Source organism: Canis aureus, chromosome 19, assembly GCF_053574225.1.
Source record: "Canis aureus isolate CA01 chromosome 19, VMU_Caureus_v.1.0, whole genome shotgun sequence".
Taxonomy (NCBI): domain Eukaryota; kingdom Metazoa; phylum Chordata; class Mammalia; order Carnivora; family Canidae; genus Canis; species Canis aureus.
Genome location: NC_135629.1, coordinates 50,980,994 through 51,039,472, shown reverse-complemented (window position 1 = coordinate 51,039,472; position 58,479 = coordinate 50,980,994). Strand labels below are relative to the sequence as shown.

Below are 58,479 nucleotides of genomic sequence, written 5' to 3'. Positions count from 1 at the left end.
TTCTCAGATTGAAGCTGGCCCAGCTAAGGAGACTCATTGGCCAGCCTGTTGTCTCTCTCTACCCAGGCAAGGCAGAGGTTGGCCCAGGGCCTTGACCCCTCCATGCCAGACCGCAGCTGTCCTGTCCAGAGCTCCCACTGTGTCTCCCATTAATAAATAAAATATTTTTTAAAATAAAGAATAAATAATAAATAAAATAAAAAATATTTTATGGCTTGAGCTATGTGATGATTACACAGGTTTATATGTATGTAAAATTTCACCGAGCTCTCCATGCAGATTTGTACATTTTATTTTATGTAATGCCTCAATTTAAAAGTTTTAAAACATGATCATTGATTCATTGAGTTATAATTTATACATCTTTCTGTATGAATAATGTATTTTATAAGTATAAACAAACGTCAGTGAGGATTTGAACAAAGTGGAATCCTTGTACACGGCTGGTAGGAATGTAAACTGGTTCAGCCACTAAGAAAAATAGTATCGCGTTTCCTCAAAAATTAAAAATAGAGTTACCATATGATTCAGCGATTCCATTTCTGGGTATATACCCAAAAGAATTGAGAGCAGGGACTTGAACAGATAGTTGTACATACTCCCATATTCATAGCATAATTCACAATAGCCAAGGCAACTCAAGTGTCCATGGATGGATGAGTGGATAAACAAAATATATATACATACAATGGAATATTATTCAGCCTTAAAGATTAAGGAAATTCTGACCCATGGTACAACATGGATGAACCTTGGGGACATAGTGCTAAGTGAAGTAAACCAGCCACAAAAAGACAAACGCTATATTATTCCATTTATATAGGGTCCCTAGAAAAGGCGAATTATAGAGATGGAAAGTAGAATGGTGGTTGCCAGGAGCTGGAGGAAGGAGAGCACCGGGAGTTAGCATGTAATGGCAACCGTTTCAGTTTTGGAAGATTGAAAAAAGTTCTGGTGATGGATGGTGGTGATGGTTGCACAATGTGAATGTACTTAACACAGAAATGTACACTTAAATGGTAAATTTTGTGTTATGTACATTTTACCGTAAGTTTTAAAAATTAGAGACAAAGGATAGGATGAAATCAGATTGAAGTACTAGAGGCTCCTGGTCTTGAGGGGCGGGGTAGGGAGTCCCAGTTGAAGACTATTAACCTAAAAAAAACAAACCAAAAACAACAACAACAACAAAAAAAACTATTAACCTAAGTGGATTAGCTCATAAAGCGGAGGCTTGGCCGTTAACAGAGGCTCCAGGCGAGGACAGCTGTCCACCCCCGAGAAGCCATATCTGCAGTCCCTTGGCCTCCGTGCGGCCGGCTGCTTCCTGGGGACGGGAGTCTCCTCTCCGCCACCGGCAGGATGCCTCAAAGACTCTGCGCAGCCGCAGCACTTCAGCCTCATCCAGATTCCTGTGATTGGCCAGGCTGCGAAGAGCTGCAGCCAATCAGCCGCCGGTCCAGGCGCTCGTGCATCCCACCCCAGCACGTTGAAAGCCACGTGGGAAGCTGCTGGGAGGGCTCTGGCCCTCAGCGCGGCTGCCCAGCTCTGCGCAGGCGCACTTCGCTCTGCTCCGCTGGGACCTGGGCGAGGGCGCGCGTGGGTAGTGGCTGCGCTGTCACGGACCTGGCCACCGCCTTCAGAGCTCCCAGTGCCCCTTCTCCTCTTGAGGCAGTTATGGCTCTCATTTTCTTTTTTATCCTTACAGAAGTAGTGGATTCAAACACAGGCGCTTACCTTTTTTTTTTTTTATTTATTTTTATTTTATTAATACAGAGCACCACAGTATGTGTGGGGTCCGATGTAGACCCTTTAACGCAGAGTCCTCAAAACAACCCGAGGAAAAATAGCAGCTTCACAGTGCTGGATCCTGGCAGACAGCTCCTTAACCAACCAACGGACGGAGGTTAAAGTCACCATGAGTCACTGTGACATCATAAGTTCCTGGTATGAGAAGGGAACATCACCTCTCTGGTATCCTTCCCAGTAATGTGAAAACCTCAATCTGATCAACATAAATCAAACTGAGAGATAGTCTGCACAGTTACTGACCAGCTCTTTTCAAGAATGTCAGGTCATGAACGACCAAGGGGACTGTCACTTGACTGAAAGAGTCTAGGGAGACACGACAACTAAATGCAATGAGAGATCTTGGATTGGGTCCTGGAATAGAAAAAGGACGAGTAGAAAACCTGGAGAAACCCAAATCAAGTCTGTAGTTTATTAATAGTATTGTACCAAGGTTAATTTCTTAGTTTTAACAAATGTACTATGCTTATGTAAGTTGTTAACAGTAGGGGCAGCAAGGTGTAGGCTGTATGGGGAACTCTCTGTGCTATTTTTGCAACTTTTCTGTAAGTCTAAAATTAACTCAAAATAAAAAGTTAAAAAATAAACCGAGGAAGCAGGCACTATCAATATGCCCATTTTCCAGAGAAGGAAACTGAATCACAGAGAGGTTAAGATACCTATCCAAGGTCACACAGCCAGAAAGCACCAAAGGATGCCCCAAATCCATGGAATATGGATCCAGAGCCCCCCTTCCCCTACTCTTAACTGTAGCACCACAGTGTTTTTTTGTCATTGAGACAAAATGCTGCTCACCTGCCTGCATCTGTGTCTGTCTCACTCTGTTGATGGATCTACAGGGTACCTTGTTATTAAAAGGCCACGGCAATAAATGTTCTTTTCACACCTACTTGTACTTATTAGGTATATTCTAAAAAAGAGGTTTCTCTGGATCAGAATGTGTATTAGATAGCAGGGTTCTCCAGAGAAACGGAACCAACAGAATAGAGAGAAACAAAGACACAGTGTGTGTGCGTGTGTGTGTGTGTGTGTAATTATAAAGAAATGACTCACATGACTGTGGAGGCTGAGAACTCCAATATGTGCAGTTGGCAAGCTAGAGACTCAGGAGAGCAGACGATGTAGTTCTAGTCTGAGTCTGAAGCCTTGAGAACCCAGAGAGCCAATGGGTCAAAATTCCAGTGTGAGAGCTGGCAGGCTTGAGACCTAAGAAGAGCTGATGTTTCAATTCCAGGCTGAAGGCAGGAAAAGACCAATGTTCCAGCTCAAAGCAATCACATATGAGGAATTTCTACTTCTCTCTCTCTCTTTAAAAGATTTTATTTTTAAGTCAGCTCTACACCCATCATAGGACTCAAACTCACAACCCCAAGATCAAGAGTCACATGCTCTACCAACTGAGCCAGCCAGGCATGAGGAGTTTCTTCTTAGGATGGAAAGGGTCACCTTTTTGTTCTCTTCAGCATTCCAACTGATTGAGTGAGGCCCATCCATACTGGAAAGGGCAATCTGTTTTACTCTTTAGAAATGCAACTATTAATCTCATCCCAAAATAGCCTCACAGACACACCCAGAATAATGTTTGACTATCTGGGTATCCTATGGCCCAATCAATTTGATATATAAAATTAACCATCAGAAAAGGTAAAAACTAGTCATTTTGAAAGCTACAAACGGAGGTGCCTGGGTGGCTCAGTCAGTTAAGCATCTCTGTTTGGCTCAGGTTATGGTCCTGGGGGTCCTGGGATCGAGCCCCACATCAAGCTCCCTGCTCAGTGGGAAGCCTTCTTCTCCTTCTCTCTGTGCCCCCCTCTTCCCGCTTGTGCTCTCTTCCTTGCTCTATCTCAAATACATACAACTTAAAAAAAAGAGGAACCCTGCGTGGCTTAGCGATTGAGCGTCTGCCTTCGGCTCAGGGCATGATCCCGGCCCGGGATGAATCCCACATCGGGCTCCCTGCGAGGAGCCTGCTACTCCCTCTGCCTGTGTCTCTGTGTCTCATTCATGAATGAATGAATGAATGAATGAATGAATAAATAAATAAATAAATAAATAAATAAATAAATATCTTTTAAAAAAAAAAGCTATCAACAAATTGCCCATACCCATCAACAATGCTCTCGAGCTTCCCCAGCACCACATGTTGTCAGGTGTTCTGAATGTTGCCAATCTGATAGTCACCAGTCTATTTTTTTTTTAAAGGCTCCCTTGTTCAATCAGATGTTTTTCCTACAAGATATTTTGCAAAGCTCCTGGCTGGACAAGGGAGTGGGCAGGTTTAGAATGACCTACATGTCTCCAGCCGCAGCCTGTGGCTCAACCCCCTATCCACCCTCCAACTGGTCTTCTGGGGAAGGTTGGAATGAAAACCCAAAGAAGACACTCAGTTCAACTGTCCTTAGTCCAGGAATTGCCTGGAAATTATGCCCTTCCTTTGTGTGTGCTTAAACACCAACATTTCAAACAAATGCAGCTTGGGTCCTGGCTCACCAACTTTAATTCCATTTATCCAGTGAGCTTTTTTTGAGCACCTGTTGTGTGCAGGTGGTATACTGGACACTGGCGACAGAGCAGTGAACAAAACAAGCAAAGATCTGCCTCTGTGGAGCTTTTATTCTCAGAGGATGAGATAGATTTAAGCAAATAGGAGATGATAAGAAAAAGAAAGCAGGGGAAGGAGATAGTGGAGGGGGCTTTTTATTGATTTAATTTTTTTTGTTAAAGTACACTTAATATACCATGTTTTACTAGTTTCAGCTGTAAATTTTTTTTTTAGATTTTATTTATTTATTCATGAGAGACACAGGGAGAGAGAGAGAGAAAGAGGCAGAGACACAGGCAGAGGGAGAAGCACTCTCCACGCAGGGAGCCTGACGTGGGACTCGTGGGACTCGATTCCCTGTCCCCCGGATTATGCCTTGGGCTGAAGGCGGCGCTAAACCGCTGAGCCACCCGGGCTGCCTGTAAATGTTTGTTTGTTTGTTTATTTATTTACTTATTTTAATGACTTAAAAAAGATTTTATTTTATTTTTTTAAAAAGGATTTTATGTATTAGAGAGAGAGGGAGAGAGAGAGAAAGCACGAGGGGGGAGCGGCAGAAGGAGAGGGAGAAACAAGGATTTCTAGAACCCTGGAATTATGCCCTGAGGTGAAGGCAGATGCTTAACTGAGCCACTCAGGCGCACCCCCTCTAAAAATTGACTTTTTAAAAGATTTTATTTATTTATTTGAGAGAGAGAGGGCAGCCCAGGTGGCTCAGCGGTTTAGCTTGCCTTCAGCCCAGGGCTTGATCCTGGAGACTCGGGATCGAGTCCCACATCAGGCTCCCTGCAGGGAGCCTGCTTCTCCCTCTGCCTGTGTCTCTCGTGAACAAATAAATAAATAAAATATTTTTAAAAAGAGAGAGAGAGAGAGTCTGTGAGGGGGTAGAGGGTGTGGGGGAGGGGAACAGACTCCCCTCTGAGCAGGGAGACTGACTCCTGCTCCATCCCAAGACCCTGGGACCATGACCTGAGCCAAAGGCAGATACTTAATTGACTGAGCCACCCAGATACACCCCGTGCCCCACAGAAATGACTTTTTAAAGTGAAATTATTTTTAAGATTTTATTTATTTATTCATGAGAGACACAGAGAGAGAGGCCGAGGGAGAAGCATGCTCCAAGCTGGGAGCCCGACATGGGACTGGATCCAGGGTCTCCAGGATCAGACCCTGGGCTGAAGGCAGTGCTAAACCGCTGAGCCACCCGGGCTGCCCTGAAGTGAAAGTTTTTATGGAGGCGGACATGGTTACTAGCAGGTGCAAATACTTAAGTGAACAATTCCTTCATGCCTATCCTCTCCCAATCAGTCTAGGGGTGGGAGATGCTATTATTTTAGAGCAGGAGGTCAGGGAGGGCCTCTCCAAAGCAGTGACATTTGAGCAGAGGAAGTGAGGGAGAGGCCATGGAGGCATTCTTTGGAAATGTATCCACTGGAGGGGACTGCTAGTACAAAGGTCCTGAGGTGGGAGTGTGTTTGGGTGCTCAAAAATACGTGTCGAACGGGATCCCTGGGTGGCGCAGCGGTTTAGCGCCTGCCTTTGGCCCAGGGCGCGATCCTGGAGACCCGGGATCAAATCCCACGTCGGGCTTCTGGTGCATGGAGCCTGCTTCTCCCTCTGCCTGTGTCTCTGCCTCTCTCTCTCTCTCTCTCTGTGTGACTATCATAAATTAAAAAAAAAAAAATTAAGAAAAAAAAATATGTGTCGAAGGATCTGGGAGCAGCAGGAGTGGTGTTGAGTGGTTTGGTCTCTCTGAACTTTGAGTTTCCTTGTCTGTTAAATGGGCCTGCAAGTTTCCACCCCAAGAGGGTGGCAGTGAGGATTAAATGGTTGTGCTTGGCACAGTGCCTGGCATGGAGTGAGCCCTCCAGAAACAGAAGCCATTATGAACAACAGCTTCTGTCTGTTTTCAGGAGAGGAAAGCTGGGTGAGAGGGGGCTGGCCGAGTGGCACTGCCCAGACAGGCAGGGGGAAGGGGGCTGCCACTGTCTCCTGGAGACACCAAATACAGAGGTGTATGGGTGTGTGTTAGATGGCTCTGAAAGGCGCTAAGGTTTTAGGGGGTCTCCAAATACTAAGGTGAGGCAGAGGTTTTCTTTCATGACCATCCTGGACCGTTCGGGGCAACTCCATTTCTTACAAGATTCCACCTTTCATATATTTATTTATTTTTAAAGGTTTTATTTATTCATCTGAGACAGAGATACAGAGAGAGAAAGAGCATGAGCAGGGGGAGAGGCAGAGGGAGAAGCAGACTCCCCGCTGAGCTGGGAGCCCACTACTGAGCTCAATTCCAGGACCTCTGAGATCATGACCTGAAATGAAGGCAGACGCTTAACCACCTGAGCCCCCCAAGAGCCCCCCACCTTTCATTTAGATGGGAAAGGGAGGCACAGAAGGGCTGGGGCGAGGAAATACTAGACAGGAGCTAAGTAGGAGACTGCGCAGGGGGCAGCCAGTAATGGGGGAGTCCCCAGGGGCCGGGCCTGCGGATGGGATCAGCCACGACTCTGCTTCTACCCCTATTAACCAGACAAAGACAGAAACGATAGACATCGAGTGAGAAAAGCAGTGACTTAAGAGGTGAAATAGAGACCCACAGATGGAGAGATCATGGAAAGAGACAGGGGACAGAGAGAGAGAGAGAAAGAGAGAGAGAGAGAGACAGGCAGATTCATAGACAAAGACAGAAAAAGAGTAGGCAAGGTTGAGACCGGCATGTGGCAACTTAGGGACAGAGCAGGAGATAGAGACACAGACCTAGAACGGGAGGGACAGGACAGACCCAGAAAGGGCCACCCCCTAGGGAGACCCCGGGCTGCCCCGTCGGGGGACGCGCCAAGAGCTCCCCCACCCCGCCCCCGTCGTGCCTGGGCCGTGACTTCAGAGTCCGCGCGGATTCTATAAATGGCCAAGCGGCCGCGGGCCGGGGGCGGAGCCGAGTGAGTCAGGGCCTCGCGTCACCGCAGGCCGCCCCGGCCAGGCCCCGCCGCCGGCCCCGCCCCTCCTCGGCCGCCAGGGGGCGCCAGCCACCTGCTCCGCCGAGGCGCGGGTTCTCACTTGCGCAGTAGCGGCTTGTGGCCCCGCCGGGGGCCGCTCAGCGTGGACGGGATCCCGGAATCTGCGCGTTCGAGTCCTGGCTGCGTCACTGTCGTGCTGTGTAACGCCAGGCGGTGGGCTTCACCTCTCTGTGCCTCATATAGACCCCAACCCAGAAGGCTGTTGGGAGGAATGCGTTGACGACCCGATGCACTTAGAATATAGCAGGAGCTAATTGTTAGCTCATTCGATCTATTTTAGTCACCTTGTCCTTAGCATATTGGTTTAGCCCAGTGGTTCTCGAACAGGAAAGATCTGCTTCACACACACCCCGGAGGGGCATTCGGCAGTGTCTGGAGACATTTCTGCTTGGCAAGACTAAGGGGGTGCTCCAGGCACCTAATAGGTAGAGGCTGGAGATGCTGCTTAAAGTCCTAGGAGGCCCAGGAGAGACTCCTCCACCCAGGAAGAATGATCCAGCCTTGACGTGGACAGCGCTGAGGGTGAGGAACCCTGACAGCCTGGTAGCATTAGGGACAGGGGTCTGGCTTCAAATTTTCTGTCACTGACTCTGTGTGACACTCGGAAAGGGATTCCACACCCCGTGCCTCAGTTTTCCCATCTGTAAAGTGCACATGATAACAGCATCCATTTCTGAGGGTGTTGTGAAGCATGAGTTGTTACAGGTATAGTACTTGTAACAGGGCCTGACATAAGGGGCTGCTGTCATTAGCATATCACAGCTGCGCCCCTAGCATGTGGACACCAAATTAATTGCATGTCCTTAACGTATCCTCAGTATATGGCAGTTTGCTGACATGTCATCCAAGTGTCCCTAACATCGCCTTGACATAAGTGTCATGGTGTGGTCATGTCATCCACCTCTGTGTGGTCCAGGGGTGAGATCTGGCCAGATGGGGCTGTTTGCAGGTGTCCCCTCTAAAGCTCCCCCTGGCTGGGACAGGAGAAATACAGGGGTGTCCATGGCCTGAAACCTGCTAACACAGTGACTCCATGGCAACCCCACAGGTAGTTGGAGAGGATAATATCCAGGATCTCTGTTCCCCCAGATCCTTCTGAGGGGCTGGAAAGGACAGAGGTGGGGTGCCAGATGCTCATTGGAAATATTGCTGTTATCCTGAGGCCTTCCCTGGGCCAGGCACTGCATGCTGGACATGCAGTATCCATTAGTCCATTTTACAGATGTGGCAACAGAGGCCCACTATAGCCTGTTGGTGTCTGGAGTTAAACCCAGGATGGTGCTCACTAAGCTACCATGGACTGCAGAAAGAGGAAGAGAGATGACCTCAATGAGAGGAGAGATGGGCTCAGTGATGGACACAGAGGAAACCAGGAGGCCCAGCCAGAGGGCCAATGAACAGTGGAGGGTCAGGAAGGTTGGGAAAAGCTTCCTCTCTTTTGAACAAGCGCCCCCCCTCCCGCCCCCCAAATAATAACCCAGGCTGCCCCCCTAGGTGGAAACAATGACACAATCAGCTCCCAATACCAAGGCCCTGACATCACGGGGGGAGGGGCGGGGGGGAGGGTGGCCGAGGTGGGGGGTGCCCCGCCCCTTGGCAGGCCCCTTTGGCCAATGGGAAGGCCTTGGAAGAGGCCCGGGCCGCCTCCGGAGCTTCAAAAACGTGTGAGGAGGGAAGAGGTTGCAGACGGAGCCTAGCTGCTGCCTTGTCCTCGGCACTACTGCCACCCGTGCCCACCACCAGCCAGCATGTCCTCTGCTCACTTCAACCGGGGCCCCGCCTATGGGTTGTCCGCTGAGGTCAAGAACAAGGTAAGGCTCCCGTCTGTGGGCTGTCAGCTGAGGTCAAGAACAATATAGGGCCTCTGCCTGGCCCACACACCCTGGCAGGCCAGAGGCCCTGCTCTTGGGGTTCCCTGGACCCCCTCTTGCCTATCCCGTGTGACTTGGAATCAGAGAGGGAAAAAGGACAAATCTAGGGTCGGGACTGCCTTATTCCCCATCCTGAGCATCCCAGAGCCCTCAGCTACTGTTGGGGGACAGGTAAAATGGAGGGCACACAGGCAACCACGGGTAAACTGAGGTGATCTGTCCCCTGTAAAGACCCCCACTTGATCAGAGTCTCCTGTTAACCCGTCCCCTGTTCCTTTTGTGTTCCTGGGGGGCTGGGAAAGGACTCGATTTTCCTCACACACACCCCCATCTCAAAAAGAAACCGGGGAGTGCTTGAGAGTTGGGGTTCTGGGGAAGTGAGGCCCACATGGCGAAGGAGATCCTGAAGGGAGAGGGAGACAGCCGGGAGGTCAGAGACTGAGCATTAGGGACCTGGCAGGGGTCTCCTAATTTTGAGCTGGGAAAACATCCGGGTACCGCCCTTGTGCTATGGATGGCTAAACTGAGGTTCAGAGAGGAGAGGCGAGTTGCTAGGGTTCGACATAAGGGAGTTGCAGAGCTAGGATCCTGGCATCGCCCTCCGCTGCCACCCGGCCACCAAGGCACACACATCCCGGAGTCGGGTTCAGCTTCTCGGGGGCAGTGAACTTCAACTCACTGGAATGCTCCGTGAGCGCTGCCAGGACAGGAGTCCCAGCCCCATTTGACAGAGGGGAACATCGAGGGCCGGGGGTGGCTTTCCCCAGCGTACAGCGAGGAAGCGGGGGAGCTGGCATTGGATCCTGGGTCGGGGGATCCTCGCGGCTGGAGGAGGGGGCTGGGGGGGCGGGTGCTCGGGCCCGGGCGGGATCCCGGCGCCGCCCCCCTCCCCCCGGCGCCGGCCCCAGAGCCGCGCGAAGCCGCCGCGCCATATAAGGCGGCCTCGGGGAGCCCGGCCCGCGGGGCCGCGCTATATAAGGGCCGGTTTGCTTTATAAAGCCGGGCTGGTGGGGAGGGGGGCGGCAGGGCCGGGGCCAGGTGAGGGGCCGCCCCCTCCTACCTCCTCCTCCTCCCCCAGGGGAAGGGGCAGCTCCGTCCCCTCCACCCGCAGTCTTGGAACCTGTCTGGGCTGGGGCGGAGGGTTCTGGAGAAAGGGAGGTGGAGGGTGCGGGGGGCAGGATGGAGAAGGGGGAAGAGAGCGAGAGACGCCGAGCTTCTGGGAGCCTGAGACTTGAGAGGGACGGATGGGGAGGCTGAGCCAGGAGCCAGATAAGACCGAGACAGGGGATGGAGAGGCCGAGAGAGAGGAGACAGAGGAGCCCCGAGCCCCACCCCCCAGCCAGACACAGGGAGATGGGGACAGGAAGGCAAGGCCGAGGAAGGACAGCTGGAGCTGGGGAGACAGAGACAGAGGGTGCGGGGATGGGGGGGCGGGGAGAGAGAGAGAGAAATACCACCGAGCATGCATGGGGCCAGGAGTAAGACAAAGACAAGTGTGTCCTGTCCTCTGTCCTGTCCCCTCCCCCTCCTCCCCGGAGCCTCCAGCCAGAGCCACAGCCCAGAGGATCAGGACCTGGAGAGACACTGAGGCAGACAGACCTGCAAGACAGAACAGTCCCCTGCAAGGCAGTACTCAGAGCCACGTCCTTAGGGCTCCTCCTCCCCTGCCTGAGGCGCCCAGGCTTCCAGCAGGGGGGTGGGGGGGCAGGACCAGGGGAAGCTAAGCCCCAAGTTTGGCCTGGAGGGGGAACCAAGAGGCCAGGCACCACCCCTCCCAGCTCTAAGTACCCCGCTCTCCACCCCCCTTGTCTGCATTCTCTGGTGCCAAACCTCAGAATGTCCGGAATGGCCCCCTGGGCAGGTGCCACCTCAGTCCTGGCCCATTGCCCACTTCAGCCCCCCCATGGACGCTGGAGCAGAATTGCCTTAGTTGGGAAGGGATGAGAAGACCAGGCCTAGGGAACCTCAGATTGGGTCCCTGGAGCCAACTCTGCTCCCCACTCCATCCTTACCACCTTCTCTGTGTCCCCCATCCCCAGCTGGCCCAGAAGTATGACCACCAGCGAGAGCAGGAGCTTCGAGAGTGGATCGAGGGGGTGACTGGGCGCCGCATTGGGAACAACTTCATGGATGGTCTCAAAGATGGCATCATTCTTTGCGAGTGAGTGGGGCAGACTTTGCCTTGGGGTGCCCCCAACCTGGGCATTCATCTTTACCCCCTCAACCCTTCAAATGACTATGAGCTCAGAGCTGGGTTAGGCACTTGATATCTGAGACCTTGAAATAGCATTGGCACAGCAACATTGTGCCCATTTAACAGGAAAGAAAACTGAGGCCCAGTTAAGTAAAACATATCGCCCAGAGGCCCATGCTGTTCTGACAGAAATGACCAGAATCTAGGCTTGATCACCATGCAGACAGGGCAGGCCCATTTATGGCCTCCAGAGTTCCAAGAAAGAGAGGTCACAGCTAAAAGGCAACAAGGCAACATTGGCTGTTCATTGCTGGCTTGGTGACACGAGAGTTATGCCACAGTAACTTAAGTAGGCCTGGTTTTCTACTCTTCTCAGAACTTAAATCACCAGGAGGAATGAAAATCCACACAGCTCTGAGCCCTGGTTCCAGAGTCCACAGCGACACTAATACTGGATCCAGGACCCTGAGCCCAGTAGGGTCCTGTCTGCATCTCTGAGTCTGACCCAGGACAGGGTGACCGTGATGGCCAGAGAGTGCCTTTTGGGAAGCTTCCCGAAGGTGCAGCCTTACCAAGATCTAGGTGCTGGAAAGGGCAGAGTGGGGGGATCTTATTCTAGCATACCCACTGGGAATAAGGAATAGGGAGACATTGTGATGTTTCTAGCTCAGACAGGATTACCCACCCACTCAGTTATTCATTTGTGCACCAAGAATTTATGGAGCACCTGCTGTGTGCAGGTCTAGGCACTGGGGATAGTGAACAGAACAGATTTAACTCTGAGCTCACATAGAGCTTGGGTCCTCATGGGGGAGATTGATCAATCCATGAAAAAACCCCATACTTGCCTGTGGAGGGAAGTGCCATGGGAAGAGTCAAGGGGGAAAGGATGGAGGGCTGGGGTGGGGAAAAGGTTTGCTGCTTCGTAGAGAATGGTCTAGGAGGTCTTTCAGAAGAGATAACATTTGAGCAGAATCTTGGATGAAGTGAGTGAGGGAGCTGGGAGGGCATCTGAGGAAGGAGTGAGCCAGGCAGGGGGTAGGGTATAGGGAGAGCAGCAGTGCAAAGGCCCTGAGGTGGCAGCAAGCATAGTGTGTTCAAGGAACAGCGAGGAGAGATTAGGGGAAGTGGAGGGAGTTAGCTGGGGGCCAGAAGTTGTAGGGCCTTTCAGTCATGTTAAAGGTTTTAGGATCTTTATTCTGAAGGGAAACCGGGGGCGGGGGGCACTTTTGATCTGGGGAGTAGCTGGAGTTATTTGGAAAAGGCCATTGTAGCTATGAGGGTCTGCAGGGGTCGAGGCGGAACCTGGGAGCCACAGGGGGCCCCTGCAAGAGCACAGGATTGAGGTTCAGACAACTCAGAGCAGCATGGAGGTGGCAAGGAGCCAGGGGCTTCTGGATGTCCTCAGAAGGCAGAGCCAAAGAACCCGCTGAGGGGTTGGGTGTCAAGGAATGGGAGAACCGAATAGGAGAGTCAAGAGCAAGTCTGAGGGTGAGCAGGATGTGTTTACTGAGCCTGGGAGGATGGAAAGAATTGAGGTGGCGAAAGTGGGTGTCAGGAGTCTGGGGTGGGGTGCCTTTGAGATGCCAGGTAGGGAGCTGGATTGGATGGAGAGTGAGAGGCCTGGCTGCGGGGAAATGCTGGGGAGTTGTTGGCATATGGGTGGCATTTTAAAGTCAAGAGACTGGAGGAGCTCGAGGGGGTGAGTGAGGCCAGGGAGGGAAGTTGGGGCCCTGAGCTGCGGGCTCTCCACAGTGCAGTTGCCCCTAAGGGACAAGGAGACTGAGATGCAGTTGCCAGGGAGAGACTCCCGCATAGCAGAGATGAGGGGACTTTCCTCTAGAGACCGGAGCCCAGCTCCTGGGCTTACTTTCCCGTCTCAGTCTTCCCTGGGTGTGCAGGGGATCCCCACCGGGGTGGATCAGGGGGCTTTGGCTGAGCTGGAGGTGGTAGGAAATGGCAAAAATTGACCAGTAGCTGTCATCCTGACCCCTCTTCCCCTGGGGTTGGGCGTGGGTGCTGAGGGGAGCTCATCTTTCCCATTGCCCTCCCCGACGCCTTATAGGTTCATCAATAAGCTCCAGCCAGGCTCCGTGAAGAAGGTCAACGAGTCGACCCAAAATTGGCACCAGGTGAGCCCAGACATCCTTTTTAACTCTTCCCACCCCCACCTCGCGCCCCCTCTGCTACCCCCCCCCCCGCCCCGCTAACTTCTGCCTGCCCCCTCCAGCTGGAAAACATCGGCAATTTCATCAAGGCCATCACCAAGTATGGGGTGAAGCCCCATGACATTTTTGAGGCCAACGACCTGTTTGAGAACACCAACCACACCCAGGTGCAGTCCACCCTCCTGGCCCTGGCCAGCATGGTAAGTGTGGCTTGGAGGGGGGTCTGGCGCAGGGGTGCGGGGCTGTGGACAGTCTGAGCTGCGAGTGGGGCCACTTGTGCCCCCCGAGTCCGGTGGAGGTGGCAGGGGGAGAGCAGGTGCCAGGAGGGGACAGTGTGGCCTGGAGGTTCTCTAGTCGAGTCCCTGCTCCCTTCGCCCTCCCCAGGCCAAGACGAAAGGGAACAAGGTGAATGTGGGGGTGAAGTACGCAGAGAAGCAGGAAAGGAAATTTGAGCCCGAGAAGCTAAGAGAAGGACGGAACATCATCGGGCTGCAGGTACTGGCCCCTTCCTCACCTGGGTCCTGCCACTGTGCTGAGCGGGGAGGTCAAGGAGGCCAGGAGGGCACCCAGGTCCCTGCAGGCTTTGGGGCACAGGATATTTGGCTTTAACGCAGATGTATGCTGGGCACCGTGCCTGCCATTTTCGGTACACTAACTTACTTCTCCGACAGCTCTAAGGAGTGGGTGCTGTTATCCTTACACCCTTTACACCGATGAGGAAACAGGTACCCAGAGAAGCTAGGTCAGTTGCCAGGACTGTCTGGGTAATAAGTGGCGGGACTGGGACTCGAACCCTGGAAGTCAGGCCCTGGTGCTCTGAGCCATTTACAGCTCCTGTGACATGCCTTCTCTGGGCCTCAGCTTCTGGAGCCTGAGAGGGGAAGCAGCGCCTCGCTGGAGGGCCGAGCAAGTTTCTGCTGACATGTTATGTCTCATGGCCCGTGGTGAGGCTCTGCAAGCCTTGGGATGATTCTCCTTCTGGCTTCCTAGATGGGCACCAACAAATTTGCCAGCCAGCAGGGCATGACGGCCTATGGCACCCGGCGCCACCTCTATGACCCCAAGCTGGGCACGGACCAACCCCTGGACCAGGCCACCATCAGTCTGCAGATGGGTACCAACAAGGGAGCCAGCCAGGTGTGTGTGGGGACCTTGGGGGGCTGTTGGGGGTGCCCCTGCCCTCCACTGTCCCCACAGCCTGACTGGTCCACCCTCTACAGGCCGGCATGACTGCACCCGGGACCAAGCGACAGATCTTCGAGCCAGGGCTGGGCATGGAGCATTGTGACACACTCAACGTCAGCCTGCAGATGGGCAGCAACAAGGGGGCCTCACAGCGGGGCATGACAGTGTATGGGCTGCCGCGTCAGGTTTATGACCCCAAGTACTGCCTGACGCCTGAGTACCCAGAGCTGGGCGAGCCTGCCCACAACCACCACCCACACAACTACTATAACTCTGCCTAGGGCCCTGGGCACCCCCCCCCCGCCTTCCCCCCAGGGAGGCTGGCTGCTGCTCTTGGCAGGGCTGAGCTGGCCCTGCCGACCCCCTCCCCCTGCATGGCGTCCTCCAGCCCCCTGGCACCTGCCTACAGGGTTAGCATTCGGGGGGACAGACTGGGGGGCGTGTGGGGGGGCAGGGGGCCCTCCTCCCTGGAGCGCTGCAGGATCCACCATCGAGCCGGGTGTTCCCAACAGCACCCAAAGGACGCACTGAGCAAAGCTACCCCAGCTGTCCCCCCACTCCCTCACAGGTGGGTACCCCAGGACAAGAGGTCCCCCCCAAGCAGAACCCCCAGAGCCCAGGCTCGGCCTGCCCCCACCCCATTCCCACAGTGGGAGCAAACTGCATGCCCAGAGACCCAGCGGACACACGCGGTTTGGTTTGCAGCGACTGGCATATGTGGATGTGACAGCGGCGTTTGTTAACGCGAGCACTTTCTTTTTCTATTTCACTGGAGCACAATAAATGGCTGTAAAATCATTGTCTCAGGGCTGCTCTGTCCTGGAGCCTGGGTGGCTCTTGCACACGTGCAAACAGCCTTGCTTAGATACACTCCATCTCCCACATGCACATTGTCACAGGCACACACAAAAACTTATGAGATACACATATGGAGCTCACAGCCACCTGGCTGGACCCAGGACAGGAACTCACAAACAAAATCTGCACTCACGCATTACTTTTGTGTATATGGTATGTGCATACTCTGCAGCCTTAGGCACACATACATATTCCCCCTTCAGATATACACATACAATACGCACTCCCACTCAGGACACATCAACACACACCTTTGCACACATACGCAATATCGACACACACATGCTCAGCCCTCATGTGCCTTTCTGAGAAGCCTGTGGGTTGTGAAAAAGAGCCCAAGCACTGGGACAGGCTAGATGGGATCACGGTCCTGCTTCCCACTAGCTGGGTCACCTAGGGCAACTCACCCTCCCTAGGCCTGTTTTCCCCCTCAGGAAAATGAAGACAGGGAGCCTCCAGGGGACATGGGGAAGCTAAAAATGAAACCATGCCTCCAGACAGGATGACATTTGGCACTGATCAATGAGAATGGACAAGCTGAGTCCTGGAGGCCGGTGTAGGCAGGTGGAACCGTTTCACCCTGAAGTGGATTGTGGGCGGGCAGCGGGGGGGGGGGGGGGGGGCACAAGGCAGTGGAGGATGAGCACATTGGGGACCCAGAGCAATGGCCCTTTAAAGACTGGCACAGAGCAGGTGAGTAGCAGACTGCCTGGCACGGTGGCCCTGTGTGCCCGGCTCACTCTCTGCCCTCTGCTTAGGGCTGATTCCCAAGCTTGGCCTGCCAGCCCAGGGCCCCAGGAATGTGTACAGCCCCAACTTCCCCACATTTCAGAGGGGATCCTGTCCTCCCCGGGATGTGGGCCCTAGCTGTCCTAAGGACAGGATGCAGCCATGCCGGAGTAGGGGGGTGGGATGGGGTGGTGGTGGTGGTGGTTACAGAACAGGGGTCCCCCTGCTTTCCTCGTAATAGGGGATGAAGCTGGAACACAGGGACTTGCAGAGACAGACACCAGAAGACCCGCATGCACAGACGCACACAGCCCCTGGGGCCTCGTAAAAGGGATTCCAGGCGCTCTTGGCCTGGCTAGTGCAAGTCCTGCTCCCCCAGGGCCGGCATGGGGAAGCTATGCTGAGGAGGATCCATGCCTGGCCCAGGGCCCTGCCTCCTCGGGAAAACAGCACCATATTAGCACTTGGCTTGTGTGACTGGGGTAGGCGGGCCCTGGAAGCCGGAGGCATGAGCCCCCTTTCTGCTGGACCCCTGAGGACACCCTCCACCCAGGCGCCTGTCCACGGCTCTGCCTATGCCCGCTGGTTCCTGCCTGGGCCAGAGGACCTTAGCCAGGACTTTGGAGGCGGATGTGGGGACAGCAGGAAAGGGCATGTCAGGGCAAGGGGCACATGCCAGACCCAGGGCCTAGTGGCCAAGGCTTTCAGCCAGCTCGACATCTCCCTCGGCTGTTCACACCCCTTACTGCCCTGAGTGGGTCTCAGCGTCACTCAAACCCAGGCACTGTGCTAGGCCCCTCTAGCCTCAGTATGGCCCCAGAAGGTTCCATTATCCTTCCTGCAATACTAACAAGGAATGCAAAGCGCAGGTCACCTGCTGCCCTGGCTCGAGGCCAGATGCAGGTGCTGATCAGCCCCGCTGCCAGAGCATCGGGACCTCCATAACTGTAAGGCCGTCTGAGGGCACCATACAATGCACAGGTGTTCACCAACAGCCAGGTTTTTTTTTTTTTAATTTTTATTTATTTATGGTAGTCACAGAGAGAGAGAGAGAGAGAAAGAGAGAGAGGCAGAGAAATAGGCAGAAGGAGAAGCAGGCTCCATGCACTGGGAGCCCGACGTGGGATTCGATCCCAGGTCTCCAGGATCGCGCCCTGGGCCAAAGGCAGGCGCTAAACCAGTAGCGGCGCCACCCAGAGATCCCAGCAGCCAGGTTCAAAAATGCATTTTTTTCCAAAACCATCAAGCAATTCACTCAATTCTGACACGACCTAGAGACAGCATCAGACCTCATAAGATAAAGGCTCAGGAGACTGTCCCTCCACTTTCAGGTCCATTGCTAAGTCCAGGTTGTCACCTGTGTTTCTGATTGAACAGCAAGAGATCTGAGATTCCCATGTCCACCTCTTCAGATTTGATTAATTTACTAGAGTGGCTCACAGAACTCAAACATTGTATTTTATTAGGTTACCATTTATTAGAAAAGAATATAAATCAGGAACAGCCAGATGGAAGAGGTGCATGGGCGACAGTGTGGGTAAGGGTGTAGAGCTCCCACACCCTCTCCATGTGCCCACTCTCCCAGCAGCACCACGGCCCCCAACCCCGAGCTCATCAAATCTTGTTGGAAGATTTTTTTTTTTTTTTTTTAAGATTTCAAAGAGTGAGCAAGTGCATTAGCAGGGCAGAGAGAGAGGCAGCAGCAGACTCCCTGCTGAGCTGGGAGCCAACTTGGGACTCGATGCCGGGACCCCAGGATCATTACCTGAGCCAAAGGCAGACACCTAAGTGACTGACTGAGCCACCCAGGCACCCCTTGCTGAAGTTTTTATACAGCTTAACCTGTAGTTCCTGCTTCCCTTCCTCAGAGGTTGTGGGTGTTACAGAGGGTCCCATGCAGTGATCACTTTCTGGTGACCAGCATCAACTCAGGTGTGATCAAAAGGGGCACCTTTGAGTGACAAAAGACATTCCTATCATTTAGAAAGTTGCAAGGATTTGAGGAACTCTGTGCCAGGAACTAAGGACAAAGGCCAATATTTATTGTATCACACATGTGCATCTGGCCCCACCTCCAGCCTTCAGTGACCTCTCGCCACCCTTAGAGAAAAAAATCCCTTTCAGAGACCCTTACTCTTCTACCCCCAAGGAGGCCATGAGCTGTTCCCTCAGCCTGGACCCTGGACTCAGAAGACAGACTCGGGGTTATGAAGCCAGGCCTCCTGGGTTCAAGGCCCAGTTCTGCAGCCTTCTGGCTGTGGGACCTTAGGCCAGTGACTTCCCATCTCAGCCTAATTCCTCACCTGTGAGTCTGGGGCATCTGCCTCACAGTGGGGTAAGGTGGGCAAGCCTGACAGCAGCTTCTGGTACAGGGTAGGCCTTGAGTGTTGCTCCTTTTGCCGCCCCTCCCCCCGCCCCAGCCCCCGGAAGCCTTCTCTAATTACCCTGGCCAACCCCCCATCCCACCCCAGGCTCCGCTGGCCCCATTTTGTTGTGCCTGAAGATGTCTGCCTGGCCAGATGTCTGCAGGTTCATGGCCCATGTTCCCTGGGCCCAGCACTAGCCTGGTTTTACCACAAATGCCTGTTGGGTGGACAAAATGGGCAGTTTGGGCTAACCAAACCCGATTTCTGATGGCCTGCTAGGCCACCTCCGAATGCCTCAGTCTCCTCCTCTCCCTCACTGAGCCCCTGGGCCTGACCCAGAACCCAGGAAATCACAGAGAGGCAGGAGTTTGCATCCGCTGCTTTATTTAAGGGCTGGTGACTGACAGCTATCCCTGGCCCCGCCCCTTCCTCCTCTACAAAAGCAACTAAATGGGAAAGGGGCTATTCTGCTAGGGCCCAAGGGGACTATGGGACTGTGGCTCTGAATCTCAGGCCACAGGCCTTGGAAGGCAGGGGAGGAGGGAGGGCAGTCCAGTTCAAATGGGCAAGGTGCTGGTGAGGTGGGTGAGGAGGCTGGAGAGTCCCGAGGCTGCCTCTGCTGGCCTTGGCCTTGTCCAGAATGTCAGGACACAGGCTCCGAGGAGGAGCAAGCAAGTTAAAGGCTTTCAGAGCCAAGTGAAGCACTTCAGGCCCCTGGGGTGCCCACCTCACTTCCAGTCAGTGCCCACAAGCACGCTGCCATGGCCACACTCACAGCCATACACACTCACACCCAGACCCACACCATCCACACGGAGGGCTGTGAAGGCCCTGGACCCACACCCTGGACCCTGGAATGTCTCTGGACTGGTAGCCAGCGGGGCAGGTCCATGGCAGGCGGCACCACCAAGGGAGTGGGTCCTCTGCATTGCTACTGATTGGCTGCCTCGCAGGCATCTATCCAATCACTGTACACATCCACTGGTTCTGACAGATCTGGGCCGCTGAGGTCAAGGGCAACTGGTGGCATGGACCCCTTCCCTGTATACACCTCTCACTGGTGTCAGCCAGATCCCTGCCCCACGCCCTATGGAAGTCAGCAGGTGGCACCTATTCTCCTGGGCAGTCATAGCCGTGCACCAGGGCAAACAGCAGGGCCAGAGATGCAGAGACTAGAGTCCTGGCCAGGTGCCTTAGGGCAGCCCACCGGGGAAGGGGAGCCCTGACTGCCCCCCACCCTCACCACCCCACTTTCCGGAAAAAGCCTGGTTTCCCAAGGATACATGTGATGGGCGTCTGGAATTCCTCTAGGCACACGGTACAAGAGATGACTCCGGTGTTGCGGGCACGATCCCTGGAACAGGAGGTGGAGGGACTGGTGAGTCAAGAAGCCTGTGTCTATGGGTGGTGATCCCCCCAACTGGGATGGCCTGGGGCAGGAAGGAGGACAGTGGGGGCAGGGAAGCTGCCTTCTGACTTTGGGAGGAGAGAGGAGGCCCTGTCCCCCACTCACATCTTTACGTCACAAGACTTCTCGTGGTTGCAGAAGGGGCAGGTGAACTGGGTCTCTAAGGTGCCGGTCATCTTCTTTTTGGGGGGTGGCTTCCGTTTGGACTTTCTGCGCCCCATGTCTGTAGGAGGACAAACCTGTGGGACAGGGGCAAAAGTCAGCAACTAGGGGGGCCCCCCAGCTTGAGGCTCTAGGAGGCAGGCTGGGAAGAAGCCCTGGCTGGCCCCTCAGGCTCCGCCTCTGTGGGATGAGGCCCCAGTCCCCACTGCAGGCGGGCGGGCAATCAGGTGCACTCTGGGCAGGGGGGATGGGAGCAGGCTCTGGCATCAGGTGGCCTGAGTTCTAATCACGGCCCACCACTTACTAGGTGACCCCACACTGGTGACTTAAACTCCCTGGGCCTCAGTTTCCTGTCAGTAAAATAGAGCTGAAGTATTTCAGAGGGGTCTTGTGGGGCTGCTGCGACAAATGGTAAGTCAAGGGCTGAGCATAGGACCTGGCCCATTTATCATTGGCATCCACACGGGATGCCGCTGCTCCTGGTGAGGATGACATAAAAGACTCTGACAGACCAGCTACACAAGGCTGGGCAGGGCCTAAGTGCTCAGAAGCTGGTGATTTTAGGAGCAGCTGCTCCTCCTGTCAAAGGGACATGCCAGTGGCACCTAGGAGGAATGACACTCAAGGCATCCGGCAGATCCTCCAGAAGAACTCCTGAGCTGTCTCCCCATGGATAAGGAGCTGTTGGGCAGAGAAGAGGGGACAGGCAACTTGAGGAGAGAAACGCCACATAGCAAGACTGAGCACACATATCTGAGAGCGCCAGCCAGGATTTGGGGACCACACAGGCAGGGGTGAGGGGCAGGCTAAGGAGGGAGCAGGAATAGGTGGGAGGGATTTAGATGGAACCTGGGGGCAGCGAAAGAAAGGATGGAATCACTGCCTTTTGAAGGCATCGAGAACAGGTCAGAGATCTGAATGCAGATGAGGTCAGAACTAGGACAGGGCTGTTGAAGGAGTAGGTGAGACTGAGACACATCAGCGGAGTGAGTGTGGTGAGAGGAGGAAGGATCCAGGATGACTCCTAAGGTGGTGGGGGATGGAGAGGGTGGGTGGGGAAGAAGGTGGCACCATTCTCTGATGTCTAATGTACAGGAAGAATGAGATGTTGGGGGGAAATGATGGGATCAAGTGCCAGAGAGACATCGAGGGACAGATATCTTGGAAGCAGGGGCTAACACCGAGCACAACTCCCACACCAGGCACTGTGCTCAGGATTCTACAAGCACCAGACCTGGGAGTGTCTTCCCAAGGTGCTTTCCCCTCTTGCCACCCCCCCTCCACCCCCCTCCTGGGTGGCTTTAGCTTCATCCCACTCTGACATGGGAGGCTGGCAGCCTGCCAGAAAATACCACCAGAATTTCACTCAGATTTAGCAATTGCTCTCTATGTCCCGCCCTCATTCTTAACTTGGAGCGTTCCCAATTCTTTGAGTAAACAGAAGTAGTCAGTGGAGAACATCCACAAGCCCCCAGGACCCCTCCATTCTGCCCTCCTTCTTCTGCTATGGAAGAATGTCCATGCTCTTCTGGATCCCAACATCACATTTTCTCTTTCAACTAGATCATTAACAGACACAGCTATTAAACACATCATTAAAAACAATCAGCTCTTGGGGTGCCTGGATGATGGTTCTGTCGGTTGAGCACAGACTCTTGATTTCAGCTCAGGTTATGATCTCAGGACCCAGAGATGGAGCCCCATGTAGGACTTTGCACTCAGTGCAGAGTCTGCTTGGGATTCTGTGTCTCCTTGTGCCCCTCCCACCACTCTCGCACTCTCTCTAAAAATAGAAAAAACAAAAAAAACACAACCATCTCTTCATTCTGGGGGCTTATCTAGCAGAACTGTCTGTACTGTCTTCATTTGTTTCCTCCTATTCTCCCTCTACCTCCTCACCATTCTGCTCACCCCAAGGGGCAGGCCCCCTCCTCCTCAGGGCACTGGACACACTGGTCACTAGTCCTAACCTTTCCATGTGGTTCTCAGGATTCTGCACTCTGCTCAAGCCTCAATGGGGGCTCCTTTCAGTTTCTGCTGCTGCTGTTGCCCCCGCCCTCCAGCCCCAACTTCTCTAATGGTACATGAGCCCATAAGCTCAAGCTTTGGGGTCCACTTCATTTGCACTCACCTGCATGGAGATCTCACCCAGCCTCAGGGCTTCAAATGCCCCTGCTATACTGATGCCCCCCGATTTACCATCCTCAGTGTCTCCTCTCAACTGCAGACTGGCTCATTTAACTGCCTTGGCTACACCTTCACCTGATGCTAACACACGTTCATACATAACCCATTCAAAAACAAGCTGCTGACACCTCAACACTCTTTCAGTCTTCCCCATGCCAACAGATAGCAAATCCCTCTATCCAAAAACCTTGGACTCACCCTCAATTCCTTTCTCTCCTTATCTGATCCTGATCCTGCTGCTCTACCTCTATAAGACATCCAGAGTCTGCCCACTTCTCACCAAGACTATAGTCGGAGTCCTAGTCATGCTCACACAGCCTCCCTGTTGGTCTCCCTGCATCTCCCACCCCACTTACCTCCCTCCAAATGTAAATTCTATGGTAGCAGGGATTTCTGTCTTTCCTTTGTATCAACAGAGCCAAGAACTGCTTGGTGGCCCAGAGCTGGCACTCAACAAACCTTAAATGGATGAATGAATGAACCAATGCCAGGGCCTCCGCTCATGACAGCAACGCTGCAATCAAGGCAGGCAAAGTGTCTACTCCTGTGGAACCTCTATTCTAGTAGAGGAAGAAAGACCCTTAACTTAATAAGTGAAATAGTTTCGATTATCAGTAAGTGCTATGAGATTAATCAATCAGCACTAAGTGAATACTTCTGGAACCTGGCGATTTCATGTAAGAGTGGGGTGCGAGGGCAGCCCCGGTGGCTCAGCGGTTTAGCCCCTGCCTTCGCTCGAGGGCCTGATCCTGGGGACTCAGGATCGAGTCCCATGTCGGGCTCCCTGCATGGAGACTGCTTCTCCCTCTGCCTGTGTCTCTGCCTCTCTCTCTCATGAATAAATAAATAAAATTAAAAAAAAAAAAGAGGGGGGTGCGAAGGACCCTTGGGGTTAACGTCATTTAAGCTGAGGGCCGAATGATGAGAGAAGGCAACCACGCAAAATAGTCCAAGCTGACAGAACAGCAACTGCAAAGGCTCTGGGGGCAGAGGCAGCTTTTTTCCCCCCAGAAAGAGAAAGATTGGTACAGCTGGAGCTCAGTGCGCCATGGGGAGAAAAGGGTACGAAATAGGACAGCAGAGGAAATGGGACCCCAAAGGTGTGGCCAGTTCTACAGCCCACGCTCTCACCTGCTCCCAGCGGTGTTTTGTTTTCCCAAAGGCTGGGAAAGGTACCACCTGTAACAGAATCATCTGCGGGGGGATGAGGTGGAGGTGGGGATTGCTCAAAAAAAATGCAGATTCTGAACCTCATCTCAGATCTGCCCCGAGGGGAACGGGCTGGGACGCACTATTTGCCTTCTGCTGAATCCCCAGCGTGGGTAGTGCCTGGTATGCATTAAGCGCTCAATAACTACTTGTTGAATGAATAAGTAAGTCTCCTGAATCAGAAGGTATGGACGGGTCCCGGAATCTCCTCTTACCCGGCGGCTGCAGTACCCCCGACCCCACACCAGAATGGGGTCTGGCCGTACACAAAGCTCCAGGGCCTTAGCCTGCCCCGTGGCGACCTAGGTCCGAGCGCGCCAAAGTCGCCTGGAAAAGGGATCAGTCCCCAGCCCTGCCGTGACTCACGAGACGGCGGGGGAGCGGTCCCTCCAAGCTCACCGAGGCTTCCGCGACGCCTCCCGCCGGGCGCCGGTGGGAGCCAGGCCACCCAGCAGCGGCGCTTGGCGGGCTGGGGTCCGGGGGAGTCAAGCTCCCCGGTAGTCCACCCCCCAAACCCGGGGTCCTCGACGCCTCCTCTTGGGCCCCGGCTGCGCCCCCGAGTAGACGAGCGCCCCGTCACGCCAGGCCCCAACGCCCACCAGCGCGAACCGTCACCTACACTCCTCTCCCCTCGTTGCGACGGCCTCGTTCACCCGGGAGACAGCGGCTTCCGCCTCCCGCCGGAAGCGGAAACCCCTCACCTCTCCTCACCCGCGGCCAGGACCGCCCACCGAGCAGCCCCGCCTCCCCAGCGCACGTGCGTACTCGCGTCCCGGGCCGGGCGGCGGGGTCGCAGCGCGCCTGCGCGAGGGCGCCTGCGCTTCTGACTGGTAGTGCGCCCCCGCGCTTCTGGTGAGTTCCCGGGGGTGGCGGTTACCGCCTTTCGGGAGTGAGAGGTGGTGGCTGGGCCCTCCCGGCGTTGGAAAGGCCAACCCGCCCTTGGCCGCAGCGTCTTGACTTGTCTTTTCTCCCAGCTGGAGCCCCAGCCCCTCGCAGGCCACCTGGATGTCCCCACATGAGGACACATTCCAGTATCTCAGTGCTTAGGAATTGCAAATACCAGTATGCCTGAGTCAGGGTGATGGGGGGCTTGCCCGAGGCTCTTCTCAAACTTTTTTTTTTTTTGAAGAGATTTTATTTATTCATGAGAGAGAGAGAGAGAGAGGGGGGCAGGCTCCTTGGGGGGAGCCCAGTGTGGGACTTGATCCCAGGCCCTGGGGATCATGACCTGAGCCAAAGGCAGGTGCTCAACCACTAAGCCACCCACCCAGGCGCCTCACTTCTTAAACTTTGATAAGAGCTTGCGGAGCTTTGTAAAGTTTAGGTCTGACCCATTAGGTCAGGTGCGGGGTCTCAAAGTCTGCACTTCTAAGTAGCTCCCTTTGAGGTCTATGCTGCTAGTCCGTGGACCACACTGAGTGCTGAAGTTATTATTTTTAAAGATTTTATTTATTCATGAGAGAGGCAGAGAGACAGACAGAGGGAGAAGCAGGCACCATGCAGGGAGCCCGATGTGGGACTCGATTAGGGGTCCCCAGGATCAGGCCCTGGGCTGAAGGCAGCACTAAGCCGCTGAGCCACCCGGAGTGCCCTGAGTGCTGAAGTTATAATAGAAAAGGTTGAAGAGGCCTACAAAGACCAGATCACGTGACGTCTTGTGGGCCATATTAAGGACTGTTCAGGAGTTGGGGGAGAAAGGAATAAGATTTTACGATTCCCACAATTTAAGAAAGAGGCTGGACATAAAGGATCGGTTACTATGCTCTGCGGCTCAGCATAAAAGAATGTGTGGATCTCAGAGGGTATGATGGTGGAGGGGGCTGCCAAACTGGTCTGAGGCTTGGGAAGGCTGCTCTGGGAGGCTGAGCCTCAAGTTGAAATAGAAGACTGAAAAGGAGTTACACAGAAATAGTACCTGCAGAACATCTAATGGAGTGAAGGAGAGAAGGGAATAAAAAAACCCACAAAAAACAAACAAAAAAAAAAAACGACTCCCACTGGAGCTCCTGTGTCTGGAGCTGCCTCTCAGGGAGATGATTTGGAGGAGAAATAAAGGGTTGTGCTCTAGCCATGAAACAAGCAGAGAGGTGTGGAACGGGCCACTGGAAGTGAAATCTGGAGCTCAGGTGAAGAAGGATCTGAATGTGATTTTGGGAATCATTCACCCATGGAGGTTATTTGAAGCCTTGGATCCAGAGGAGGTCTCCTGGTTTCAGGGTGAGGGGAAAAGTATAGCAAAAGAAGAGGGCTAATAAGGAGATCAGGGGCACCCCATCCTTAGATGTTAGGAGGAGGAGTCTGCAAGAACCTGGGCAGACCAGTGAGGTAGGAGGATAGAGAGGTGGATGTCCTTTCCCAGAAGCCTCCAGAAGAAGGTATTTCAAGACAGGGAGGGTGGTCAGCTATGTCACATGTGTTGAGAGTTTGACTAAGATGAGGAAAGTGAATTGAGTCTGTTGACTCCGCAAGTGTTTGGTCACTGGTGACCTTGATTAGAACTGTTTCATTAGAGTGTTCAGGAAAATAATTTGTAATGAGATGTATTTTTTAAGTTGAGCTATTTTCAAGATATCCCCTAGAGGGCAGTGTTACCTTTGGAACTGACTAGCGGACCCTTTTTCAGAGCTGATACAGACTTGCAGAGGATGGGATCCTACCATAGGTTACCTTGCAACTTGCTATTTACCCTGAATAGTCAAAACACAAGTAGCTTTTGTTTTTAGTAGCTACACAATTCATATTGCAACTCGGCCGTAATATATATGGACAATCCCATATTTGCTTAGGATTGCCGGGTTTGCTTGTTTCTTTTCTTTCTCATTCTACTTCTATTTCTCTCTCTCTCTCTCTCTCTCTCTCTCTCATTTTCTCCTACCTTCCTTCCTTCACAGCTTTATTGGGATATAAGTGACGGACAATAAATCGTATGTAGACTATGAAATTTCATATTTTGACATACGTATGTACCCATGAAACCATCACCACAATTAAGATAGTGAACATATCCATCATCCTTGAAAAGTTTCCTCGTGTCTCTTGGTCGTCAGTTCCTGCGCCTGCCCCCAGCCCCTGGCACCATCTGATCCGTTTTCAGTTCTTATAGCTTTGTATTTTTCAGAAAGTCCTGTGAACAGAATCATACATTATGTGTGGTCTTTTGAGTTCAGCTTCTTTTGCTGAGCTTAATTCAGCTTGAGACTTGTCCATATAGTGTCTATCAGTGGTTTATTCAATTTTATCACTGAGTTTTATATTCCATTGTGTGGATGGACCACAGTTGATTTATCTTTGCACCTGTTGATAGACATCGGGTTTGTTTCCACTTTGGGGCAATTACAAATAGCAGTACTCTGAACCATTTCATTGAGATCTTTGTTTTCATCTATTGTGTTTTATTTCTATACTAAAACATGTGACCCCTCTGGGTTCTATTTTTTGTATACGGTCTGAAGTAGGGCTCAGGCTCTGTCTTCTGGGAAAACTGACCAGGCAAATAACACCTTTCCGTGAAGTTGCAGCGTCACCTTCAACCTAATCACGTTCTCATGTGTTCTTGAATACGTTTCTGGATTTCCTCTGGATGTTTTCTCTGAGCTCGTGTCCTGTTGTTTTGATGATGGTGCGTTTCGTAAGGCAGGTCTCTCACCTTTTTATTTATGATTCTTGGCCTGCACGGTTGTTGAGGGTGTGGCCTGACCTCCACGACAAGCTGCTAGCCGCAAGAGAATGCTGCTACTGACTGTCCTGGCACCTGGGGTGAAGACTGGAGTGGGGAAGATGATAATATCCATGATGGTTGAGTCACAAGAGGTTGCTTGGGGAGAGTGAGAGGAGGTGAGAACCTGTGAGTGGCTTGAGGAGCTCTGCCATCCTGTTCTTTGACGTTTAGAAGGCATCTTTCTGACAGTGGCTGCGTGCTAGCTGGCGGTGTCCCCTGAGCTGGGTGGAAGGCCTTTGATGACGAGTGTCCGCCCTGCCTTATTCTTTTTGGTGCTCCTTGGGTCCTCAGCTGCCTGGCACAGGGCTTGGTACTTGGCAGCAGTACTTGGTCGTTGTGGAGAAGGGGGTCTGGGTGGCAATCCTGCTCCCTGCCACTCATTCCCTGTGTGATCTTGGATGTGTCACTTCTCCTTTCCATGCTCTGGGCCCTGTGAACAGGGACATTGGGCTAATTCCACACTCTGGGCCCTGTGAACAAGGACATTGGGCTGACTTCTGATTCAGATCCCTGCCTGCCTGGAGCCTCTGAGTCAGTGGGAAGAGGCAGGGTAGCTGTGAACCACCTTCACTGTTGTGGTTAAGACTGAGGGCCTGCCACTTCCTGGGCAAGACTTTGGGCACATCGCTTAATTTGTCAAGTTTGTCTAATGTCCTCAGAGAAGCGAGGATGATTCTGGCCCTTGCCTCATGGGTCAGGGCTAGAAGTGATGGTGTTTTTTGGTACAGAGTTTGGCTGGTAGTAATGCCAGGCAGGTAAACGTGAGCTGGAAGGAACCCAAGACTGGCATTTTGGTCAGAGAGCTTGTTTAATGTTAATAGGATCCTGGGCATCTGTAACAACTTCAACAATATCAACTTCTATAAAGTAGCAAATGGAAGATGCCACTTCCACCAAGTTCCTCTCCCTGGAGGTAATTCAGTTATATTTTGTTCAAGTTGTTATATCATTTCAGTCAGCGGGGCTGACAGTTGGAGCCAAACAAGTGGGTCCCTGCCAGGTAGCAGCTGAAGTGACAGTTGAGGGCGGGCCAAGGCAGCAGTTTCTGTGACCTGCTTCTGGCTGGATGGCTCAGGCAATGTGTGGGTGGGTGTTACTCAACTCTCCCCCCCAGGGGAACTGGGCTTCTCTGCAGCTTTCGACTCAGGATGAACATTCTGCTTTCAGCACTTATTGTAAGAAACAGGCCCTGACATATTTCTGCTTCTGGAAGTTTTCCTGCATATGTACTTGCACAGATGTACACAAGCATGGGTCCGGGGGTATCCGCTAAAGCTGTTTTGGAAAGAGGGAAAGGCTGGAAAAGATTTCAGTGGGTCCCAGCCAGGAGCCCAGGGCATAAGGTGGAAACTATCATAGAGAAGGGCTGTCTTACTTTTGGGAATGTATCCAATTTGTCATACAAATGTATTTGTACATATAGGAAATTAATTTATAGAGGCATTTGCTGCAGCGATGCATTTGAGGATAGCAAAATTATTGGAAGTGATTCAGGCAAACCTCACTAGATGGCTGGTTAGTTAGACAGCGGAATCAGTCAAGACCTCTGTTAACTGTAGCAAGAGCCAGAAGCTCCCCTGAGAGCTGATGGACAGATCTCCAGGTATAACAGGCAGCAATAACAGTGCAAAGTGAATCTTTGGGCTGTGGGAAATGCTCATATCTGATTGTGGTGGTGGGTTTGTGGCTGTGTGCCTGTGTCAAAACTCAATGAACTGCACACTTTAGATGTGTCAATGACGCGTCCATAAAGTTGGTTGGGAAACAACAAATAAGGTGCAGATCAGTGGGAGGAGGGAGAAAAAAAGTTCACATATGCTTTTATTTGAATAGAGAAATCCTGGAAGGAAACAAGGCATGGATAAAAAGTTATTTCCTTCCAGAGCAGGAGACAGAAGAACAGGGAAGGAAAGAGATATTGCACCTTTCTTTTTATTTTATTTTTTTTAGATTTTTATTTATTTATTCACGAGAGACAGAGAGAGAGAGAGAGTCAGAGGCACAGGCAGACGGAAAAGCAGGCTCTCCGTGGGGAGCCTGATACAGGACTCAATCCTGGGACTCCAGGATCACCTGAACCAGAGGCAGACACTCAACCACTGAGCCACCCAGGTGCCTCTAAATTTTAGATTTTCAATCCATGTGATTGCATTACCAATTCCGTACTGAGATGAGGAAAAAGGAATATTGTTATGAACAGTCGAGTTGTGGTTAGCAGAAAGAGCATGTGCAGAACTGTGTTGTGTATATCATGTTGTTTTGTGTAAGAAAGTTGGTGGGGGGTGTTTTTATTATGGAGGCATCAATTGGGACAGGAAAAAAATGAGGGGCAGTGGGTGCTCCTGGGGAGCTGGGCACATAGGAGGAAGGCCTGTGTGGCGTGGTCACCCTTCTTTCTGTTTGATCTTTTTTTTTTTTTTTAAGATTTTTTATTGTTTTGAGAAAGAGAGCATGAGCGGGGGTGGGGGTGGGGGTGTAAGGGCAGAGGGAGCAGCAGACTTCCTGTTGAGCAGGAATCCCAACATGGGACTCAATCCCAGGACTCTGGGACCATGACCTGAGCCAAAGGCAGACACCCAGCCAACTGAGCCACCCAGGTGCCCTCTGTCTGGCCTTTATTAAAATCACATCGATGTATGAGGCCAGCTGAGACAAGGAGGCACAGAGCAGCAAGTGGGAGAGCCCCGCCCCTCTCAGACCCAGGTGATGGGACGTGCCAGTAGGGGAGGAAAGAGATGCTCAAGACACATGTTCAGCCTCTGCAACTATTCTTTTATTGAATATTGGGCAGTGATAGAAAGATGCTTGATTCAGGAGAAAGCTTTCCTTCCCTGCCCCCACCCCCATTGCCTAGAGCGCAGGTCGGACAAGCCTGGCTGCAGGGCATGGCACTCCAGCTGGCACACGTGTCCATGTGTCTTTCACATATGTGAGCATCCTTGTCACAAGGGCCACCTGGTACCACAGCCCCCCTCATCTGTGGTTCTCCTTCTGCTCTGCTGTGGCACGGTGGGCCCATGAGAAAGCCTGCCCATGGGCACGGGTCCCAGCAAGGCCCACCCACTGCCTGGCAGGGAGGCCCGTCTGCCTCAGGCCTTAGCGTGGTGCACTCGTGGTTGCTGCCGCCTGGCTCGCCTTGGCAGTCTGGTCTTGAAGAGGGACTTGCCCGAGGCTTCAATATAAGTGACGCTCATCTCTTTGGGGCTGATCTCCACGTAGGCAAAGCCGCCCAGCGAGTCCTCGGCCCCATAATGGAAGCGCAGGTAGCCGTTGGGGACCTTGCGCAGATGCTTTTTCGAAGGGTCCATGAAGTTTCCAGCCCCGCTCAGCACGTAGCCCACACCATTCTCATCCTGAAGGTACTGTGCACGGAGAGCCCAGGGTCAGTGGAGGTCCCAGCCCCTCAGTGAAGCTGACCATGGGCTTTGTGCGGAGTCTTAAGTCCAGGGTCAGGTCTGTACCTGGCCATGGAGTCACCTCGGGCAAGGACCAAAACTCCTCTGGGCCTCAGTTTCCTTACCTGTTAGCAGTGCATCGGTCCTACTTCACAGCCTGAGAACTGAGTGAGCAATTGGCAACTGGTAGCTAGTATGATGCCTTTTAGGAAACTCTGGGCTATTTTCCAGGTTAGACAGCATATAGCTTCAGGGACATTTGGGAGACACCCTCCACCACCAAGCAGCAGGAAAGTCCAAGTGCACTATGTGGCACACTGGCTGGGCTGGGGACCCCCTCCCCACCTCACCCACAGACCTCTCACCTGCAGGTTGTGGTCATGGCCACACAGGTAGGCGGTGACCTTGTACGTGGCCAGCAGGGGCATCAGTTGCTTGACTAGGCAGTGGGTGGGCCCGTGCTCGGCGATGGACCACACGGGGTAGTGGCCGGCCACCAGCACGTAGTCCTCCTTGGCCGCCGCCAGCTGCTTCTTGAGCCAGGACAGCTGTGTGCGCGCCAGCCCCAGGTCACGGGGCCTCTCGGGCTGCTGGCTGAGGAAGTCATCCGAGTTGCCACACAGCGTCACTGTGTCTAGCATGAAGATGGCCACAGACACGTTGGACCGTGGGACTTTGAAGCGTAGCCGGTAGTAGGGGCTGGGGAAGTTCCTGTGGAAGAGATAGAAGCAGTGGGGACACGTCTTGAGCATATAAGCCCGAGGTCAGCGTGGCAGGGCGCAGGGGGTTGGGGGCCAGCTCACCATCGCTTAGAGATCCTGGAGTAGGCTATCTGCGCTGAGACGTTCCCCAGGTGGTCGTGGTTGCCAGCCAGCACGTACCAGGGCACGTTGCGGAGGGAAGATGCAGAGAACACATCCTCGAAGGTCTCCTGCAACACATAGAAGGGACACCCCCACCCCGGGGTCAAGCAGCTACCCCTGTGCTTCCACCAAGTCAGGGGCCAGGGCCAAGGGAGACACTGAGTGCTCTAGGTACCCACACATCTGCTTTTGCCCTCTCCAAAGTCAAAAGGTCGAACAGCTTTTCCACAGGTCCCCTCCCATCCCCCCCGCCCCGCTCCAGTGGCACACACCCGAAACCTCTTGTCGTTGGCATCCTGCACACCAGAGAAGTAGAAATTGTCCCCCAGGGACAGGATGAAGTCTGTGCCAAGGATCTGCACAGTCCTGGCAATCTCCTTGGCATTGGCCATTTCCCGGGCTGTGTAGAACGGGGCATTGGGGACTCCTCCCCAGTCACCCACAGCCACAAAGCGCAGGACGGGATTGGCTCCCGGGTTGGCTCCCGGGTTGGCTCCGTCAGCCAGGGGGAGCATCAGCAAGGCTTGTAGGATAAGCAACACAGTCCGTGTGTCCATCTGGGAAGGGAGAGAGCAGCAGGGAGGGCCCAGGACTGAGGCTTAGGCAATGGGCCCTTGGACCCCTGCTCCAAGATCGGGGGAGACTGCTCCCTGCAGGGCTGGCCCCAGGGGAAGCCCCGGGGGAGTCCCTAGTTCCCAGGACTTGAGGGCAAGAGCCAGCTGGAAGGGTCAGAGGGTAGGCGGGGTCCAGAGGCAGGGAAGGGTGGCTGTGCAGGCCCAGTTCTGGCTGCCCTCATCCCACACCCAGCACTCACCCTGGGGGAGGCACTAGCCAGTCAGCGGGGGGCTCAGAGAGGCAGGTGAGCTCCTGGGCAGAACTGGCGGGTCACTGAGCCTTTATTCCCTGGGGCGGAAATGGATCATTAGTGAGGATGATGCAGTTTCTCCGAAGACTGTTCCAGAAGCCCTCCCCTTGGGTCATGTGAGCTTTGGAGTTCCCCAGTGCCGGACACGGGATTCGGGTGGGAGTCTGGCACACGAGTGCAGCCGTGCCTTCCATCACAGCCTCTGTGTTTGGCCATATGAGCTTGTTTATGGCCGGGGGCCCCAGGCACCCCGTTATCCTCTGTGTGCTGTGGATGGGGCTGTATCTGTGTGCCCCAGCCAGACACATCTTGTGTGTCCATGTACTCCCAGGACGTGTTTGTCTGCTTGTGTCTGGGTGTGTCTGTTTCCTGTGTGTAGCCAAGCGTGCCTGCCTGGGTCACATGTCTGCTGTGTGCCTGGGAGTCCTTTGTCCCTGTAGATGTGCGCACTGAGCCTACAAGGCCCGAGTGGTGTGCCTGTGACATTTGCCTGGGTTCTAAAGTGGAAGTGTGTGGGAAACTGATTTGTGTCCTTGTGTTGTGCTGGAGTGGTGTTGTGGGGCTGTGTTGTGTCTCACGTGAGTTGTGTGCCTGCTGGGTGGTGTGTGTTTGACATCTGGGCTTGAGTCCCAGGATCACCACCTTCCCCCAAACATCAGGGTCTCCCCTTTCCAGGAAGTCCTGCCCACACCCTCCCCTGCTCCCCACCCCCATTCCCCACAGGAGGAACCCAGGCGGGGGCAGCTGGTGACACATCATGTGACCACTGAGTTTTGACCCTCATATTCTCAGCAGCTGCCTGCAGGCCCTCAGATGGCAGGCTGCCCCTAGGGGTAGGCAGGTGGGGCGCCAGGGCAGTGGGGCCACCTGCCCCCCACCTCCCTGCCTTCCTCCTCCCGCCCAGGCTCCTCCCTGCACACTCACGTCGGCTCCCTCCAGTCGTTGCGAGGCCGACCCGGGTGGGGGTGGGGGAGGCCCTCCTTCGGCGCGGAGGTCACCGGCTCAGCGAGGTGAGGTGACCTGCCTCGGGTCACCCAGCTAGCTGCGCCTCCCGCCCCGCAGCCCCGACAAACAGGAAGTGGGTCACCCGGGCAGGCGGAGCCCCTTCCCCCGGGGCCCCCGCAGCGATCGCACCGGCCCCGCGGGTCTCACCTGCCGTCGGCGGGGCGCTCGGCGGACGGCTGGCCGTGGAGGAGGCCGCGGCCCTCCGCCCGGGGTGCGGGACCCGGGCGCCCAGCTGATCCCCGGCGGGGAGGGCGGGCGCGAGGCCCGGCCTGCCGGGCCCTGGATCCGGCTGGGCCACCCAGTGCCGCCACGCCTCCTCCGGGGCGCAGGCGGCAGGCACATCTGTAAAATGGGGCTGAGCACCCCAGGGGACGGCCCAGGCCGGCGATCGGCGATCGGGCTCCAGCTCGGGCTGGGGCTCAGGGACCAGAGTTCCTCCCTGCGCCTCCTCCCGCCTCCCCTCTCCCTTAGGCAGGCTGAGTCGCCCCCTTCCTTTACACCTGGGGCACCCACAGCCAGGATCGCTGGGTGGGCCTCATCCTGGGCTGGGTCACCCTCTAGTGAGGAAGTAGGTCTCTTCAACCCCAGCTTCCTGGTCTTTGAAATGGGTGTGAGGGCAGAAAAATCAAATCTTCCCTAGAAACAACACCAAATAGCCCAAGTTGAAAGGCCCCTTCAGGAGATCGAACTCAACCCTTCCCACTTCCTTTTGAGTGTGGACTGGACTCAAAGGAGTTAGTGACTTCCATCCAAAGAACATAGGACGGAAAAGCAAAAGTCAGGAATCTTCCAGTGGTGACACTTGGAGACACCACCTTAACTGAATGGGCCAGGTTGACATCCCTGGTGATCAGTCTCACTGACATCATGTGGCCCTGACATAATGGCACGAGAAGGGCACCTTGTCTTTGTGGGTTTCTTTCCAGCAACGTGCAACCACAGGCTAAGGATGAGAAAAATTAGCACCAAGGAAACACCCAAATTGGGTGATATTCTACAGAATACCTGACCTGCAAAGATGTCCCAGGCATGAAGAAGAAAAGTTTGAGGAGCTGTCACAGATTGGAGGAGACTCAGGAGACCTGAGAACAAAATGAAATGTGAGATCCTGGGCCAGAGAAGGAGTATTTATGGAAAAACTGGTGACATCCAAATACAGCCTGAATTATCATGGAGTGCCTGCACCATCTTTTGCAACTTCTCTGGAAATCTTAAAATTATTCTAAACTAAACAAAAGTTTACTTTGAAAACAGGCATGATCCAGGGCACCTGGGTAGCTCAGTTGGTGAAGCGTCTGCCTTCTGCTCAGGTCATGATCTCTGGGTCCTGGGATCAAGCCCTGTATCAGGCTCCCTGCTCAGCCAGGAGTCTGCTTCTCTCCCCTGCTTGTACTCTCTCTTTCTCAAAAAAATAAAAATCTTTTAAAAAGAAAAAAAAAAAAAAAGAAAAAGAAAAAAACATTGACCCAAGAAACCTAAAATTTTATTTAACACATATTGAGCACCCACTGTATGCCCAGTACTGGCTGACACAGCAATGAACAAGACAGACAGGAAAACCTGCTCTGTTGGGACAGGGAAATTTATGCTCTAGCTATTACTTTCCTTTCTTTGGGATGGGGTGGGGCATTCTCTATATTTTATGTACTGTTTGGATTTTTGCTTGAAAAGTCTTGTTAGTTGCTTTGCTTGACTTCCTCTTAACATACCTATATGGGAAAATGTAAACCCAGGAAACAAAGACCCCCTTCCAGAGGCAGGGCAACAGGTGTCTTCTGGGGAGACAGGGAGAGAATGGAATTGGGTCTGGGAACAAAGGGGGCTGGGAAGGGGGCTTCTACTTGATCCTTACTATTTTCTTTTTTGTAAGATTTTATTTATTTGAGAGAGAGAGCACTAAGAGAGAGGAAGGAGCAGGCTCCCCACCGAGCAGGGAGACCAATCTGGGGCTTGATCCCAGGACCCTAGGATCATGACCTGAGCCAAAGACAGACACTTAACTGACTGAGCCACCCAGGGGCCACAAATGTTTTCTTTCAACAACAACAATAACAAAAACAAAAACAAAAAAAAAAAAAAAAGGAGAAGTAGAAGGAAAAGGAGAAGGGAAAAAAATATCTGAAGCATTTAGGACTGTGTTAACATTGGCTTCTCTTTAAATGGAGGGTCCCAGGGTGTTTTAATGATTATCTTCTCTGCTTTCTGTGTTTTTTTTATTTTTATTTTTTGAGATCACACAAAATTTATTATCTTTTTGTAGTACATGGTCTTTATAAAAAGTTAGAAAATACTGAAAAACAAAAACCATTACACTCACCAGTAATACCTCTGCCTGGAGAGTCATTATCCATTAATATATTTTTTCCTTTCAATTTTGTTATGCCAAATTTGTCTTCAGAAAAATGGGATACTAGTGATACATATCATTTTGTAGCCTTTTCAAGTGTTAACATTTTCTATATATTTTTTTTTAATGAAAAGGTACAAGGACGGGGATCTCTGGGTGGCTCAGCAGTTTAGCACCTGCCTTCAGCCCGGGATGTGATCCTGGAGTTCCGGGATTGAGTTCCACATCAGGCTCCCTACGTGGAGCCTGCTTCTCCCTCTGCCTGTGTCTCTGCCTCTTTGTCTCTCTCTGTCTCTCATGAATGAATAAATACAATCTTTAAAAAAAAAAAAAAAAAAGAAAAAATGTGCAAGGGCACCTGGGTGGCTCAGTTGCTTAAATGTCTGACTCTTGGTTTTAGGTCAGGTCATGATCTCAGGGTCATGAGATTGAGCCCTGCATCTGAGTGGGTCCTGCTTGGGATTCTCTCTCTCCCTCTCCCTCTGCTCCTCCCCATGCTTACACACACACACACTTTCTCAAATAAATAAAATACATAAATCTTTAAAAGAATGATCAAAAAGTGCAAAAGCATGAGCACATGATTAAAACAAACCAGACTGTGCTGAGCATATCAGGAAACCTGTGGATTCCTGGTTTTATCTCTCTGGTCACCTTGTGAGTTCTGAATAAGCTCTTATCCTTCCATTTGCACAACGGAGCCCTGTTCTGCTCATTTTCTATGCAGGTGGATCAGGATTTGGCTCACTCTTGTCTTGCTTCCCAACACCAACGTCGTCAATCCTATGGTTGAGTTCCTCCTTTGGCTTCTGCCCTCCCCACTTCCCCCTCTCCCCTTGTGGTCACACTCCTGGGCCCTCTCACCCTTCCTGGAATAGAGCCTCACTCTGGCCTCAGGGCCTTGGCTCTTGCCATTCCATTTGCCTAAAAGACCCTTCCTTCTCCAGATACTCTATGACTCCTCCCCATTATATCCAAGTTCCTGTAACCTATCTAAAATGCACCCCACCCCCAGCTGACCCCCTCTCATTCTCCTCACCCTCTGTAGCCCTTATCACTGTCTGACAAACCACATACTGGCTTATCTCATTTTCTGTCTGTCTCCCCACCAGAATGAGCTCTTAGGGGACAAGAACTTTCTTGGTCTGGTTCACTGCTATTTTCTTTGGCATCTGGAATCTGGAGCACACAAGGGCCATTGCTGAGGAATTATTTGGGTAATGATGGAATGAAGGAATGCCCTCAGGACACACTCTTCCCTCCTGTCTGAGTGTCTAGCCTCCTCCCCCTACTGTCCTGGCTTTATCCCTTGAGTGAATTCCACCAACTCCCTTACAGCTTGCTTAAGTTCTAACCTTGTTGTTATTATTATTATTATTGATGTTGTTGTTGGTGGTGGTGGTAATCTGCCCAGGGCAAAACTCTTGGAGAAATTTCAATGGCCCTCAATGCATTTCAATGCATTTCAATGCATCTCTCTCATGTCTAGGTCACAGTGCTCAAGTGACACTAAGGACAACTAATTCCCACCTCAGGGCCTTTGCACTTGCTGTTCCCTCCACTGGGCCACTCTCCCTCATCTTTTTGTCAATGAGTACTTGGCTTAAATGCCATCTCATCAAACTATCCTGACCTCTTGACTCAATTAGCCTATGCCTATCATCCACTCCCCAGTCTCTACTGTTGTCAGGCACCCCTTCCAACCTCCCCACTGGGAGTTCCCGTGAAAACAGGTTTGAATGGTCAAGCAATGTACACACAACGGGGGCAGATGGGGGCACAGTGTTAACATGACCTCTGACAAGTGTGGGTCAGGGAGGGACGCTGTGCACCAGACTACCATGTGTGGTGAGGATAGTCTCAGGTGGGAGGCAAATAGACAGTATCAGGAGGTAGAGATAAGGAGTTAAACAGGGACATAGGACCAAGGGCTTGGAGCCATGGAGTGTGGACTTGATCTGGTGGTGACAGATTTGGAGGATGGATTCCAAGTTTTGTATTTACAAGATCAGTTTGGAAAAAAGCAAGACAAAGCTAGATCTGTATGTATATCATCTATTTATATCAGATTGTATCTATCCATTTGGCTATCCATTCATTTATCCATCTCTATATCTGTCTGTCTATATATCCATCCATCTGTCACACTATATTGTGGTTCAGAACTACATGTGCTGGTTGCTATATGCCAAGAAGAAATTCTGGTCCCAATAGGAACCCAATTAAAAGTGGTATCCCTGGATCACCTGGGTGGCTCAGTCGGTTAAGTACCTGACTCTTGATTTTGGCTCAGGTCCTGATCTCAGGGACAAGGGACCAAGCTCCCAGGCGAGGTAGGCTCCATGCACAGTGGGGAGTCTGCTTCTCTCCTCCCTCTGCTCCTCCTGCACTCTCTCTGGAGCGTGCTCTCTTTCTCTATCAAATAAACAATTTAAAAAGTGATATCCCTGGGGAGGATTGCTATGGGAAATTATTACTTTCTACTTCATTTGTTTCTTTTTTTTTTTCATTTGTTTCTTTACTGAATTTACCTTTAAAAATTATAAGCTGGTAATATGTGTGTGGTAAGGGAAACAATATTTACCTAAATAATCATTCTGATGAAAGCACAGATGACTGGGTTGATTGAGGGTGAGTCCGCAGTGAGGGGAACCTCTATGGGCTGGTGTGATCAAGTCAGTGATCTAGGATGGGTGTTCAATGGTGGTTGAGCCTGGGGGAGAGGTGGGGAGCTCTGTGGCCATCTGCCTGGCTTCAGATTCCAGCCCCTCTGCTGTCATTTAGCTGTGTGACTAGGGGCTGGTGACTTTACCTCTCTATTCTTTCATCTCTAACACAGATGATATTACAGTTAGTTGTTCAATACAGGGTGTTGTGTGGATCAAAAGACCTGCCATGGATGAAATACGCAGAACCTCACCTTGTGCACAAGAAACACTCGATATAAGCAGTTACCACAGTTTATTGTCATCGCTGTTTTTTTTTCTAAGATTTTATTTATTTGAGAAAAAGAGAGCAAATGAGAAAGCGAGAGAGAGAGAGAGAGAGAGAGAGAGAGAGCATGAGCAGGAAGGAGGAAACAGAGGGAGAGGGAGAAGCAGACTCCCCACTGAGCCAGGAGCTTGATGCGGGGCTTGATTCCAAGACCCTGGGATCATGACCTGAGCTGAAGGCAGACACTGAACCAATTGAGCCACCCAGGCACCTCTGTCATTGCTGTTTTATGTGTGTTATTAGTATAGACTAGGGCAGTGGCAATTTGGAGAACCTGAATGTGTTTAAGAAGAAGAAATGATAGATTGGGAGACCAGCTCATCTCAGTTTGCCTGATTTTAGTACAGAATATTCCACAGCCCGGGAACCCTCAGTCTTAGGTAAAATGGGAGGACAGTTGGTCATACTAAGATAAATCTTGGGGCCCAATGGTGAGAAGAAGAAATCTCTGGCAACTCTCAGCTTTTGGGCCTTGTGAATGGGAAGCACCCCAAGGAAGAGACTGAGAGGAACCATTTGGGGGGAAGTAGACAAATCCAAATGTGGATGTATTGAGTTTGAGGGACATCTTGCTTGTCTGGGTGAGAGAAGACAGGTTTTCCCGTGGAAGCTCAGGACGGAGGTCCCCACATTTTGTTCTGAAATATTCCGAACATACAGCAAAGCTAAAAGAATTGTATAATTGGGGGATCCCTGGGTGGCGCAGCGGTTTGGCGCCTGCCTTTGGCCCAGGACGCGATCCTGGAGACCTGGGATCGAATCCCACGTCGGGCTCCCGGTGCATGGAGCCTGCCTCTCCCTCTGCCTGTGTTTCTGCCTCTCTCTCTCCCTCTGTAACTATCATAAATAAATAAAAATTAAAAAAAAAAAAGAATTGTATAATTGTAGGGGCACCTGGGTGCCTTAGTCCATTAAGCATCTGCTTTTGGTTCAGGTCATGATCTCAGGGTCCTGGGATGGAGACTCATATCCGGGCCCCTGCTCAGCAGGAAGTCCACTTCCCCCTCTGCCCCTCCCCCCACTTGTGTGCACATACACTCTCTCTCAAATAAATAAAATCTTAAAAGAATTGTACAATTGTACAGATACTGCAATTAACATTTGAATGTATTTGTTCTAATATCTACCCATTCACCCATCTTAACTTTTACTCTTCATTTTTTTAAGATTTTATTTATTTATTCATGAGAGACACAGAGAGAGAGGCAGAGATACAGGCAGAGGGAGAAGCAGGCTTCCTGTGAGGAGCCCGATGCAGGACTTGATCCCCAAACTGGTATCATGCCCTGAGCCAAAGGCAGACACTCAACCGCTGAGTCACCCAGGCATCCTTACTCTTTTCTTTAAGAGAGAGAGCTTGCACACAGTGGGGGTGAGGGGAGCAGAAGGAGAGGGAGAGAATCCCAAGCAGGCACCTTGCTCAGCATAGGGCCTGACTCGGGGCTCAGTCTCACACCCTGAGATCATGACCTGAGCCAAAATCAAGAGTTGGACACTTAACCAACTGAGCTACCCAGGCGCCCCACTTTTTACTCATTTTAATATGTCACAGACACCCGCACACTTCCCTCCCAATACTGCAGTATTGGGTTATACTAGTTATACTATTAACTAGAGTTCAGTCTTTGTTTACAGCTCTTTCCTTTGATGTAGAATTTGCATACAATGATGTGGACAGATCTTAAATGTACACTGCCTGAGTTCTCATAAACCTCACTATAGTCATTAAAGAAACAACTTATTCACTCCCAGTGAGATTGAAAACAAACAAACAAAACAAAATAACCAAAGGCAGCTCAGGCTTTGCCACTTGCTAAGCTCTGTGACTTAGAGCAAGTGACTTATGCTTTCTGGGCCTCAGCTTCTCATCTGTAAAATGGGCTTGTAAAGGCACTATCTGAGGTCAGACATGGTTATTGTGGACATTAAATGAATTAATCTATGTAGAAATATTGAGGGGTGCCCTAGGAAGTGCCTTAAAAATACCCACTTTTAACATTACCCAGTTGGAACACTCAAAGGAACCATAGTTTGTAGAAGAAGAAATAATGAGGTAAGTATGTTCCTGAAAATTTTCAAAAATGGCCAGCAGAGGAACTGTGTGAGGAGGCAGTTGGGGAAGGAAGAAGCTGTTAGCTAAAGCCTGATCCACTACCACAGAAAATCAGCAGGCGAGAGCTCCATTCACCTGTGGGTGAAGAGAGGGAGCCGGCACATTCAGAATGGTGGAAATGACCAGATTCCACAGGTGTTTGCCATTCATTACACGCTCTGCAAAAGATCTTTTATTTTAATCATGTGCACATGCTCTTTTATTTTTGTTTTAAATTTAACTTGAAAAACACAGTCAAGATTCTGGCACCTGCTACAGCATGGATGAACCTTGAGGACATCCTGCTGAGTGAGTGAAATAAGCCAGTTACAAAAGGTCTGTATGATTCCACTCATAGGAGGTTCTTAGGGTGGTCAAATCCATAGGGATCAAAAGTAGAGTTTGCGTGTGTGTGTGTGTGTGTGTGTGTGTGTCTGGGGGCGGGTGAGGGGGGTGAGTAAAGGTTTAACAGAGACAGAGTTTCAGTTTGCATGATGAAAAAAAGTCCTGGAGGTGGATTTCGGTGGTGATGGTTGCGCAACCATGTGAAATGTACTGAAAGCCACTGAACTATACAGTTAGAAATGGTAAAGATGGTAAACTTTATGTTACTCGTATTTTACCAAAATTAAAATTTGACAAACAGAAGAGGACAGAATATAATCACCCAAATAGCCCTGTACCGCTACACGAAGAAGAAAAAGTTAACTTCCAGTTGTAATTGTTTCAGATACACATTTTCCTTTTTTTTTTTTTACATTTTCCTTTTATAAAAGAAGAAAATAGGTTTGAATGGTCCCTCCACGCTCATAGTTATTTTATTTTATTTTATTTTATTTATTTTATTTTTTAAGATTTTATTCATTTATTCACGAGAGACACAGAGAGAGAAAGAGAAAGAGGCAGAGACACAGGCAGAGGGAGAAGCAGTCTCCATGCAGGGAACCTGATGTGGGACTCGATCCTGGGTCTCCAGGATCAGGCCCTGGGCTGAAGGCAGCGCTGAACCGCTGAGCCACCCGGGCTGCCCACCCTCATAGTTATAATTCAAAAGAGACCCTAAAAACGAACTAGGGGTGGTGGAAGGGGAGGTGGGTGGGGGGTAGCGGTGACTGGGTGACGGGCACTGAGGGGGGCACTTGAGGGGATGAGGACTGGGTGTTACTCTATATGTTGGCAAATTGAACACCAATAAAAATAAATTTATAAAAAAATAAAATAAAATAAAAAAGAAAAAAACAAAACAAAAGAGACCCTAAGAGTATATAATATAATCTCCCGCCCCCCTTTGGAAGGAGCAAGAGTTACTGGATTTTTGTCTGCTTGTAGAGATGATTAATTAATTTCAAGCTGATAACTAAATTGGAAACTGCATGATGATTTGGCCAGGTTTAGAAGTAGTATCGGAATGAGAACATATTTCTCCCTATTTATATTTAATTTTTAGATTCACAATAACTGCTAAGGATTTCAGAAGAGCTTGCTTGGTGGAGGCATTTCACAAGATTACAGAATCAGATATATCACTTTTGTAAATGCCTCATACAGCATTTAAGTGATTTCATCCCACGACATTTCTAGATGGATCCAAAAGCGTGCCCAGTGGCCTCTTTGCAAGTAGCAGTCCACTTACCCAGGTATATAAATAACATAATAGCTGTAATTGGAACCAAAGCCTTAAGGGAAACTTTCTAAAAATATCATTTCCATTGACTGTACATTTACAAAGTAATCACAGTGGTAGGGTTTTCTAGGCACCAAAGCTGTCTGAAACCCAGGTGCTGCCCTGAATTTGCTGGCTTCGAGGCACCTATAGGCCAGTGTGGCTGGAGCAGAGGGAGTGAGGGGTTAAGTGAGAGGAGAGCAGGGCCAGAGGGGGGTGTGTGGGACAGACAGTCTGGGGTTTTGGGGGCTGCGGGGATGGGGGCCTTATTGACAGTGAGGTGGCCACCATGGAGAATTCTCAGCAGAGGGACTGATCTAACTTAGGTTTTGCATGATTTCCACTAACTGTTGGACATAGGATTCAGGCACTGGGTGGGTGGGACAGGTGGGAAAAAAGCTGCATGGCCGGTGTTTCTCCTTTACCCCCCAACCCCAAATGGCAGAGGTCTTTGCCTGGGAACTCAGGGGACAAGGCCTGGGTGTCTTTCTCAGACCCTGGATCTGTGCACTTCTGCCCCCGCGTGGCCACAGCCTGAACTGCAGCAGCAGCCTGCGGGCAGCGTCTCCGTTTTGGTGAGCAAAGGCTTCTTCGAGCTCCCATGTGCAGGGCCTGGAGAGTCCTGCGGTGCCTCCGTCCAAGGATTGCTTCAGAGAAACTTCGAATGAGATTCCTGGGGATTCAGATGCTTTCAGGAGAAGCTGATGAGCAGTCGGCTTCTTGGGAAATTGCCCACTGCATCTGCTCCAGAGACATTCTCAGAGGAGGTGTCTATGGCAGCATCTTCAGGGGCGCGGGGGAGCATCAGAAAGGCACAATAAGAAAAGACGTCCCAGGGATCCCTGGGTGGCGCAGCGGTTTGGCGCCTGCCTTTGGCCCAGGGCGTGATCCTGGAGACCCGGGATCGAATCCCACGTCGGGCTCCCGGTGCATGGAGCCTGCTTCTCGCTCTGCCTCTCTCTCTCTCTCTCTCTCTCTCTCTCTCTCTCTGTGACTATCATGAATAAATAAATAAAATCTTTAAAAAAAAAAAAAGAAAAAAAAAAAAAAAAGAAAAGACGTCCCAGGAACACCTGGGTGGCTCAGTGGTTGAGCGTCTGCATTTGGCTCAGGTATGATCCTGGGGTCCCGGAACTGATCCTGCATCAGGCTCCCTGAAGGGAGCCTGCTTCTTCCTCTGCTTGTGTCTCTGCCTCTCTCTCTCTCTGTCTCTCATGAGTAAATAAATAAAATCCTTAAATTAAAAAAAAACAAAACCCAACCTTAATTTAGGCAGAAGGAAGGACCTTGAGCACAGCCAGGTCAAGACTGAATTCCTGATACATTTTCCCCCCCTCACCCTTCCCTTAGGGTGGTTCCTCTCAGCCTGGTTCATGGGGTCACCATTGAGACCCACACTTAGTCCCGAATTTCTGTCTTGCTCTCATTCCTTCCATCCCATGGCCACCACCCAGGGCCAGACACCATTGCTTGGGTGGCTGTCCCAGCCTTTAATTCCTACTCATCTACTGCAGTTCCAAAGGGACCTTTCCCTGTCTCTCCCTGGCTCAGCCCTCCACCCCCGGACCCCCTCCCTGGCCTCCCCAGTGCTTTGGAGAGTAAGTCCACACCCTTCATCTTGGTATATCACATCATTAGCATGGACAACTACATGAATAATAATAACAGTAATAATAACGGCAGTTACCCATATGTACCTGATGCCAAGTCTTATGTAGTTTAAAGGCGGCTTCACAATGGCTTTATCATCTCCATTTTACAAAAGGGTGTACTGAGGCTCAGAGAACTCAAGGGACTTGTCCATGGTGACCAGCCTGGGTCTAAACTCAATTCTTTCCAACTCTGAAGTTCAGGCTTAACCCCAACGCTCTGTCCCCTCTATGACACATCTCTGGTGTGTTGGGTTTTCTTTGCTGTTCCTCTGTCTTAGTCACTCAACCCACTCTAATGGAACAGCAAACATTTATTTCTCACCATTCTGAAGGCTGGGAAGTCCAGGGTCAAGGTGCTAGCCAGTTCAATTCCTGATGAGGACTCTCTTCCAGGCTTGCAAATGGTCACCATTTGCTGTGCCCTCACATGGCAGGGACAGAGACAGTGGGGGGGGGGGGGGACAAAATGGGTAAGCCCCGCTGGTGTCTTTTAGAAGGAGAATGTCTCATCATGAGGGCCCTACCCTCATGACCTCAGTTAAACCTAATCACCTTCCAAAGTCTCCACCTCCAAATACCATCACACTGGGGGTTAGGGCCTCAACAAATGAATTTGGAGGGGATGCCTGGGTGGCTCAGTGGTTGAGTGTCTACCTTTGGCTCAGGGCGTGATCCTGGATTCCCTGGATTGAGTCCCACATTGGGTTTCTTGCATGCTGCCTGCTTCTCCTCCCTCTGCCTCTCTTTCTGTGTCTCTCATGAATAAATAAAATCTAAAAAAAAAACAAAAAACAAATGAATTTGGAGAGACACATATGTTTAGCTCAAAACATCCTTCCTTCAAATGATGGAGCCTAATTTCGCTTTGCTTGAGTGTGGGCCAGACTTTAGTGACTCAGTAAAAAAAAAACAAAAAACAAAGCCAACACTTTTTATTTTCTTATAATTGTAGATTCTCATGTGGTTGTAGGAGAGATATCAAGTATACTCTTCACCCATTCCTCCCCCACCCCCCATAGTAACACATAGCGTAACTCAGGTACAATAAACTATCCAGGAAATTGATATAAATTCTGACCTTACTCAGATTTCTTCAGATTTACATGCATTGGTGTGTGTGTGTGTGTGTGTGTGTGTGTGTGTGTGTGTGTACAGGCACATGTAGTTGCTTCTAGTTTTTCGGGGCTATATTTGCATGATTATTCCAGTTGTACACAATAGTTCCATCACAAGGACCCCTTGTGTTACTCTTTTATGGCTGCAATCACCTCCAGCTTGGAAACCATTAATCAATTCTCCCTGCCTATCATTTTGCCATTTCAAGAATGTTCTAGCATATCCATACAATGAAATATTATTCAGCCGTATGAAGAAATGAAGTCCTGAAAAATGCTACAACATGAGTAAACCTTGAAAATACGATGCTGGACAGCCCCGGTGGTGCAGCGGTTTAGCGCCGCCTGCAGGCCGGGGTGTGATCCTGGAGACCCGGATCGAGTCCCACGTCGGGCTTCCTGCATGGAGCCTGCTTCTCCCTCTGCCTGTGTCTCTGCCTCTCTCTCTTGCTCTCTCTGAATGAATAAATAAATACATCTTTAAAAAAAATACGATGCTAAGTGAAAAGGCTGATCACAAAGGACCATTTGCATGTAATTTCCAGAATAGGCAAATTTATTGAGATAGAAAGGGTATTAGTGGTGCCTAGAGCTGTTGGATAGCTAAGAGGGGTGGGGATTTTTTTGTAGGGGTAATGAAAATGTACTAAAACTGTGGTAAGGGGTGCGCAATTCTCTGACTATGCTGAAAGTCACTGAATTGTCTACTTTAGATGAGTGAATTGTATGGTATGTGAATTTGTATCTCAATAAAGCTGTTAAAAAAGAAAAATGCTATATAACTGGAACTATAACCTACGTAATCTCTGAGATTGGCTCCCCCCCCCACTCAAATCAATTCCTTTGTGATTCATCCAAGTTGCTAACGGATCAATACCTAGTTCCTTTTTATTGCCGACTAGTAGTTCATGATTTGAATGTACCACAGTTTATGTGACTGCTCACCCACTGAAGAACATTTGAGTTGTTCCCAGTTTAGGGATATTACGAATAAAGCTGCTATGAACATTTATGTACAGATATTTATGTGAACTTATTTATTTTTTTATTATTTTTATTTTTTAATTTTTAAAAAGATTTTATTTATTTATTTATGTGAGACACAAAGAGAGAGGCAGAGACACAGGCAGAGGGAGAAACAGGCTCCATGCAGGAAGCCCGATGTGGGACTTGATCCTGGGATCCCAGGATCATGCCCTGAGCCGAAGACAGATGCTCAACCGCTGAGCCACCTAAGCATCTCTCTTTATTTTTTAAATTTAAAAAAATTTAAGTAATCTCTACCCCCCATGTGGGGCTTGAATTCATGACTCTGAGATCAAGAGTCACATGCCTCTCCCACTGAGCCAGCCAGACACCCCTATTTTTAAAGATAAATGCCTAAGAGTGTAATTGTTGAGTCTTATGGTAAGAACATGTTTAGCTTTTTTACATTTTACATTCCCACCACCAAAGCATGAGCAATTAAGTTTCTCTGCATCCTCACCAGCATTTGGTGTTATTGCTATTTATGATTTTAGCTGTTTTAACAGGTGTATAGTAATGTCTCCTTTGAATCTGCATTTCCTTAATGGCTAATAATGTTGAATATTTTTGAATGTGCTTATTTACCATCTTTATATAATTTTCAGTGAAATGTCTGTTCATATATCTTGCCCATTTTCTTTTCAGGTAGGCTCCATGCCCAGTGCAGAGCCTGAACTCACAACCCTGAGATCAAGACCTGAGCTGAGATTAAGAGCTGAGATTAAGAGTCAACTGACTGAGCCACCCAGGCACCTCCATTTTGCCCATATTCTAACTGGCCATTTTTTAAATTGTTGAGTTTTGAGAGTTCCTTTTTTTTTTTTTTTAAGATTTATTTAGTCATGAGAGACAGGGACAGGCAGAGGCCTAGGCAGAGGGAGAAACCCAATATGGGACTTGATCCCAGAACCCCAGGATCACAACCTGAACTGAAGGCAGATGCTCAACCACTGAGCCACCCAGGTGCCCCAAGTTTTGAGAGTTCTTTATATATTCTAGATAAAAGTCCTTTGTCAGATACATGTTTTACAAATATTTTCTCCCAGTCTGCCGATTCTTTTCATGTCTTCCTGGGTCTTTTGGAGAGTAAATATTTTTTATAATTTTGATAAAGTCAGACCCTCCAATCCACACCAAGGAGGCACTAGATACCACCCCAGACCTTCAAGACCTTTATCCTTGTCTGGAAGTCTCCTCAAGAGATACAAGAACCACTTTTGGAGCTTAGACTCACCAGATATTCCTCAAACTCTGTGTTGAGGTTCAGAGCCACACTCCAACCATTCAAGTTCCTCCACCAATTCACAGACACCATCTCCAGAACTTCACCCTTCTACATTGAGCCTGGAGGCACCAGCCTGGAGCTGGTTGGATGACAGTGTGGTCTTTTGCAAGTAGGTGATGGTGAAGGAGAACAAGTCCTGTAGGCAGTGAGTGGCCTGGGCTGAGTGGGAGCAAAGCAGGGTTTCCTCTCTCCCTTCTCTCTTTGTTGCTGCCTTGTCTCCTTCCCACTTCTGCCCTCCCCATTCTCAAGCCCAATGTCACTAGAGGACTCAGGATGCCGCCTGAGTTCTCCCTGAAGGTGAACTGGTGCTCCAAGTGCTGCAGCATGTTTCCTGGCACCAGTGTGAGCAGACATACTGAGGGTGTCAATGCAGGTCCCAGAACTGCAGGGAAGGGGGCGGGACTGAGCCAGGAGAGGCTCAGGTGAGGGGTGTGGGGGGCTGGGCTGAGAATGCCCTGGCCTTGACTGAGAGTGGGTCAGTGAGCCAGCACTCTTCCACCCTGCAGCACACACATCCCCCTAACCCTGGCCAAAGGTTTTAAAATTCCATTCTATCTCTGCCTTTTGATTACAGGCTTAATCCATCTCCTTATGAAGTAATTGCTAATAAGGAAGGACTTATTTCTACTATTGTGCCATTTGTCTTCTGTATGTCTTATAGCTTTTTTGTACTTTATTTCTTCCATTATTGCCTTCTTTTGTGTGTTTTTTAAAAAGATTTTATTTATTCATGAGAGACACAGAGAGAGGCAGAGACATACGCAGAGAGAGGGAGTGAGTGAGAGAGAGAATACAAGTAGGGGGAGAGGGAGAGGGAGAAGCAGGCTCCCCACTGAGCAGGGAGCCTGATATGGGACTCGAGTCCTTGGACTCTGGGATCATGACCTGAGCAGAGGGCAGACACCTAAAGGACTGAGCCACCCAGGTACCTGCCTTCTTTTGTGTTTATTTATTTTTTTGTAGTGAAACATTTTGTTTCCTTTCTCATTTCCTTTTATGTATTTTCCTGTAGATATTTTCTTTATGGTTACATTTAACATTCTAATTTATAAAAATCTAATTTGAATGAATACCAGCTTAAATTTAATAAAGTATGTATATTCTATTTCTATACAGGTCCATAAGCCTATGCTGTATATATGTATGTATGATGTAATCTCTACACCCAACTTGGGGCTTGAACTCAACCCTGAGATCAAGAGTTGCATGCTGCACCTTCTGAGCCAGCCAGGTGCCCCAACCCTATGAATTATTGATGTCACAAATTACATCTTTATAAATTGTGTCCAGGGCAGCCTGGGTGGCTCAGCAGGTTAGCGCTGCCTGCAGCCCAGGGCGTGATCCTGGAGACCCGGGATTGAGTCCCGCATTGGGCTCCCTGTGTGGAGCCTGTTTCTCCCTCTGCCTGTGTCTCTGCCTCTCTCTCTCTCTCTCTCTCCGTGTCTCTCATGAATAAATAAATTAAAAATAAATAAATAAATAAATAAATAAATAAATAAATAAATTGTGTCCAATATCATAGATTTATAATTGTTTTAAAATTTATCTTGTTTTAAAAAATCAGTAGAGTTAAACCGTAATTATAATATTTGCCCATATAGGTACCTTTGCTGGAGACCTTTATTTCTCCATATGACTCAAGTTACTGTCTGATGTCTTTTCTCTTTTCATTTCAACCTGGAAGGCTTCTTCAGCATTTCTTGCGAGGCAGGTCTAGTAGTAATGACTCTCATCAGCTTTCATTTATCTCAGCATATCTTAGTTTTTACCTCAGTTTTTGAAGGACAGTTTTTTATTGGATATAGAATTCTCAGTTGACAGTCTGTATAAAAAAATTTTTTCCCCCAGCACTTTTGATATATCAACCCACTACCTTCTAGCCTCCAAGGTTTCTGAAGAGAAATCTGCTTATGATCTTATTGATGACCCTTGTATGTGACAAGTCACTTCCCTCTTGCTGTTTTCAAGATTCTTTGTCTTTTGACAATTTGAATATAATGTGTTTTGTTGTGGGTCTCTGAGTTTATCCTACTTGGTGTTAGTTGAGCTTCTTGGATTTATAGATACATTTATTTAATCAAATTTGGGATGTTTTCAGCTATTATTTCTTCAAAGATTCTTTCTGTTCTTTCTCTCATTATTCTCCTTCTGGGCCTCCCATATATGGGTGTTGGTCTACCTGATGGCACCCCACAAATCCCTTAGGCTCTGTTCATCTATCTCTCTCTTTCTTTTTCTTCCTTCCTTCCTTCCTTCCTTCCTTTCTTTCTTCCTTCCTTTCTTTCTTTCTTTCTTTCTTTCTTTCTTTCTTTCTTTCTTTCTTTTCTTCTTTCTTAGATTTTGTTTATTTATTCATGAGAGACACACAGAGAGAGGCAGAGACATAGGCAGAGGGAGAAGCAGGATCTCTGTGGGGAGCCTGATGTGAGACTTGATCCCAGGATCCCAGGATCATGAGCTGAGCCAAAGACAGATGCTCAACCACTGAGCCACCCAGGTGCCCTCTTTCTTGTTTTAGAAGATAATATTTACTTATTTGAGAGAGAGAGAGAGAGAGAGAGAGTGCAGGAGCAGAGAGGAGGGGATGAGGAAGAGGGAGAAGCAGACTCCCAGCTGAGAAGGGAGGCCCAACTTGGGGCTCGATCCCAGGACCCTGAGATCATGATCTGAGTAGAAGGCAGACACTTAACCTACGGAGCCACTCAGGCGCCCTTCATTTTACTTTCCACTTCTCATACTCAAACTACTTCAAGTTTGCCGATTCTTTCTTCTTCCTACTTAAATCTATAAACCCATTTCATAGATTTTTTTCATTTCAGTTATTGTATTTTTCAGCTCCATAATTTCTCTTTGGTTTCTTTTTATAATTTCTATCTTTATTAATGTTCTTATTTTGTTCATGTATAATTTTTCCATCCCTGACCATGTTTTCCTTTCATTCTGTGGGCATATTTAACACAGTTGTTTTATGGTTTTTTTCTAGTAAGCACAACATTTGAGTTTCCTCAGGGCTGGTTTTTGTTCATTTTGTTTATTTGAATGGATCATACTTTCCTCTTTCTTTGTCTGCCTTGCTGTGTTTTGTTGAAACTGAAGATTGAAACTTATAATGTGATAACTCTGGAAATTTGGCCCTCACCCTTTCTCCAGGGTTTTCTTTTTTCTTTCTCTTTTTTAAAATTGTGGTAGGAGTCTGTTCTGTAGATCAGCCCGAGGGAGAAGCTTAAGGGCTTCAGAAGTCTTTTCTGAACCTGTGTTTTTCTTTGGCTGTGTGCAGCGGTTTTCCAAATTCCCCCATATATTTGGTTGCTTATGAGTGTCATAATTCTTAAATGCCTAGCTCCCAAAAGGAGAAGAGATGGGGGGAAACCCAACAGATGCTATTCCTTAAAATATCTTAGAAGCCAGGGTGCCTGGGTGGCTCAGTTGGAAGTGTCTGCCCTTGGTTCAGATCATGATCCGGGGATCCTGGGATTGAATCCTGGGACCAAGCCCCACATTGGGCTCCCTACTCAGTGGGAAGTCTGCTTCTTCCTCTCCCTCTTCCTCTCCTCCCTCTGCTGCTTGTGCTTGCACATGTTCTCTCTCTCTCTTTTTTTAAAGAGTTATTTATTCATTTATTTATGATAGATATAGACAGAGAGAGAGAGAGAGAGAGAGGCAGAGGCACAGAAGGAGGGAGAAGCAGGCTCCATGCTGGGAGCCCGACGTGGGACTCGATCCCCGGTCTCCAGGATCGCGCCCTGGGCCAAAGGCAGGCGCTAAACCGCTGCGCCACCCAGGGATCCCGGCAGCCTATTGTTATGTCTTAATCTTCTAAACTCTTGCCCCAGATATTTGTAGGTCTTTATAATGCCATGCAGCTTTTATGAGCAGTGCCTGCTTCTTTTCCCACTTGAGATTTGAGTTTGGTTAATGAAATGTGAGCACCTTACACCAGTCCTTCAGATATTTGCCAAATAGGTTAGAACAGTCTTACACATCAATTAGTAAATAAGGTCTGCTCTGTTCCTCCAGTTCAAGGGCCAGCTCCCAAAAATGGCACATGAGCTACTGATGAAGTCCAAAGAGAAGAGAGGTATGGTATAAGATCCAGGAGAGGCAGAGGCTACAATGGAGAGGGAAGAAGTTTCCAAGAGGCAGGTTTGGCCAACACAAGGGATCAGAGGCCCCTGTCACGAGATTAGCTTGGTAGAGGTGGGGTCTATCTCTGAGCTCAAACTACCTTGGCATCTTGTGCTGGTAAGAAAGGCATGAACTTTAGGGAGTTGGAGGATGGTCTTCATACCATCCATGGCCCAGTCAGAAGTCACATTAATAATGAGAATTGAATATAAAAATTATTGACCAGTTATTGAAGAACTGAAAAACAGAAAGAAAACTCAAGGGTAGAGAAGAGGTAGCAACTATAGGAAGAATTTGCTTCTCTTTAGGACTGGGGGATCAAATGGAAGATGAGAGAGTAAGTCTCGTTAATCTTGGAGGGTGGGTCCTGTGGGGCTAGAAATCAGAATCCTGAGAAAGCAGTGCAGCTTGGCTTGTACTAGTTTTTCTAAGGAGTGTCCGTGAGGCTGCTTCTGCAAGTGATGGGAGAGCTGCAAAGTGGGGTCAGCAGCTGATGCCAGCAGGAATTGCCTCTGCAGAGTGAAGAAGCAGGTGTGACAGGAAAGAGGAAGGAGTGAGTCCCTTCTGCCTACAGTCTTTCTGTCTGTCTCTACCACCTTCAACTGGTGGTGCCTAACCAGGAACCTCTGGAAAGCAGAAACATGATTTTCTGAGGCCCCATTCCAGTAACACATGAAAAAGCATATAAGGATGGGATCAAAGCTAAGAGATAGTAGTTTAATAAGTAACATGGTCTTCCACTCTCCCTGGAGGATATAATCCCCTGAGTTGGTGGCAATGCACAGATTAAGTGCTGGTGAAAGTTTGTGTTACAAATGAACTTTCTATTAAGTAAAAACTCACGTGTGTGCTGTCTTCTGTAAGAAGAACATTCATATGACTTTTCCATCCCCTTTCATTTTTCCTGATAAAAGGTGCCCTCTCCTAAACCCTTAGGGTACCCCCACATTAGCCCCAGGATACCCTGTGAGGGACAAGAGAAGGAAGTAGGAGTTGAGGCAAAGAGCCCAGAAATGTTTGTGAGTCCTGTGCACCTGGGGCAAGTGCTTACCATGCCCACCCCAGGTGGGACATTCTGAAGATACCAAATGCACCCCTACAGACCTAGACAGAGACAAACCCAGGGCAGACTTCTGCCCAAGGAAGGGGAACCACCCCAGGAAGAGGAGACCAGTAGCCTGAGGAGGAAAGGGGTCCATGGGAATGACAGTAAAGAGATATAATGTTGAAGCAGAGAGTTGGTTTCCAGAGAGAGGAAGAATAGAGACCCAGAAGGAGAAACAGCAAAATCCTGAAGTATTGGGGAGTAGGAGACCAGAGTGGGAGGAATTATGTAGGATGGAGGAGCAGGACCCCAGTTGGGTGGACTAGTATGGATAAGGAAAGTCACTGGGTTTCAGAGATAAACAGGGTCTAGAACAGGAAGACATTAACTGTAGGACATTTCAAAACATACTACAAAGCTACAGTAGCCAAGACAGTGTGGGACTGGCGTTAAGATTAGACATGGATCAATGAGAAAGAATTCCCTACCTTCTTGGCTAATTTATTTATTTTAAATTTCTATTTTTTCTTTTTTTTAAGAGAGAGAGGCGGTAGAGGGAGAGAATCTTAGGCAGGTTCCATGCCCAGTACAGAGCCTGACATGGGGCTCGATATCACAACCCTGAGATCATGACCAAAATCAAGAGTCAGATGCCTAACTGCCTGAGCCACTGAGGTGTTCTGGCTAATTGATTTTAGACATACAGCCCCAAATAATTCAACGGGGAAAGTCTACTCAACATGGTGCTAGAACAGTTACATATTGTCCCGCAAAAAGGTGAACTGAGACCTCCTAAATTATATCATACAGTAAAGTTAACTCATACTGAAATGGTGAAAAGTAAAAATATAAAGTTATCAGCAGATGCAGGAGAATATTTTTGTGACTGAAGGGTAGCGAAGAAGCTTTTTGTTTGTTTGTTTTAAAGGAAGACCAAAAGGAAATATCCTAATGCAAAATCACATGGTGATGTGTATGTTTTGGTCCCAAAATTCCTCACCAAAATGTGGTCTCTCAGAGCTTCCCTAAGTTTCTCTAGGTTTTCTGGATTTATTTTATATTTTTTCATAAGAATAACTATTTCTTCTTTTTTTTAAAGATTTTACTTATTTATTCATGAGAGAGACAGAGAGAGAGACAGAGAGAGGAGAGACAGAGAGAGAGAGAGGCAGAGACACAGGCAGAGGGAGAATCAGGCTCCATGCAGAGAGCCCAACATGGGACCCAATCCCGGGTACTCAGGATCATGCCCTGGACCGAAGGCAGCGCTAAACTGCTGAGCCACCAGGGCTGCCCAAGAATAACTATTTCTGAACTTTTTTCCACATTGTGGTAACACGAAAGTTTATTTTTTCCTGAAAGCTTTCATAAATATTTAAGTCAATACAATAATCAGCTATTTAATTGTTGGAATCTCTAATAATATACAAGAGCCATAAGTAAACATCCCCTTCCACTTAGCGGGATATACTGCCCTTTCTCTAAACACTTTTCTAGGAACAAGTAAACAGAACATTATTCCTGAGGCAGTTAATGTGAGGAGAAAGGAAAGGAGCTTGCATGATTATTTTATTCTTCAGTGATGGTACAGTGTCCTCTGATATAAGATTGTGTGTGTGTGTGCACGGGTGTGCGTGTGCATGCATACACATGTAATTTTTTAAGGAAATGGGATCATTTTTCATTCATTAAACTCAGTCATTTTGTCTTATCTTCCAAACATGCCCATCTGACCTGGCAGTAAATGCTACAACTATTGTAAGTAGATTAAAGATATTATTTTAATTAATGACCATTGGATGTTTGGTTTCCTTATTTTCCCCATGGTTTTCAGCATCCAATTCACAATGCTTTTATATATGGTACTTATAATTCATAAAAAGATGGGGAAGCCTTAATGTTTAAAAATTGAAAGTCCAAGGGCACCTGGATGGCTCAGTTGGTTAAGCATCTTGACTTAAGATGACTCTTGATCTCAGCTCAGGTGTTGATATGAGGGTCATGAGTTCAAGTGCGGAGTTGGACTCCATGCTGTGTATGGAACCTACTTTAAAAAAATTCAAAGTCTAATCTCTGTCTTTTGGTTAGAACATTTAACTCATTTACATGTAAAATAAGTACTGATAAGGATGGACTTCTGTCATTTTGCTATTTGCTTTGTATATGCCTTGCAACTTTTTCTTTTTCTTTTATGATTTTATTTCTTTATGTGAGAGAGAAGGAGAGAGAGCACACACGAGCAGGGGGAGAGGCTGAGGGAGAGGGAGAAGCAGACTCCTCAGTGAGCAGGGAGCCCGATGCGATGTGGGGCTTGATCCCAGGACCCTGAGATCATGACCCAAGCCAAAGGCAGACACAACTGACTGAGTCTCTGCCTCTCTCTCTCTCTCTCTCTCTCTCTCTCTCTCTGTGTCTCCCATGAATAAAGGCAGGCGCCCCACAACTTTTTTCTTACTACTTTTCAAGGATGATTTTGCTGGATATAGGATTCTTGATTGATAATTTTGTTTTGCTTTCTTTTATCATTTTGAATATATCAGCCCACTGTCTTCTGGCTTTCAAAGCTTCTGATGAGAACTCTGCTAACAATTTTTTTGAGGATCCCTAGATTCACTTCTCTCTTGCTGCTTTCAAAATTCTTTATGCCCTTGGCTTTGATAGTTTGATTATAATGTGTCATGGTGTGAGTCTCTTTGAGTTCATCTTACTTGGAGTCCATTCAGCTTGTATGTTTTTTATATTTGTGTCTTTCATCAAATTTGGGAAGTTTTAAGCCATTATTTCTTCAAATATCCTCTCTTCTCCTTTTCTCTCTTTCTTCTTCTAGGCCTCCCACAATGTAAATGTTGGTCCATTCAATAGCGTCCCACAGGTCCCTTAACCTCTGTTCACTTTTTTCAATCTTATTTCTTTCTGTCCCTCAGACTCAATAATTTTCATTTTCCTATCTTTCTTCAAGTTTGCTGATTCTTTCTTCTGTCTGCTCAAATGTGCCTTTGAATCCCTCTAGTGAAATTTTCGTTTCAGTTATTGTACTTTCTAGCTCCAGAATATCCCCCAAACTAGGTTTATTTTTTCCATCTTTATTGACATATAATTGACAAATAAAAATTGTAACCAGGAACACCTGGGTGGCTCAGTGGTTGAGTGTCTGCCTTCGGCTCAGGTCGTGATCCCAGGGTCTTTGGATCAAGTCCCACATCAGGCTCCCTGCATGGAGTCTGCTTCTCCCTCTGCCTGTGTCTCTGCCTCTCTCTCTCTCTCTCTGTGTGTCTCATGAATAAATAAATAAAATCTTTTTAAAAATTGTAACCAGGCTTTTTAAATGTTTTCTATTTCCTTTTTTTATTTTAAAATTTTATTTAATTTATTCATTTTTAGAGAGAGGGAGGGAGAGAGCAAGGGCAGGGATAGAGAGAGAGGGAGAGTCTCAAGAAGACTCCTCATTGAGTGCAAAACCCGACTTGGGGCTCAGTCTCATGACCCTGAGGTCATGACCTTAGCTGACATAAAGAATTGGATGCTTAACTGACTGTGCCACCCAGGTGCTCCAGTTATGTTTCCTATTTCTTATTGGCATATCCATTTAATTAATACATTGTTTTCTTTTTCTACATCTTCCTTTAGTCCTCTGAGCAATTGTTTTAAAGTCTTTGTTTAGTAGATCTGCCATCAGGGGCAGTTTTTGTTGGTTTATTTTTTCCTTTGAAATGGCTGTACTTTCTCATTTCTTTGTACACCTTGTGAGGTCTTTGTTGAAATCTGGACAACTGAATCTAAAAATGTTGTAACTCTGGAAATCAGATTCTCCTCCTTTTCCAGGGTTTGCTTTATAATGTTTTGGGGGTATATTTTAGGGGTTGTTGGGTGGCTCAGTCAATAGAGTATGTGACTATTGATCTCAGGGTTGTAAGTTCAAGACCCACATTGGGCATAGAGCTTATTTAATAAATTAAAAAAATTTTTTTGTTGTTATTTTATTGTTGTAAGCTATCTCTGTGCCAAGGATCAGCATGTGCAAATTTAAGTATTTTCTGAGTGTGTGCCTTTCCTTGGGCATGCCCAACTGACTTTCTAATTTTCTGTATATACATAATTGATTTTTAATATCCTAGTCTAGCTCCTGAAAAAAGGGGGGAAATTAAAGAGGAAAAAGGGCACCCACACTTCAAATACTTTGGAAATGATCTCACCTATAGAGGGAAGGGCTTACAATAATGCAAGGAATTGCAATAACAGTGACCACTGCCTCTTTGTCTGCACCTATGTGATCAGAAGCAGTAGTCAACCATCAGAGCACAGATTCCTGGTATTTGGGGAACAAGGTCCTTTTTGCCCACCCTTTCTCCCACAATCTGTGTGCAAACTGCTCCAGGAATACATGCACAGTTACTGCCATCAGGCTGGGGGTAGGGAATGGATGGCTGCTACTTTGCTAAGAGCTGAAGTTAACTTTACCTCAACTTACCTCTCAAGCCGTGCCTTGGAATTTGAAAGCCTTCAATAGACTACAGAATTCAAATGTTTATATCAGACAGACAGATATTACCAGTGTAAATGTTGTCTAAGTAGGGAGACATTCCTGGTGCTTCCTTCTGTGCCATCTTCCCAGCATCCTCTTTTTTTCTTACACTAATCAATTATATCAGGTCTCTTCCCTAATGTGAACTCCTCCAATAGTGTCCTTTCTCGCACTTCAGTTACTCCTACTACTTTCCAAGTGTGGATTTTTTTTAATCACACTTTTCACAATCAGGGAAATCAAGGTTCATAAGGTTTACTGCTTTCTTAAGAACTTATGAAAAATTAAATAGTGTAGATGAAATTAAGCCAAACAGCGTTACTTTTACTTCTATTAACTGTATGCTCATTTATAAAAAAAAAAAAAAAAAAAAAAGGAAACTGCTTAAACCATTTTCCAAAAATGGAAAGGCAGTGGTGCTGCCTCTTGTGGTGAGGGCAACATTACTATCCATTCACTCTTAGAACAGATGATGGTCAGTTTATTTATTTTTTTAATTAATTAATTAATTAATTTTTATGGTCAGTTTATTTATTTATTTTTTTATTTATTTATGATAGTCACAGAGAGAGAGAGAGAGGCAGAGACACAGGCAGAGGGAGAAGCAGGCTCCATGCACCGGGAGCCTGATGTGGGATTCGATCCCGGGTCTCCAGGATCGCGCCCTGGGCCAAAGGCAGGCACCAAACCGCTGCGCCACCCAGGGATCCCTTGATGGTCAGTTTAAAATATTCTCTGTGTGCCCTCAATAAGCAGGTGGTGTTACAGGTTAGGGAGAACAGGAACAAAGAAAATGGATGTGGCACTTACCCAAGATATCACAGTCTATCTTGGAAGACCATTTCAAATTAATTTAAATTGAGGTAGGAGGGGTGGATCGGTGGTTGAGTGTCTGCCTTTGGTTCGGGTGGTGATCCCGGGGTCCTGGGATCAAGTCCCACATTGGGCTCCCCACAGAGAGCCTGCTTCTCCCTCTGTTTATGTTTCTGCCTCTCTCTCTCTGTGTCTCTCATGAATAAATAAAATCTTTTAAAAAAATAAATAAATAGAGGTAGGAGC

The 58,479-nt window shown here is 49.3% G+C and overlaps 3 protein-coding genes across 10 annotated transcripts; 1 reads left to right on the top strand and 2 right to left on the bottom strand.

The window, feature by feature from the left end:
• The first annotated feature begins 9,020 nt into the window (after positions 1 to 9,020).
• Positions 9,021 to 15,588, top strand: CNN1 (calponin 1). Of its 3 annotated transcripts, none has more exons than XM_077859834.1 (7): positions 9,021 to 9,182; positions 11,282 to 11,403; positions 13,502 to 13,568; positions 13,667 to 13,804; positions 13,989 to 14,099; positions 14,595 to 14,741; positions 14,825 to 15,588. In XM_077859834.1, exons 1-7 carry the CDS (start codon positions 9,120 to 9,122, stop codon positions 15,068 to 15,070), a joined length of 894 nt encoding a protein of 297 aa, XP_077715960.1. In that variant the 5' UTR covers positions 9,021 to 9,119; the 3' UTR covers positions 15,071 to 15,588. The 3 variants fall into 3 exon arrangements, with proteins under 3 accessions (XP_077715960.1, XP_077715961.1, XP_077715959.1); XM_077859835.1 differs by lacking the exon at positions 9,021 to 9,182 and adding an exon at positions 10,260 to 10,280; XM_077859833.1 differs by lacking the exon at positions 9,021 to 9,182 and adding an exon at positions 10,451 to 10,609.
• Positions 15,589 to 19,109: 3,521 nt separating this feature from the next.
• Positions 19,110 to 24,472, bottom strand: ELOF1 (elongation factor 1). 5 transcript variants are annotated; one of them, XM_077859840.1, is made up of 4 exons: positions 24,328 to 24,472; positions 20,256 to 20,389; positions 20,026 to 20,096; positions 19,110 to 19,743 (listed from the first exon to the last, which is right to left on the bottom strand). In XM_077859840.1, exons 2-4 carry the CDS (start codon positions 20,369 to 20,371, stop codon positions 19,700 to 19,702), a joined length of 231 nt encoding a protein of 76 aa, XP_077715966.1. In that variant the 5' UTR covers positions 20,372 to 20,389; positions 24,328 to 24,472; the 3' UTR covers positions 19,110 to 19,699. The 5 variants fall into 5 exon arrangements, with proteins under 5 accessions (XP_077715966.1, XP_077715962.1, XP_077715964.1 ...); XM_077859836.1 differs by having other exon boundaries at positions 19,110 to 19,738; XM_077859838.1 differs by having other exon boundaries at positions 19,110 to 19,738; positions 24,324 to 24,447.
• A 5,705-nt stretch (positions 24,473 to 30,177) lies between these two features.
• On the bottom strand, positions 30,178 to 33,853 carry ACP5 (acid phosphatase 5, tartrate resistant). 2 transcript variants are annotated; one of them, XM_077859831.1, is made up of 6 exons: positions 33,702 to 33,853; positions 32,499 to 32,587; positions 31,957 to 32,241; positions 31,625 to 31,752; positions 31,187 to 31,532; positions 30,178 to 30,788 (listed from the first exon to the last, which is right to left on the bottom strand). In XM_077859831.1, exons 3-6 carry the CDS (start codon positions 32,239 to 32,241, stop codon positions 30,516 to 30,518), a joined length of 1,032 nt encoding a protein of 343 aa, XP_077715957.1. In that variant the 5' UTR covers positions 32,499 to 32,587; positions 33,702 to 33,853; the 3' UTR covers positions 30,178 to 30,515. The 2 variants fall into 2 exon arrangements, with proteins under 2 accessions (XP_077715957.1, XP_077715958.1); XM_077859832.1 differs by lacking the exon at positions 33,702 to 33,853 and adding an exon at positions 33,474 to 33,629.
• Positions 33,854 to 58,479: the final 24,626 nt, after the last annotated feature.

Excerpts from the sequence above, each read along its gene's own strand:
- CNN1 (XM_077859833.1), top strand. The coding sequence starts at position 10,487 with ATGGGGAGGCTGAGCCAGGAGCCAGATAAGACCGAGACAGGGGATGGA. Across the intron at positions 14,100-14,594 it reads GGAACATCATCGGGCTGCAG|ATGGGCACCAACAAATTTGC; the intron begins GTACTGGCCCCT and ends CTGGCTTCCTAG. Across the intron at positions 14,742-14,824 it reads CCAACAAGGGAGCCAGCCAG|GCCGGCATGACTGCACCCGG; the intron begins GTGTGTGTGGGG and ends CACCCTCTACAG.
- ELOF1 (XM_077859836.1), bottom strand. The coding sequence starts at position 20,371 with ATGGGGCGCAGAAAGTCCAAACGGAAGCCACCCCCCAAAAAGAAGATG. Across the intron at positions 20,097-20,255 it reads AAGTCTTGTGACGTAAAGAT|GGATCGTGCCCGCAACACCG; the intron begins GTGAGTGGGGGA and ends CTCCTGTTCCAG. Across the intron at positions 19,739-20,025 it reads ATTCCAGACGCCCATCACAT|ATCTGTCAGAACCAGTGGAT; the intron begins GTATCCTTGGGA and ends TCAGCGGCCCAG.
- ACP5 (XM_077859831.1), bottom strand. The coding sequence starts at position 32,241 with ATGGACACACGGACTGTGTTGCTTATCCTACAAGCCTTGCTGATGCTC. Across the intron at positions 31,753-31,956 it reads CCAACGACAAGAGGTTTCGG|GAGACCTTCGAGGATGTGTT; the intron begins GTGTGTGCCACT and ends TATGTGTTGCAG. Across the intron at positions 30,789-31,186 it reads GCCATGACCACAACCTGCAG|TACCTTCAGGATGAGAATGG; the intron begins GTGAGAGGTCTG and ends CTCCGTGCACAG.